The sequence below is a fragment of the Marmota flaviventris genome, chromosome 3 (assembly GCF_047511675.1).
Source record: "Marmota flaviventris isolate mMarFla1 chromosome 3, mMarFla1.hap1, whole genome shotgun sequence".
Lineage (NCBI taxonomy): Eukaryota > Metazoa > Chordata > Mammalia > Rodentia > Sciuridae > Marmota > Marmota flaviventris.
The window spans coordinates 140,955,290-141,027,378 of record NC_092500.1 but is presented as its reverse complement, the minus strand read 5'-3'; positions in this window follow the sequence as shown (position 1 = coordinate 141,027,378).

The following is a 72,089-nucleotide window of genomic DNA, read 5'->3' as shown; positions in this document are numbered from 1 at the left end:
GAGGTGGATCAATAGATCGCCCTCCTTCTCCTACTACATCAATGTACCTTCCAAGGGAAAATAGACAATTTAGTTAAGCTCTACATTTCCTGAACTTCTTTGAGATCAATACTTAATTATCTGCTATATTTGCCAATATGTAAAACCTTCAGGACAGTTGCCATAATGAAATGAAAAACCTGTATTTGCAGACTGTTATACAATTTTAAATTCAAAAGTATTTCTTCCTCTTTTATTTTTATAATGTTAGTCTTGACCCTTATTCTGCTTGTCAGTTTTTCTTTAAGGAACATGCAATTCTAAAGCCTTCTCATTTAGACAGCAGCTTTGAAATATAATACAAGTGGACCACTCACCTTTTACAAAACAGTTAAGCTACTTATAAGATCTCCTGGCTTCTTAAACCACTGTTTTCTGTCAGGTGGGAAGGGCTATCCTCTTAGGAGATCAAGGGCCATTAGATATAATTAACTTTCCCCATTCCTTTCCTCTTAGGAGATGGATTTTAAACTACTGCATATCCCACCATGGTTTGTGATTACATTCTATTAAACATGATGAAGCATCTTCAGAGAAGAGAGCCATCATTATGAATTGAGTTTAACAACAAATTCCCATGAGATCTGATAATTATCTCCTGTAGTAGAGATTATCTGCCCGCAATAAGAGGATTTATTTTGTTCATTACTGTACTCATAATAACAGCTTGCAATGTGAAGGAAAAATGAGAAAGTGAAGCATACGATCTTGGGAGAACAGAGACACCACTTCAGTCATGTAATGAAAAACAGCCACAAGAAGACAAAAACAGATTCTAAATACAACCATACTTTGGAAAATAATCAGCTGTCATTCATCTTTAATGTTTCATACTGACACTATTGAACAAAACAGCTCATTGTTAATGATGTTCAGCATTTCTGGCTTTAATTCCCACGTGTAGTCTGAAAATCAGCTGAAGGTATTTAAATCAAAGTACTTCATAACTTTCCTCAATTGAAGAAAGTAGTGATCAGAAAAAGCAGTTATTAAGGGAAAGCAAGTGAACAAAAGAGACAGAGTAGAAAAGAAAAAGCCAGCTTAATCTGGTGTTTGTCAAAATATGTTATTAACCCTTCCACAGGGAGAAAAATATCAGGGACAGCTTTGAGCAAAAGGCTGAGGGACAGTGTGCTAGGCAGAGGTTTTTTTGTTTGTTTGTTTGTTTGTTTAATCACTACGACAACTTACCTGAGATAATCAACTTAAGAGAGAGGAAGGGTTTTTTTGTGGGGGGGGGGGGGGGGCTCATGGTTTCAAATATTACAGTCTATGGTCACTTGGGTCTATTTGCTTTGGGGCCAGTGGTGAGGCAGATCATCATGGTAGGAGCCACAGTGTTAGCGTCTGCTGATCCCATGGCAGCCAGGAAATGAATGAGACTAGGCAGTTGTTGGGATCCAAATATCCCCTTCAAGGGCATACTCCAGTGAATAACTTCCTCCCAAGAAGCCCTCCTTCTTAAAAACTGCGCCACTCCCAATAGAGTGAACAGGCTAGCTACCAAGCCTTTAACACATGTGCTTTTGGAGGCACTTATGCAAACCATAGCAGAGAAACTGAGAAAAATAATTCATCAGTTTGCTTAAAGTAAATTCCAAAAATCTCATTTTATACATATGTTAAAGTATAAAAATCACATTTCCAAGTCAAACATAAATGCTTCTTTTTTTTTTCTGTGTACCCGTCAGGTAAGTAAATAGGAAGAATGCATAATGGAGACCCATGAACAATATAAAAATATTCCCATCAAGGTAACAGGATCTGAATATCATAGTAATTTACATTGGACATGGCCCTGGAAGAGCATTTGGTATCACTCTGTCTCTTTGCAGATGAAGAAAGCAAGCCAGAGAGGTGAATCATAACACTATTAAACCCAGACTGGATGTTCCTCCTCCAATAATTTTTGCCAAGATTATGTTCACATCTCATACATGTAAACAGTTTGTGTGTGGGGGTGTGGGTGTTTGTCTTTTCTTGGATTTTTAGAGGTAACAGCACTTCTGTAAGACCGTTGTAAGTGCCATATGTCTCAAAACGTGAAAAGACTTTAGAATCCAAATGGATAGAAATAGAATATAAATAATAGAATAATGTTTATTGCCCACCAGCTAGGTGTCCAACTGTGTATATGTTATCTATGTTATTAAGTTTAATCCTCTGGCCACTCCAGTAGAAACATCTCATTTTCCAGGTAAGAATTCTGGAAACTCTAAGCAGTTGCCATATGGACCAGGAAATGATGGGGTGAGTTTAAACCCAGGTCACTGGGATCCTAGTGCCTGTGGACTATGCACCTCATTACACTGCCTTGAAAACAACCACTATAACTGCATCTGGTGAAGTTCAATTTGTGAAGTTCCTGCCTGTGTTTTAGCACGTGACCAAGTAGTTGGAAATAAATAACAACCCTGAGACTCCCACTCGTGAATTTTTCTGATGACCTGCTGGCAGCATTAAACAAGATGGAAAATCCTGTGGGCTGTCTGAAGAGTGGAGAACAATCTCAGATGTAACTTCAAACATTCGTCTTCTTTAGTGTCTCTTCTGTACATCATTCACACTTAGAGTGTGGCCCAACTTTTCCCCAGAGATGTCATCATGTCCCTTGAGGCTGTCTAGGCTGTAGCCCTGAAAGGGCAATAAAATTGGAAGATGCCTTTGAAACTCACTCACACTGCCTGATGCTGAGTTTGTTTGGAGAGTGTGAGGTCTCTCGGCATAAGGGTCTGATAAAACAGTTGATGAGATTTCACTTGTGAATAATGAAAGAAACAAGTTGGTCTTTGTTGTTTTTTTGTGGGAGAAAAATAGATAGGTTGGCCTGCCTGTCTGATGTTGCAAAGAATAATTTATCAGATGATCTCATGTTTGGAACACAAAGATAAGAGTTAAGAACTTTGAAACTTCATCATTGCTAACTTTCTCCTACAAACAACTGTATGTTCTGTCAACAATGCCAGCCAAGGCATTTCATGGGATTTCTCCGTGGAAAACAGGGACCAGACATGAGCTCATTCATTGTCTTTGTCCCCTACCTGTGGATACTGGAAAAAAAAATCTTTCCAAATGAGTAATGTTAATCTTGTGAATAATCAACATGAAAAGAATTATTCAAACTAAAAATCACCTAATTTGTCTAGAACAGAGAGAGGTTCACAAATATTTTCCATAAAAATCCAAATACTTGGTTAAGGCCAAGCTGACAAATGCGTGTCCATTATTTCATAGTTATAGCAGCAAAATCTTTAACACAAGAAGGCTTTTTTTTGTTGTTGTTGTTGTTTGTATATATTCAAGGGCAAATAATAAGGGGACTTGGGGGAAATAATTTGAATAGGCATGGCTTTGGAAGAGGCAGTAGGATGTTCCAGTACCACTGTTTCCTTGTCATGGGGGATTTATCTTTTGTGTTCTCTGCTTGGGAGAGATATTAATGAGGCTTAATATGAGAATCACAGTGCAGGTGATTTGCTAATGAAGAGACCTCAAGGTGAATTGAGGAGAAACCAGAAAGAATAGGGTCCAAAATGAATCTATCACAGTAACCTCATAGCCACATCTTGTGTGGCGCTTCTTTTAGACACCACGTTTCATTTAATCTCAAAGTGTATTATTTTCTTTTTACTTGAATTACTATAGGATGTGATTATGTTCTGTTCAGTTGGCTTGTTTTGCTTCAGATGCTGCTACATGTTACCTTCATCTTTCATCAAATAATATGCAACAATAAACTCAGGCATCAAGGACAGAGTTAACTGTGATCTTGAAGGTGCTGGTAATACCACATGCGACATTATCTAACCATGGTTTCTGAAACTTACAGGTGCAATGGGTAAATGATGTCTAACTTCTAAGGTTATTGTGAGAACTGGAGATAACAGAGGTAAAGTCGTCAGCATAATGTCCAGCTTCTCAGGGAATCCAACACTATACTTACAGAGGAAGGGGCTGCTTTCAAAATTATGTCAGGTTTATTTCTATTGCCTTAGAAACCAGTTGTTTATAATGTCTACTATATGTGTGGTCTTCTTTTTCTCTGAAGTAATTAAGCTCTAAAAATATTCATATGATGAATCTATAGGATGAAGTATTTCATTGTTCATAACTTGTTTCTCTTTAATCTTGTATTTGTTACATTACACTTAATAAAATAAGTCTCCGTAATGGTTCAGGATTCAGGAGCCTTTTCTTTGCCTTGACAAGGGTTCTGTGCTACTAAGGCATGGAAAGGCTTAATCTTGCACTTTATTTTTCCTGGAATTTGCTCGTGCTATGCTTTTGGTAATAAGCACAAAGATTTCTATAGGTTTATATTCAGCAACATAGTTGTTTGAAAGCTAGATCTTAGAGTAAGCCCCTCCACACACATTTTTAAAATATGAAGTAGGAGGCTGGGTTTGTGGTCCAGTGGTAGAGGTCTTATCCAATGTGTAGGAGGACCTGGGATAGATCCCTACCACTGTCCCCCTCCCCTCCACAAAAAAAAAGAAAAAGAAAGAAAGTTGTCTAAAATGCATAAAACAGGTTTCCTCTTCTCTAAAGGAAAATTATCTTCTATAATTAAAATAGCTGTCATATCAGACAAAACTCTTTTATTTTATAATGCTTGAATTGTATGTCCACTCACCTCATTGTCATTTATGAACCTATTATGAATTTAATTTTGAAAAAAAAGAAAAAGCTGCTTTATGAGATTTTTACATTTTAAATTCTAGAGTGAGTTCTGTTTGGGAGGGAAGGGAGCAAATAAGACAAGCTGTGTGCCAGCCTCTATTGTGGTATATACCGTTTACTTATGAAAGAAATGTTTTATCTTTTGAAAGTGAGCATTCCTTCCCCTTGCATTGTGATCTCAGAGCTGGAACGTCCTCTGCAGTACAGGCCCTAAGGCAAACCTAAAGGTGGGCATCCCTCCTTCTCCTAGGAATGCTTTCCACAGACAGAAACAGGATAAATTCCGTGACCATTAAAGACTGTCCTGAAGGGGAAAAGAAGTTACTACAGTGGTTTGAGATGCATGTGAAAGTAGAAAGATAAAGTTCCAGCAGTACACAGAGGAAAAGGAGAAGGAGCTATGAGTGGATTACATGCAAGGGGGCCTCGGGCATCTCTGCATTTTAGCAGCACGTGATTAACCTACCAGAGTGAGACACTGCTTGGCTTGCAGCTCTGTACTCCCCTAAAACAGAAGGAAACAGCCCTGTCTTATAATACCCTAGTAAAGACACCACCTATTACTGATGACATGCATTTTTAACTAGAAAAGATTGGCTCAGTGACATTGGACACTCACCTGTAACACTGGCCTCCTATAGGAAAGGTAGGTGTATGTGCTTCTCCATGATCCACCATGATTAGGGGCTCAAAGTTACACTCCCTCTCCACAACTGAAGTGAATGGCTCATTCACCCATCCAACATTTTCTTTTCAGTATCTTAATTTTTCTTTCTCCTTTCTTTCTGCACAACAACACCCCAAAGCTTTCTAGAAATTTGAAAATACTACCTAAAGATCGTACCTCTTTTTTCTGTCTTCTTATCTTTTTTTTTTTAGTGGAGGTAGGGTACAAAATCTGGGATTGAACTCAGGGACACTCAACAGCTGAGCCACATCCCCATCCCTCTTTTGCATTTTATTTAGAGACAGGCTCTCACTGAGCTGATTAGTACCTCACTCTTGCTGAGGCTGGCTTTGAACCCACAATCCTCCTTTTCGGCCTCCAGAGCCTCTGGGATTACAGGAGTGTGCCACAGCACTGGCTTGTCTTCTTATCTATCTTCCCTTTAATTGCTAACATCTTAAAAAAGTGACCTGTAAGCACTGACTTTATTTTGGTCCATCTATTCTCACCTCAACCTCCTGCAATCACAATTATTTTCTCATTCTGCTCTGAAGATGCTTTCCAAAATCATAAAAGCATTATCTTCTTCACAATTCTACAACACCTTATTAGTTTTGATTTTTCCTCTTCAGTTTTAATAGTATAGATCAACTCTGTTGACTCTTTGGAGCTCTTCTCTCTCATGTCAAGAGGAACAGCAGGAAGTTCAGCTTTTCACCTCAGGCCTACATCTGTGGTGTACATCTCTGTGTTACCAGTTAGGTTTGGAAATCAATCAGGTAAAGAATGTAGTAAATGCTTTCTTATCAGAAATAGATATTAATTTAAAAAACCTGCCCAAATAAATGGCCTTTCAAACCTTTATGCATGTAGGGAAACCATATTTCACAGCTCAGTGTGAATGGTGCATGGTGGAACTGGGCAGTTGCAGACTTACATTAGTCCATTTATTCTTCTATAACAAGTATCTGAAGGTGGGCATCTTTATTTTTTTTAAAGGTGTATTTGGATCACTTTCAGGAAGTTCAAAGCTGGTACCGGCTCAGTTCTGCTGGGGAACTCATCGTAGATGGTATTACTACGGTGGGAGCTCATGTAAGAAGAAAAGATCACAGATAGAAAGCCAGAGCAAGAGGAAGGCCAAGTGATGACCCTCAACACATCCTACTTCTTAGAGATCACACCACTTCATAGCCTCATCACACTAGGGACACGGCTTCTAACACAGAATCTTTGAGAGATACCTTCCAACCATATCCAAACCATAACAAGCCTCCATGTCTATAAGCCAAAAGGTGACCTCAGATGAATGCTAAAATCTGCCTCCAATCTATACAATGTCTGTTATAATATGGGCTACACTGTTGGCCAAGGCCTCCATGAACTATATGATGCTCCACACTGTCATCGATGAGCCAACACCAGGAGGTAAAGGGGCAGGGACTGAGAACTGAACCAGCTACGGAATGGGCAAGTATGGCTAGAATACCACTCTTCACGGAGTAAGAACAGATTAATATATTTTAACCATAGGTATGTTTTACTTGATTTCTTCTTTGAAAGGATATTTGAGTGATGGCTCATTCCTTTAGGATTTCTGTGGGTTAATTCTACCTCCAGAGTTTTCATATTTATAAAGATTAAGTCTATTACACATCTAGATTATATTAGATTATATTGCACAAAAGAGTTTTATCAACTATTATTTGTGCTCTAATGAGATTTACGAACTGTTATTTTTCTCTTTATAGAATTTCACGACTTAGTCTTCAGGACCACCTATTCTAATCCCTTTACTTTACAGATCAAGAAATTCAGATGTTTTCTTCATTTTAAAAATACCATAAACTTGGGGCTGAGGCTATGGCTCAGTGGTAGCGCACTTGCCTAGCATGTGTGAGGCACTGGGTTCGATTCCTAGCACCACATATACATAAATAAATAAATAATAAAGTTCTATCAACAACTGAAAAATATTTTAAAAAATGCCATAAACTCCTTGAAGTCTTTATATGATATTGAATTCAAGTGAAAAGACTTTGGATTTTCCAAATAAAATTATGCTACATGGAAGTTCTTCTGAGAACACCACCAGGAGTCACTTCCTGCTAAATAGTGACAATATGCCTGCTATTTTCACCTTCGCTTACATCAAAACAGTTAATATTTGCCACAGAATCCTTCACTGGAGGTCTAGCAAATTTTTTGGTAATTGTCAGAAGCATGTCTACTTCAAAACTTCTTTCAGTGATCAGATAGCTTCAGAAAAACAAAAGAATCTTGAAATTCTTAATATCAATGCTTACCTGAACTTATTTCACCTTCTTTGCCTTTACCCTCACAAACACACACAATGAATAACAAATAACAAGCATATTATCTTCCTTTTCTGTCTTATCTTTTCTCAGCTATATTTCTTATTAATTTCATTCATGCTGTAAATTCATTCAGAATCCAGCTTCTTTCTCAATGGCCCTTGAAGTGTGTGTCAGAAGGTATAATCAGTATGTATTATACCCACTTCTATGCAGGTCACCTTTATGTCCATGGATTCCATTTATAATTTTTAACTCATTATTATACTTTTTTCATGTAACTTTCAATGTTTTAGAGCTTCTTACATGCTGTGCATATTTCTACACATATCTCAACTTAATTCCCAAATGAGAAAATATACACAACAATTTCAGGCAGTATTTTCTTTCTTTGATGATGCTTCTCTGTTCTTTTTTAGAAAAAATCTTAAGATTGAAAGATAATAAAAATATTTGACAGGAGGTGGAGAGAGGAGATGAGCATGTTATATATTTCTAGTAATAATATAAATTAGTAAAAAATTTCTAGAATACCATCAGGCAATCTTCGTTGAAAGCTTTAGCATAAATGTAAAACTACTAATCAAATTCAAAGAAAATCACTAGGAGAGTAGGCAAAGATTTAACTATGAAGATGTTCATTCAGTATTAACGATAATAGCAAAATGTTGGGAATATCTCCATGCTCAGCAACAGAGGATTCATTGAAATTAAGGTGCATCTATAAAATAGAATATGAACAAATTATTAAAGTTGATGTTGTAATCATATACTATTGGGCTATTTGGAAACTCTGCATACAATTATTCCATTTTGTAAACACATCAAACATATATATGCTTAAAAAGATAACATTTTTCAAAATGTTAATAATATTTACTACAAAGTTAATGGTTAACAAACACTTCAGTTTTTTTTCTTATTTTATTCTTTTTTATATTGCTCTAATAGAAGAAGTGACACTAGATAATCTATAAAGAAAAGAGGTTTATTTGACTCATGAGTCTGGTGTCTAGAGGAGACAAATAGTATGGCATTTAGGTCCCAGGGAGAGCCTCCTCACTGCATCACACTACACAACAGAGAAGTGAAAAGAAAACAGGTCATATGCAGAAGCATCAAGCTCATGGGATGGCCTTGCTTTATAATAACCTGCTCTTGAGAGAACTAACTTGATCCTACAAGAACCATATTCCTCCACAGATGGTGCCCCATGATCTAATCATCTCTTAAAGGCCTTATCACCTCAACACCATTGTGTTGGGGACCTAACTTTCAGCATATGAACCTTGAGGGGAGCAAACCACAGCCAAAGCATTTACATATCTAAACTCTTGTGTGTGTGTGTGTGTGTGTGTGTGTGTGATCATTTTTAAATGCTCTTCTTAAAACAAATTTCCTTCAAAATAAGAATGCAGTGATGAACAGGTAAAAGGCAGCTAATAAATAGTTCAGCAAGAGAAAGGTTTTTCGTGGATAAATGATATTAATGCCATAAAATATAAAGTATGATGGGGCTGGGGTTGTGGCTCGGCAGTAGAGTGCTTACCTAGCAGGCATGAGGCACTGGGTTCGATTCTTGGCACCACATACAAATAAATAAAATAAAGGTCCATCAAAACTAAAATATATGTGTGTGTGTGTGTGTGTGTGTGTGTATAGTATACCAGGAGAGGCTGACTCCTTATGAGTAAGGAGAGTAGAAACATTAGTAGGTGGTGCTTGGCTTAAAGATTTGACCTTAAATTGGGGGTATAGAAAATTTAGTAGCCTATAAATAGAAGACTAAAGGTTGGGCTATAGACCACGTCTCTTAAGTAACCAGAAAAAATTAAGGCAAAGTCGCCATTAGGCAAAGAGTTGAGATATAAGTAGTCCTTAATTTTCACCTTTCTCTTTACTTTGTTATATAATTATTGCAAATATATCTTACTGCCTAATTTCTTTCATTCGTGTTTTAAAAAACTCCTAGGACTCCTTCCATGTTGTATCCTTAATTCAGTCCAACTCATGTTCAGTGACTGTCTGCAGGATGAGGAAATGATTCCTTAACATCAGAATTTCAGCAAGTAGAACAGAGACAGGGGCACTGAGAATGTGCACAGTTCAGCTCTGGTTGCTAGAGTGGGTGGTGCAAGTGAGCCGATTCTGTTTGTCGAGGTCTATTTGGAATTATACATACAGAATAGGTAAAATAGGACAAAACCAAGATTCATCTGAGCACTAGGGACAAGATCAATCCTAAGCCATTAGCTGGCTTCCTTAGTGTCCTTTGGATATTCTATTTTCGCAAAATTTTCTATCATTCGCTCATCAAATATGCACTTTGCTAAGTTTTGGGATATAGAAAAATAATTTATGACAGCTCTTGCACAACACAGATACATATAAGTAAAAAAAATATTATAAATCAACACAAAAGTTTAAGAGCAAAGGAACAGGATGGGCAGGTAGTGCACATCTGTAATCCCAGCAGCTTGGGAGGCTGAGGCAGGAGGATGGCAAGTTCAAAGTCAGCCTGCACAATTTAGTGAGATCATGTCTCTAAATAAAATATAAAACAGGAATGGGGATGTGGCTCAGTGGTTGAGTATCCCTGGGTTCAATGCCTGGTACAAAAAAAAGGGGGGGAGTAGCAGAGTAGCAAGGTAATCAATATAGATTTGGAGGGTTAGAGTTTTAGAATTCCCATTTGGTATGTAAGTGACTTGGGTAAGTTATTTAACTTCCATGAGCTTTGGTTTCTTTATTCCTAAAACATGAATTAAATGTCATTGTTACAAAGTTCAATGGACATTAAGCAAAAAAAAAAAAAAAGGGAAGAAAAACAATATTGGTAATACAGCTAGCATAATATGGGGTACACTGTATCAATGGAATTATTACCTAGCTATTATCAATATGTAAATCATAAACTTTGGCTCTTGCTCATCTTCTTTAATAAAAATTTTTAAATGGTTCAGGCCCTGCCTGGTCATAGGGGTTGAACAAGGACAGACTTTCATTCATACTTATCTCACTGTGAAGTTCTGAAGTTTCTCTGTGGTCTCCACCCACATCCATGGGTCAATTATATTATCTCCAATCTGCCTCTTCTTCACCCTTTGCCATAGACACATACTTACCAGGTTTGGGGAAGAGAAATTTCATTTCACAAATTTTTACATGCATCCTTCTCAGCACTTAAACTGGCCTCTGAGTCATTTCCAGCTTTTTAGTATCTGCTATGTGAAAGAACACGGTCCATGGGGTATCAGGGATGAGCATATTTGGCAAATACATGGAGAACACATAGATTAAAATTGTAGAATACAGCTCTGACACAGAGGTGGGGGCTGAGCATAGTGAGAGAATAGGAGAGTCTGTAAACCTACCCAGTGCAGGTAAGAAAGATATCTCAGAGTGACTTTTTAAACTGGGCATTGTAGGAAATTAGGAATCTTATGGATGGGGCGGATATGGGAAAGTGTCTCATGCAGAAGAAAATAAATCATAGAAATGTCCTAAATTATGCATTATATATTTATGTGTAACCCATTTGTCTCCAGCTGGTGAGTTCAAATTTTTAATTAATTAATTGATTTTTTATGAGAGCTTCATGGTTATACATGATATTTGGGTTCATCCCAACAAATTTGTACATGCATGGAAATCAATTTCAATTCATGATTTCCCTTTTCCTTTCTATCCTACCTCTACCTCTACTCTACTAGACATCCTAATACCTAAATCAAGTTGACCTTTACTAGCCAAACTGAGGTGTGTCAACCGAGTCTCTGCTCAAGAATTCTCCATCCATAGCTCTGTATTTGGGAACATCAAAAATGATGAGAGAGTAGTCCATTCATGCTCTGCTGTGCCAGCTTCCCAATGGAAATGCACTGCCTGCTCACAATTAAGAGATGCTACTCACTGAGCCCCTTGTCCAGGCCACTCTGGCCCAACACTCTATGGGATGGAGAGCTTGCATTACTCCACCAACAGCAGCTCCATAATCCTTGGAAGAAGCACCAATGTTGGTTAGGTGCAGAGAGATGGATCTGTACTTTGTATTGCAGAAATGTTCTTCTGGCTTGTAGGCAGGGACTGGAGTAGGAACTGGATTTAAGGAAAAACAATTAGGAGTCTTTCCCCATAATCCAGGTGAAGAATTAAAGTGGCCTGAGTTGAGTAGCGGCAGTTGTGATAGAGAGACATGATTTGAGAGATATTCAGGAGCAGAATCAATAGTACTTTGTGATTGATTAGAGACCTGGAGCTACAAGAGGGTGAAGTCATGGATAATTTATCAGAATATTGATTGAAATCTGGATTCACAGTGGTGCCACTGTGTGAACTGGCACCGTAAGAATGGCACGGTGTAAGGCAACAGAGGCTATGTTTGTGTTGCAGGGTGGTATTTGAGACAGGAGAAGCTGAGACAATAACTTTAGGTTTAAACTAAAAAACTGGAGGTGCCTGAAGGATATTCAAGTAGAAGTTTTCTGCCAAACATGACGTTCTTGTCTCATTTTATCTGCATATCTCCATGGGATTAGAATGTGCAGATGCCCTTTATGTGAGATGGCCAGCTCTCTGCCCACTTCCTCCATGTTACCTTTCCCAGTTGCCCCAGACCACATTGACCTCCTAGGACCCAGACTCCTATGATTAGTACAGTTCTTCTGCCACTCAGCATATGCTACCTTGAATAGCTAATCACAAAGTTAGGAGATGTCCCTTCTCCTAACCTGTAAGACAGACAGTGCAGGCATAGAGCTAGATTTTTTTTTTAAAAAAAAATTATTTTAGTTAGATTGTAGGAAAAATCCAGGAAAAGTAAAGGATTCCAGTGATCAAATAAACAATAGACAGATTCTGAATTACTCAAGGTTAGGGAGAAGGGAACTAATTACACTCGAGGGACACATTTAGGGAGACACAAAAAGTAAGACTCACATATTATAGGGAACTTTATTAATAGCTGAGAGAAATTAATTGTACTATAAATAAAACAGATCTGTGTTATAAATATGCAAGTATGGGAAGGGTGATGGGAAGGAAGGTTGAAGAAGAAAGAAGTGAAGATTATAAAGAAAACACAGGAGTAATTATGAAAATACTGTAAATTAATGGTATTAATCAGGAACCATTAAGTAATGCTTGCTCATGATAGTCATTACTCTGTACCTTTTACAAATAGTAATGTCATAGTTTAGATGTTAGGTGTCCCCCAAAAGCTCATGTATGAGACAATGCAAGAATGTTCAGAGGTGAAATGATTAAATTATGAGAGCCTTAACCCAATCAGTAAATTAATCCCCCTAATGGGATTAACTGAGTGGTCACTGAAGGCAGGTAGGGTGTGGCTGGAGGAGGTGGGCATTTTGGGTGTGCTTTGCAGGTATCTATTTTACATCAGAGAGTGGAGTCTCTCTATGCTCCTGATCATCATGTGAACCCATTTCCTCTGCCACCCTCTTCTTCCATGTTGTTCTACCTCACCTTGAGCCCCGAGGAATGGAGCCAGCTGTCTACAGACTGAGACTTCTGAACCCATGAGCTCCAAAATAAACTTTTCCTTCTTTTAAAATTGTTCTTGTCTGATCCTTTGGTCACAGCAGCAAAAAAAAAAAAAAAAAAAAAAAAAAAACTGACTGAAACACTATTGTAATTTTCTCAATAACCATATGAAACAGGAAATATTGTTATTCACCTTTTACAAATGATAAAACTGAAGAGCAGAGAGTTTAAGTTATTACCCCAAAGTCACACAGGCAGGAAGTCCTATTTAAATCAGGACTCTAAGCAGTTATGGGTTCTAAATGCCTTCAAACAATCTTAGATTTTAAAGGGGTAAACACAAATAAAGGAAGATTCATTCTTAATTTAGAGAAGGGAGTCTTTTAATGTGTACAGTTTCTGTGTATTCAGCTCCCAAAAGAAGTAAATGTTCTATGACATGAAATTTGACACATATTTTTTAAAGGATAATAATAATAATAATCCCGATTTATTAAGTAGATACTACATTACAGGCACAATTCTAAGTAGTTTCCATGTATTATTTTGACTTTTCCTGGGAGAGCTATTAAATCATTATCAGTTCCATGTTCTATTTAGGAGTACTAAGTTTTGCAACAGTTAAGTCATTTACACACAGCAAGTGGGAGGGCTAGGACTCAAATCTATACCTGACCAACCTCAGAATTTGAACTACTTCCTCTATTCTTTCTTAAAACAATCTTCTATAACTCAAGGTCTTCAAAATTGGCAAGCCCTGGGCTCTACGACTCTTGGCTATCGGAAGCTCGTGCAGCTAGCTACTCTGCCTAAGCTGTGAATTGCATAGTTGAATTCCACCTGAGTTTCCTATTCGTGAGGAAGCGTTATCTATCCCTGTGTTGTCAGAAATCACCCAATGTTCCGGACAAAAGCAGCTGAAGCACTGAATATAGGCAGTAAACTACATTCCTTCTGGAAAGAACAAGGTCCAACATATACATGTGGAAGATGATAGATAATATATGGGAAAATGCAGTGAGCATATAAGTTTGAATATTCTGAATGTGTAAAAAGGGCAATTTCTTATTATAAGGACATTCTGTACCTTCTGTCAGTACAGAGGAGACAAAGGGGACTAAAACTCTTTAAATGGAATGTCATCTGCATTTTTAGCTTGGATGGATGATAGCAAATTGCTGCATGAATCATGTGAAATAGATGGAAAGGTAAAGTAGAAAAAATGGCACACATCCCAAGTATGAAATGAAAAGTTTATGTCTTTCCTAAGTTCAACAAAAGAGCCATGTGATATTTGGAGGGGTCTCCTAACAACTTAGCAGTCTGATTTATTTGACCACTAATTATACACGATAATACTTATTTCATAGGGAAAACAGATTGATAATACATGTGCAGGGATAAAGTATAAAATACAAAGCATTCACTGTACAATTCTTCTCCTTAACTCATGTTGTTATAGTATTACACCTTTAAAATGTTTCAATATGCACTATTTCTTTTGACCACACAATACTAAAAGATGTTTAAAGGATGAATTCCCAGGACATAAATTTCCCAATTCTAACATTTGAAAATAAAAGCTATAACTTCAAACCATAGTATTATAAGAACAATAACACTTCTTTAAGACTGTTCATGCCAAATTTATATTTAAACACATTTTTACTGTTAACTTCAAATTCTCTGCGCTGAAAGAACAATCCTAATGATCTTTCTGTCAGAAGTTTTCTTATTCATTCATTTGTAGAAGATAGGCGCTCTTATGTTTTTAATTGCTCTTTTTTCTACATGTAATTGTCTTATGGTGAAAGATTGTTGAAAATTGTTTTGCAAGAAATGGTAAAGTAATCTTATCTCACTGCTTACCACAAATTCTATTAATTAGACAGTGAAAAGAGACTCACCCAAGATGATTAAAGAGTTAGAAAATATGATCTAAGTAGAAAGGTTAACACAATTATACTGAATAATTTTAATATTTTCTTTAAAAAGAATGAGTAGATCTAGCAAATTAGTATATGAGGTGACTGTCATCACCCTGTCTTGATATTTTTACAAATAAAAAAAAATGAGTTTTCCAACTCCAACCATTTACTGGCAAATTGTAAGATGTATCAAAGTATATAAATGCATTTTACTGTCTTTTATAACTAATTAAAACAAATTTTAAAAAATTTAAAAATTGAGTTTTATTACTGTATGAGAGATCTGATGAAGGAAAAAAAAATACCTTTTGATTGGATTTATCTAGAATCAGCATGATTTTGTTGAAAGAAGCAGGGAGTGAAGACCTGTATTCACGGCCTAATTCTGCCCACTGATCAGCAACTTGATCTTGGCCCCATTTTTGAAGGAGCCTTCCACTGGTTTTTTTGTAGCAAGAATGAACTGCTGTGCTTCGTGCCTCACCAGTTATGAAAATCCAAACAAGAAAATGTATAAAAAGCACTTTGTGAATGGCAAGGGCCAAACAAAGAAAGCTGTTATTGAGTGTGGGAATTGGAGGCAGAAATCCTTTTTTCCTAAAAAACCTTTGCATGAAAGCCGGACTCTCGTCTCTCTTGGGTAGTTACAGTCTTCAACAAAAGTAGCAAGAAAGATGAGCCCAACTCTCTGCAACTTCTTTGTCATGAGGAGATATTATTCTACTTCCATATGCAGCTGGGAACTTAGGGACTCTATGTATTTACTCAACAAGATATTATATTGCTGGCCCTTGATTATCTGAATCAAATGGCTTTCAGGGATGCTGTTTTTTTTTTTTTTCTCCTGAATGCTTTCTTTTCTTTCTCAGTTTCTCCCTTCCAAGAGTGCACTTCCTTTACTGTACCCTGGTAGAGCACCTTACTAGGCTGAAGTCATCACTTCTCATCCCACATGTCAACAACCATTCATGCAATAAAACCTTTACTGATGAATGACTGCGAGCCAGCTGTGGCTCCCAGCTGCTTTCCGTTCCTGTCCCCTTGTCCTTACCTACCCATCCCCTCTCTAATACCTACCTCATCAAGAAAAGCTGGATATCCTGGGATGACTCACACTTTAAAAAATTGATTTTCAAAATGTTTAACACTTTAGCAATTAGAAAAATGCAAATTAAAACTACACTGAGATTTCACCTCACTCCAACCAGAATAGCAATTATCAAGAATACAATAAAAAATAAATGTTGACAAGGATGTGGGGGAAAATTTACACTTATACATGGCTGGTGGGTCCGCAAGTTAGTTTAACTACTATGGAAAGCAATCTGGAGATTCCTTAAAAAACTGTGAATACAACCACCATTTGCCCCAGTTATCTCACTCTCAGTATATCCAAAAAGGAGTTAAAATCAACATACTACAGAGACACAGCCACATCAATGTTTATTACAACACAATTCACAATAGTTAAGCTATGGGACCAACCTAGATGTCTGTCAACAGGGGAATGGATAAAGAAATTGTGGTAAAAATACACAATGGAATATTACTTGGCCATAAAGAAGAATGACTTTATGATATTTGCAAGTAAATGGATGGATCTGGAGACTATCAAACTAAGTAAAAAAACAAAAAGCCAATTCCCTAAACCCAAAGGTTTAATATTATGTCTGATATATGGAAGATATCAGATATAACCCACAACAAGGGGGAGAGAAGGGAAAGAATAAAAGTTTTGTGTATGAGACAAAGATAAATGAAGGGAAGGGTTTCAGGATAGAAAAAGGAAAGACAATGCAATGAGTCTGACATAACTTTCCTATGTACATAGATGAATACACCACAGTGAATCTCACCATTATGTGCATCCACAAGACTGGGATCCTAAGTAGAATAAGACATAGTCCTTGCTTATATAAGTATATCGAAATAGTTTCTACTGTCATGTATAACTCAAAAGAATATTTATATATATATATATATATATATATATATATATATATAATTTATTTTGAGTCTACCATGATGACAATGTCCTATAATATCTGGGTACTTGAACAATAAATTTTAGTCATGTATTTTGCATTTTGACTCTTTCAGAAATTTCTTGTGTTTTATTGGAAATGCTCTTGTTTTCTGCTTCTGTACTGCCCAGGTCATGCTGCAGGATATCAAACAAACCCCACATTTAAGGCATTTTCTGGTTTTCTTCCTTTAAGTTGGTATTACTATCTTTCTACCAACTAGACCTGAAAATATTCTGTGATTTCTCCCAGCATCAAAGACTCTATATTTTGAAATATTTTATGTATTAATTAGTAATATTTAATAAGTAAGCATTTAATAAGTGATCTTTTGTTGGCATTAATCAAATACATCAATCAAAATTAGGATCAATGTGAGAAAATTACTTGTTACCACATGGTTGCTACTATTGGAGCCAGAAGAAAGGGATTTTGTATTTATGAGCAGGAGTTATTTCATAGAGGGTAAATATATGGATGCATTTTACTGTTTGGAAATATTTAAAAGTTTTGTCATGGACTGAATGTTTGTGATGTCCACGTCCCAGATTTTGATGTTAAATTCCTGACCTCCTTATGTGATGGTATTTGGAGATTGAGGCTCTTCGGTTTAGATGATGAGGTCTCGACAGTGGGTCTTTCATGATGGGATTACTGGGAGGAAGAGGGCAAGAGAGAGGGAGAGCTCCACTCACACACATCTAGGAAAGGTCACACGGGAATGTAATGAGAAGGCAGCTGACATCAGCAAGGCAGGAAGGTCTTCCCAGAACTTGATCATACTAAGATCCCTCTTTCCAGAACTAAGAGAAAAGGAAAGTCTGTTGTTTAAGCTACACAGCCCACAGCCTTGTGTTACGGCAGCTCCACCTCTTTAGACAAACTCCCTCGATCTCATTGCTGCCTCCTTGTCCTCTTAGAGTAAAAGAATCTCAGAATTAAAACCACTTAATGGGACTAAGACCTCTGAAACAGACCTGTGACTTTAATTCCTTAATGATCACCATCAAGTATTAATTACATAGTCATCTACAATTAGTTTGATCCAGGATATTCAACTTAAGTCACCATCACCATGTATTAGTTATTCAATGGGCTCAGGGGAAAAAAAATATGCTGAATATTTTTTATGGAAAAGGAATATTTTTTAGATAAAGTGCCTATAAATTCCTCTTTTATGTGAATATTTTTTCTTTGTATATATTTATTTATAGCTAACATTGAGAACTTATGTGCTTGGGTATTTGTATCACCTATTTCTAAGGCTTCCCCAAATTTTGGAAAGTAAACATTTTTATTTGACAGATGAAAAGTTGAACATTATCATCCAGGGCCCTCCACTAGTTGGTGGTGGAACTCTGATTAGCTCTCTAAATTCTCTGGATCCAAAGACTTGAGGCTTTTGAGTAGATTTTACGGTCCTTGTAGCTAACAGTGTGAACTACATTCTGCCCCAAATTAGATTTATTGTCTCATATATTTACCTGGAGTCTTAAAGAAGCCATTTATATCTCCATGCCTTAAGTTTGGATAAGTAAATTTCTGATGAGGCTGAGAACCTGAACCACAAAAGCAACATCCTTTGAGTCAGCCTGCCCATTGTTGTCAACACCTATGGGGAAGAAGCCATCATCCAAGGAGAGTGAGCACAGTAGGAAAAGTCCTTACACTTATCCATGAAGGACTGAGGTCGTTTGCCTAGTGAGGAGAAAAATGAACTCATACATTTAGTCATGGATCTTGATGACTAATCACCTGGCTGTTAAATAATATTTCCATTAAGATTTGGCAATGGATTTTACTAACTGTACCCTTTGATCACATGCATACACACATACACACACACACACACACACACTCTCTCTCTCTCTCTCTCTCTCACACACACACAAGATGGGAACTTCTGACTCTGCCACTTTCTAGCTGTCTGACCTCTGTCTCAATATTTACATCTTTAAATTGGGGGGTAATAGTAGTACCTGTTTTTTAGGATATAGAGATTATACACCTTAATACAAAAAAAAGTCTCTTAAAAGGATTTCTGGCTTAATAAACATAAAATATTATGGTGCTAGTAATTATTTTTAGACTCCAGGCTGTGACATTCTGCAATCAACACATTAATAGAAATATACTCTCCTTCTATTTGAATTGCTCTAGAGTGCAATACATAATGTTCACATTCTCTCTGTAGTCACCACTTCCCAAAAGAAAAAATGAAATGTCCTTATTTGAGGCCTCTAACAAAAAGAATTGGAATGAGGTTTGAAATCATAAACAATAAATCCTCACAGACATAGGTTAAAAACTTATTGACCCCATCCTGTTGCTCAAGTTGAGATGGTGGAAAGACAAATGTAAAGGTCAAATTAACATAAAGAAGTGTAGCCAAGGTAAGGAAGTAAATATCAACCAAAAAAATTTTTTTTAAAAAAATTCAGAAAGGATGGAACTACACAGAGCAACTGCAATAAAGCCAAAAAGAATCATGCTGTCTGAAATGCAGAGAGCATGACAGCCTTATGGGCATTGAATTTGCTTGGTCATATATGTATCAATGTAATACAATGTTGTATGCATTTTATTACTTTCAGGCAAAAGGTCTGATAGTGAGAATAGATTTTATAGTCATGATTCTATTTTCAATTCTGTTTTCAAATTCTGTGCTTGAGCATGCAGGTTGGTGAATGGTTAGGTACTGATACACTAACAATGCTATTTTTTTCTAAAAATTTTGATCCAGTTAAGCAATAGTTGGAGAATCCAACTATAATTTGAAGCATCGGCTTTGTGACTTGTACACTGAATCAGCTAGCTCAATTTTGATCTTCAAGGCCGCCTTTTAAATTAGATTCAGTCTCCCAGTCAAAGGCAGAATTGCCTGTGTACCGCCTCTATAGCTTCTATCTCAGGGTCTAAGACTCTTGCTCTGATACTGGAAGGAAAAACACAGGAAGCTCATCATGGATCCTGGAAGTCAGATGCACTGGGATCCACATTCTCACTGGGCATTTACCAGTTTCATGGTCCCGAGGAAGTTGTTTAAATTCTCTAAAATTCAGCTTGCTCTTCCCAAATATGAAGATAATGTGTTAACCCTGCATAGGACCCTCAGACATCAAACTCTACTAAGAATATAAATTTGTTCATTATTTATCTGTATATTTTTTAAACTGGACAAACTTCTGGTGTTACACTTTAGTTTTTCAGGGCTGGCAAAAAGCCAACGTCCCTCCGGCTGAGGGTTCCTACCCATCAAGTTGTGGCCCCACAGGGAGTTTTAAGGTCTTAACAGTTGTCAGAGGGCTGGGATGGTGAGGAGGGACACTGTCCCTGAATCCTCATTGTCCACAGAACATCTGAGATTGCTTTCTCTTGATTCATCCCAGAAGGCCTCCTTCTGGTCCATAGTTCTGGCTCATTCTCTGCCACTTTGGGATGAGGAGATTGTTATGGTTTGGGTGTGAGGTGTCTCCCCAAAGTTCATGTGTGAAACAATGTGAGAACATTCAAAGGTGAGATAATTGGGTTATGACAGCCTTGACTCAATCAGCCAATTAATACCCTGATGGGATTAATGAGTGGTGACTGAAGGCAGGTAGAGTATGGCTGGAGGAGGTAGGGCATTGGGGGCAGGCCTTTGGGGTATACATTTTGTATCTGGCAAGTGCAATAGATCTCTGTTTCTGCTTTCTGATCATCATGTGAGCTGCCTCCCTCCATGCCACACTTCCACCATGATGTTCTGTTTCACTTTGAGCCTCAAGAAATGGAGCTGGCTGTCTATGGACTGAGACCTCTGAAACTGTAGGCCCTCAAGTAAATTTTTCCTCCTCTACAGTTTTCTGGAGAAGTCTTTTAGTCACAGCAGTGAAAAAGCTGACTAAATCAGAGGCATTTTGGAAAATGCTGCTGCTCTTCTCTGCCAGCTGCTTTATATATCAACCTTTCCTTGCAGGCTCAGAGCCTCTGGGAAAGCTGGGGCTTGGTCTCCCCTGATATGGGACCTCCAAATGCACACACCTCTTTTTTTTTCCTTCTCCTCTCAACAATTGAAGTATTTCCACCCTAATCTTCAGTAGGGAACAGTCCTTGCCCCCTTCAGGGTACTCCTTTTTCATCCACTAATTTTCTCTTACATTTTTCTATGTCATCTAAAAGTTCTTTCATTTCTCCTAAATTTAGATTTCTTGCTCTGCCCCTCCTAAAACTTTGTAGTATCTTCTTGGAATGGTGGTGACAGGTAAAAATGAAAGAACTGGGAGATAAAACAAAATTCACACACACCAAGTCAACATCTGAATACAGTATCTAACACATGTTGCTATTGTTTAGAGGTAAAGTAAATAAGTGTGATTTGCATGTAAGACATTTATAGCAAAATGTGTATTTTATTAGGTGTAATGCATATACATGGTGGAACATTTATGTTGAATGACATGGAAATCTTTAGAAGGAAAAACAAGATTTCAGGTCTACGGGTGTATTTGTATGTGTACATTACTTGTGTAATGTGTGGCATATTTCAAAGAAATTTAATTCAATAATGATTTATTAGTTCCCATTTACTATTGGCTGTGTACCTAATATCACACTCATTATAATGATAGACATGAAATGAGTTTGAAAACAAATTAAATTTTTTGGATAACATGAGGAATAAATATGGGATTCTTTGGCAGATCGGCTTTGATTTCAGTCATCAGAAAAATATGAAGATATGACACTTTTGTCAAATAGATTCATACATCCTATACACATGTAAGAGTAAACATGCATGAAGGCAAAGTCCAAAATAAGAAAGTCATTCTATATGATTCCTAGTCCCTGGTGAAATCTCCTTTCACATGACAGACTGCAGCAGGACGTCAGAGCACCTGCCTTGTCCAAGTCCAGAAAAGACAGTCAGGCACAGAAAGAAGAAGGTTTCAAGAAAGGGACTTTTTCTAATTGGATTTGATATTCTATTTAGAAAACAATAAAAAAGCGAAGATTTATCAATTTATTTATTTTCATTACTCTTCTTAGTGTTTTTCCCTTTGCAAAGATTTAAAAAATAAGTTATTACAGAAAAAAAATAGCAGGTAACTTTTATATACCAATTTGGAGGCAAAAGAAATCAAACTCTAGCATCCATAGAAAGAATAATCAAGAAACACTTGGGCCTAGAATGGAGGCCCACACCTGTAATCCCAGCAGCTCAGGAGGCTGAGATAGAAGGATTGCAAGTTCAAATCCAGCCTCAGCAATGGCAAGGCACTAAGCAATTCAGTAAGACCCTGTTTCTAAATAAAATACAAAATAGGGCTGGGGATGTAGCTCAGTGGTTGAGTGCCCCTGAGTTCAATCCCTCCCCCCCTTAAAAAAGAAACACTTGGCCAATTACAAATTCAAAAAAGATAACAAATAGAAATTAATCTAGAAACAAAACATTGTTCCCTGAAGTTCTACAGTTAAAAGGTAAAAGGAAGATGACTATCTAGCCTATAGATTTTATAAATATTGCAACAGAACAAGGACACATAAAAAGTACTGCATTACTCAAAATTAGCTGAACACAGAAATCAAAATCAAGTTACCTTTTTATCAACTCCAGTTCTCCTGTCCAAGTTCTCGTGTTACTGTATTCTGTCATATTTTTAAAAATATTTTTAATAGATTAAGTCTATAACTTGAGTTTTAGTCAGATTCTTATCTAGAACTTCCATCATATATACTTTATGAATATTTTTTCAAATTTGATCTGTTCCATATTTCACAGGTATCAAATGCGTATCTGTGAACATATCGACAACAAATTCTGCTCAATCAACTCTGTCTGAAACGTTTATTCAGAATCAACACCTAGTTTGAGTTACCACGATTTTTTGGACTTTATATTCATCCAAGAAACTCCTAGAATAGTTGGAGCTTTCCGTCGGGAATCTCTTTGGAAGTATTCATCTCTTATACAATCAGGTCTTGCTTGCAACCAGCTGTGGAGAGAGCAGACTAAAAAAAAAAAAAAAAAAAAAACTCGAAAAACATTATGATCACAATGCTCAGGGCCATTTTTTTCTCTATCAAGGGACTGAGATGCTCTCCCTCTTCACTATAAAAACACCTGCTGATCCCTTTCCTTGTGTGCATTTCCCAGAGTCCAGGTTCTAACCTGCAGGGTGGAGAATAAGGCACTTTATTATGAACCTTGAGTGCAGTGTCAACATGCTGAGACCATGTCCCTGAGCTCTTGCACCCCACAGCATGAGAGAAAATGACCCTTTAATGAGTACTCAGTCGAAAAAATATTTGTATTAAAAACATTTCTCTGAGACTTCTGTGCTGGGAATTAAAGCTATGTCTATACACATGAAATAAACAAACTGCCCTGTGGCTGATTTGCTCATTTCAGCTGTCTTAATGATCAATGTGGATTGTTGTGCAATCGATTCAACTGCAGCGATCAGTATTATTCATGAAATCTAGGAAATTTGGTGCAAATGAAATGGCTGAGATGTGGGAAAGTGTTCCCACTTATCAGATATTTGATTTAAGGAACTGTGAAAAGTCATCACATAACTAATAAATAAATAAATCACTTATTTCCTTGCCACTGGCAATTTATTATATCTTAAGTCAAAACTTTGGAGCGTCTAGTATAAAATTTGAAATCCAGCATAATTTCTTTAAAATTTCATGAATGATCCTTTCTCTAAAATATTATCAATAATTTATCATGAGCCTTCTGATCCTAAAAATACATTTAAAACGCAGAAGAATTCCTTCCTAACTTCTGGGAGAGTCAAACCTAAATGTCTAGGAACACATTGTTTGGTTTATAGAAACTAAGATCAAAGTCCAGTATCTCTCACAAAATAAAAAAGAAGAAATCTCTTTGTACAATTTTCCTTCTCATAAATCACATGCAAACATGTCAAATTTGACAACTTTTCTAGGTATTCTTCTGGTAATCAGAGTCGGGCAGCAACCTATAAGACTCAATAATTCTTATATCTAGGATTTTCAGAGACTAAATTGTAGGAAATTTTTTATTTCTTTCTATATTATAAAAATCAAAGAGAACATCTTCCATAGAAGCTCCTTTGTTCAGAAAAAGTAAACTACAATCAAGAGGCCTCAAAGAAAAGTACATTGTACACACATCATTAATGGCCACACAGTGAAGTTTTAACAATATCAAATTCTCCAAAGTAAATTGGATTCCAGGTGGATTTCTGTGATAAAATTAAATACTTCTGCACCTGAAAAGAGAGATCTGTAGGTGTTCAGAAAATAAGCATTTGCTAATTTAGGTAGATAAAATTTGAGCACTACCTAAAGGCTATCCTCCAGAAAGTTGAATTTTTGTTAAAATAGAGAAGATTCTGGGTATTCTAAAATCTACCAGATGAGATAGATAGATAGATAGATAGATAGATAGATAGATAGATAGTATGTGTTAAGGAGATTACAGCATATCCAAATTGTAAATTCATATCTCTTAGAAAGGAGTTATATTTTTCACAAAAGACAGGAATATATTCCTTCAAGGAAGCACTCTTCAAACTTCTTGGTCTCAGAATTCCTTTATGCTTTTTAAAAAATTATTGAGAAACAAAAAGAACTTTCACCTATGTTTAGATAGTTACCATATTAAAAGTTCAAGTTAGGACATTGCATATATATCATTTATCTATATTATATATGTTAGGGTAGCTGGCGTAAATATCCACAAGAGACACAGCTCTGAGTTCAAGCAAAGGTTTATTAAAGAGAATATCTGCCAGGCTGCCCTTCTGCAGGGTACAACAGTCAGTATCATTTGAGTGGGAGCTTATATATCTTTTGGACAAGGAACAAGAGCAAACTAGAACTGACCTTGGGTGCAGGTGGTTGGATAACAAGAGGTTTTTGTGTTTAGGGACTTTAGGGGGTAGGTTATGGGAACAGAGTATTTTAAATTTCTTTTTCTTGGCAGTGTATAAGTTTTATTTCAGCTCAAGATGGAGTCCCAGAACCAAAATGGAGTTACTAATGTCTAGGGACCTAATGATATATATAATTATTTTCTTTCTTTTTTTTTTTTTTTTGTGTGTGTGTGTGTTTCATGCTAGGGTTGGAACCCAAGGCCTAGAATAGGCTAGGTAAATGCTCCAGCACAGCTCTATGTCCCCAACTTCAAACTGGGAAATTTTTTTTAAATATTTATTTTTTTAGGTATAGATGGACAGCATGGCTTTATTTCACTTATTTATTTTTATGTGGTGCTGAGGATCGAACCCAGTGCCTCATGTACGCAAGGCGAGTGCACTACCACTTGAGCCACATCCCCAGCCCCAAACTGGGAAACTTTTAAAACACAAGAATACATAAGCACATGTTCATTGGCTGTCAGAATGATGACATCATCTGTCACCATGGACCCTCCAGAATGAGAGAGAATGAGGGTGAAAATGGCAAAAGGCAAATTGACATGAAAATAATATTATCCTCCAGAGGCCTTGAAAATGTTTGAGGACCCTGAAAAGTTTGGGGGGGCTCCTAGATTTTCACAAAGAAAGATACTAATAATCACAAATGTGTATTTAGGAGATCAAAACAAAATCCCACATTACATATTATTACAAAATACCACATATTATATATGTATTGTATAACTACAGTGTAACATCATATGTGAATTATTTGATCTTGCCAAACTTTAGTTTTGTTAGAGTCTGTAAACAAGTCAGGATGGCCCCTGGCATTTTGCCAGAGGGAGTGGTTTGTGACATAACACCAGCGAGCCATTAAGTGTGGAGATTCCTTATTGGTTGATTGCTGTATCTATTTTATGTTAATTAAGATAAGCTGTGTGGAATGTATATATACCTCTGTTGTCCTACAATAAACGGCTCCCACTCCTGCTGTATCTATCTACACAAGTTGCTCGTCACCCCCCCACCCCCCGGTTATTTTGCTGCAGCCGGCAAGTTTCATCATTTAAAAGTAGATATACCAACAATTGCCTTGCAAGGTCATTGTAAAAATGAGAATTGATGCACATCTAATACAAAGTGGGCATTTATAAATGGTAACTCATTTAATTTGTTCAGCTCATTCATAATTATAAATTAATTATGAAGCAAAGCTATGAAAATGTATAATTATTGGGACATATTTTTCTTCATAGGCAGAAAAGATATACATAATCACTTCACTATTTTTGTTGCCACCCAAAATGAGCTGAATGTTCTATACTAGATACTGAAAGAAATATGAAGAACTTTTTTTCAAATCCAATCCTGAAAGGGAATACAGGTTACTGGGCATCATGAACCATGAATGTAACATTCCACACAAAATACTACAGGAGATAATACTTGACTGAGAAGACAATACCGACTTCCTGGAAAGTGTAGCAATTATGGTGGGTTTGAAGACAGAGAAGATATTTGGGCACATAACCCTGGTAGCAGTTGTGTGAAGAACGTTTTAAGAGGAAGGAATTGCTAGACCTGGAATGCTATGAGCAAATGGTGGTAGAAAGCACCCCTGCTCCTCCAAACACTAGGAAAGTATAAGGTGACAGCACCAGCATTGGATGGAAGTCTGTGTGAGGAGCAATTAAGGTTCTCAGACACTCCCCCAGCCCCACACAGACTGAAGACTGATCCTTCTGTGCCATAAGATGCAAGCTTTACTTTCTCAGACATTCATTCAGAAGCTGTGTGTGGGTACAAGGCACAGACCCAGGCAAGTATCAGAAGCTGTAATGAAACAAAGGGATGGAATTTATGACCCTTTTCAAAATCATGATAGTCCTGCCCCCTATTGACACTCTAGAGAATGTCATTCGGGCAAAAGAATGACTCAAAGAAATGAACTGTGGATACTGGATTGGGATGTCTACCAATAGAACAGCCAAGTACCTAATTAGTAGATGGTGAGGCCCACCAGTCCACAAGCTCACCCAGGGACAGAGAATTTCCAAAGAGCTTGTAGCATCTCAGTCTCAAATAGTCATGCAGGAAGTGAGCATTACTAGACATTTGGGAATAGCCTATCATATGTAAGATAGAAAGAAAGTCTCTTCATACCCTGATACCTAGACAACTAGATAGACAGCTGACAGGAAGACAGACAGATATAGGCAAATAGACAAAAGAGCTCAGGAGTCAGTCTAGGTAGGTTGCAACGCTGGGTCTACCCACTGCTAAAAGAGTGAAAACACTTAATCTTTAAGCCTTAATTTTCTACATCTGTGAAATGAGGATAATCTTTTACCTAAAAAGATGAAGATTATATAAACACAATAGTTCAGATTAAACACTCAATACATGTTTTTGTTACAACTGGCAAAAAAAAGTGCAAGTTATACTGGGAAACAGAGTTTTTCAGTTTAGTTGAATTGCTAAGAATATAAAATAGAAAAAAAAGCATGGATGCAGACGATTACATGTCATCACTAGTACACAACAACATAATGTTAGGATATGTGAAAGTTATTTACAAAAAAAAAAGTTTAATTAACCCTTTTCCCACTCAAGAAAGTTCCTGGGATTTATTGCCTCACGTCCTCTGACCCCAAATAAGACACAGCCCTTCTTTCTTGCATGTGCAGTGTAAAAAAAAGACTATAACCGCCTAATATGTCTCTCTAAGTGCTTTTAGTTGTTCACATTAAATTGTGAACACTCAATAAATGCAAAATTAATATGTGATTAATTAACAACAACAAAAAATCCTCTTCTGCCTTTTGCCCAGTTAGGGATTCAGAGCTCTTTCAATCTATCCAGGGTCCCTCTCCAAGCCTCAGAAGGTTGGATATTGTGGCAATTAATTGTTTAAACACATTATGAAGGATTATGATGAGAGGCAAACATAAAATGTAATAAACACTTGGTAACCAATTTATTTTAATAGCAGCTCCTCTGCCAAGCCAGCAGATTTTTTTTTTTCTAGGACATAGTTCCCTTCCATATTCAACTAAGAGAGATGAAGAGAATGGCCTTTAAATGGACCCAACTCATTATTCCCTACACAGTCCTGAAAGGCCTCTACTTGACCATTTTGATAGCCTGGCTGAAAGAAAAGGCATTAGGTTTCTTGTAACTCTTTGGATCATAAAAGAGCTGCCTTTTTAGTTAGAACAATATTATAGTCAGGTGTTCCATTAAAACTATCAGCAAGGGAATTTATTAGGAAAAAAAAATAGGAATTGGTACCAAGGAAGATTAAATAACACCACCAAATAGGGGAACTTTTATTCATGAATGATTAAGGGATTTTACTTTTCTGCAGGAGTTTTTCTTCTGCAGAATGTCATCCTTAAAACAAAAATAGCAGGAACAAGGGTATGGTTAGATTCCATTGATCCCAAGTCCCTCCCCAAGACAGTGTCATAATAAATTGATTTTCTACCAGTAACTTAAGTCTTTTTAGGTTCCTAGACTCCTGTGTCTCCATTTTTTTTAACTCCAGAGTACTCTTGCTTCTGAGAGATATTTATTTGTTGGTGGTGGGAGTAGGATTGTTGAAGCAGCATTGGACAAGATAATACTTTATATGTAATTAGATACCACTACTATGAGCCAAAAAATTCATTTTGGGTAGAAATTATATGAAAAAGCAACTAGTAAAGATCTCTGCGTTAGGTAGGTTAATCCAGTATGTCTGAATATACATACAGGTGCGTATGTGCATGTCTGTGCATAGCCTCCCAATGTCCTTCAAATACTAACCTCTGTGTTACACATTTCTGTCATGAAAATATTTTAATAATGTGTATGCGCAGATAGTTGGAGAACTTGGTGAGTGTAGAGTCTGTACAAAATTCCCTATACATGTTCAGACAGCCTGGGCAAATAATATCTTGCTCAAAATCAGGTAAGCACTGAACACCAAAAGGTCATTATAAGAGATCTAGATTTCTTATGTGAATCATACTGAAAATGTTGGTGTTATGGTTTGCAACGTGAGCTGTCCCCCAAATGTTCATGTGTGAGACACGCAAGAAGGTTCAGAGGTGAATTGATTGGGTTGTGAGAATCTTAACCCAATAAGTGAATTAATCCTCTGATAGGGATTAACGGAGTGGTAACTGAAGTGGTAGGTTGTGGCTGGAGGAAGCAGAAATTGGGGGCATGGCTTTGGGGTATATATTTGTATCTGGAAAGTGAAGACCTCTCTCTCTGCTTCCTGATCATCAATCATGTGAGCTGGCTCCCTCTGCCACACTCTTCTGCCATGATGTCTTGCCTCACCTTGAGCCCTGAGGAAGGAGTTGAGACTGCTATTACAGACTGAGATCTCTGAAACCATGAGCCTCTAAATAAACCTTTCCTCCTCTACAGTTGTTCTGGTCAGGTCCTTTCATTATAGTGGCAAAAAAGCTGACTAAAACAGTTGATCTGCAAAAATTATAGCGGAATGCGTACTAAGAAGTGTATTACAGAAGTATATTACTCTTTTCTCCAACTTCCATAATCTTTGTCTTCTCAAACTGCAGAAGCAATAACATCTTGATTTATAAAAATGAAGTCACAAGAAAAAAAATAGAAACAAGTAGGTTAAGGATGACTGGATGAGACAAAACGTTTGTAGCAACTATCGCTGTAGATTTTCATCCACAACTAGGTCTCAAAGCCTTGTACTATCTTAGATGGTGTAAACTATTGCTAATTTTTAGCATTTAGGATAATAATGGTTTTAAATATTACATATTTATATTTTTATAGCAATTTTTTGAAAGGAAAAATGAGAAGGAAAGTACTTCCCTGTAGCCTGTAATTGTTGAATCCTGTCTGAAACAACAGACCAGAGTCTCCCGCAAGGACTCTCAAGAGCGAGCACTGTATACTAAGCAGAGCCTCTGTCTTTGTTAATTAGCTTTCCAACATTGTGACAGGACCTCTGTTTAGAATGAATAGCTTGCTTTAAAAGAGTTACACATGCACATATAGAATCTTTTCACTTAGAAATCTAGAATATTTCCAAGACTTCTAATTTCAAATATCTTTTCCGTTTTTAGACTATTAACTGACAGGTGGTCCAACTATAACTACTTTGTGCTTCCTTCATTCTTATTACTTGAGATGGAGCCCATTGTTGTATGCTTGAACCCTATAGTCTCAGGTTGATAAATTGTGTGAACATTCTTTGGCAGCATTTCCAAACAAACATTATGAATAATAATGACTTCAAGGGCACACCTCTTAGCTAGTCTTATTGTTAGGGTCGGGCAAATGTCGGAGGAAAGTACCACCAAGAGACTATCTCATGCAAAAGCAAAGGGGTTTATTGGACCAGCATGCTGGGGCTCAGAGCTCTCCTGAGAGAAGCTGGAGCCCTGAGCACAGCTTAAGCAGAGTTTTTATGCAGTGTTTAAACAGGGAAGTTCATATGGCAGTTAGGGTGTGAGGGTGGGATTATTACAAAATAACCATTACAGAATAATCATGCGTTTTGTCAGGGGGTGTTGGGTCAGGGTACATTTTGACATAAGTAACTGTTTTTAACATAAGTTTCGGGTTCCAGGAAAACAGAACTTACAGAAAAGCAAAACTTAAATTTAACCTTTACATTATCTTTCCTAACATTCTTCTGCAAGTCTTCATGAAATAAAAGATAAATATAAATAATATGTTTAAGAAGATGATGTTAAAATAAGAAGCATTTGAGGTTTGCAGAAAATCTCATGTGTCACAGTATTTCAAAGAAATGCTTGAATGCAAATATGTTGACCTATAGTTGATGATCTGTTTTGATTTCATTATCCAATGCCTTAATGTGGAAGATCTTGACAGTCCAACAATTCTCTTTCTGTTCTCTTTTCAGATTTCTTTTATTTTTAATTTGGAGAAAGGAAATGGCATTTTATTTCCTGCTTTCTGTAGACTCAAAAGTCATAAAATTGTAAAGAAGAGAAAAATTGTCAAATTTTTTAAAGGTTAAATGCAGGAAAATTAGAGTACCTGAAAGGGCAGTCTCTGAATGGATTCAGTGCTGAGAGGTAGATAATACTGGAAGGCAACCTCAGAAATGGGAATTGAACAAAAAGATTGGGCAGGGGTAAGTTTGGGCAAACAACCTTGGTGACACCATTTCAGTTATTTCTTTGAGTTCTATGGTTGTTTGGAGTTGTATTGAGTATGTGCACATAAAGAGAAATGCAATTACGTTTTTAAGTGGACTATCAGCTTTTGGTAGAAACATGCTGAAGGGTAAAATTTTCTTTCTCTCTGTTAGGCATCTTTTCATTTGAGGTACAGTATGGAAGCTCTGCAGGAGGCCAGGCAGAAAACCAACTTCTAATTGCTTATTGGAGCAGGGCTAGCACATTTTTTGAATTTCACCAAAAGCAACCTCTGTGGATACACATCCAGTGTGGGGGAAGGCGTGATTTCTGCCCAACCAAATGGATATTTTGTTGTTACTGTTGTTATTGTTTCTGCCATTGCTTAAAAACACTGAGAACATGGACATTCTCCTTTTTTAATAAAAATACAAGCTGAGGAAGATTTCTCAAGGACAGATTTTCATCTCCAACTCTCTATGTAGAAGGTGATCGTCAGGGTATTTCATAATTTAGTCCATCCTGGTGATATTGGTACAGTCCTTCCAATCCACCTGTACCCTGAAGTTGAACCTGTTCCTCTTATCATATCAGCACTAAAAGCATTCTTTGTGAGTATTTTAAAACTATCAAAAGCAAACACCCAGCATTTGACTTTCCCCACACTAAAGAGACATGAGAAGCCATTAAAGTACCTTTGGTTCAAAGCTGTATTTCTGAATCTTTAAGCAAATTTAGACAGCAAATTATGAAATATTCATTTAATGAGCCAGATGTTTCTGGTTCCTAAATCACTCCTTGGAAATGAAAGGAATCTTTAGGACGTTGTGCGAAGTCCTTCTTCCCATACCAGAGTACATAGCTTACTCTCTGAGATGAACAGAAACAGCCACACAATCTTAATTAGTTAATTGTGGTGACCTGCCTGGCAACAACAAAAGATCATGAGGAGGGGTGACAGGAGATTAATAAAAACACAGAGACATTTTTAAGTAAAGCTGGGGTCAGGTGGGACACTGTCCTCTAAGGGAGGAACAATGACCCAGAACTAGGTCAACATGTTTATTATATAGGGTCTCATTATCAGGAAGTTTAACTGCATACAGGAGCTCTGCAAATTACTCAATGCCTGTGATTTATCAAGAAGCTTGCTTGTGCACTAAAAAGTTACAGTGCTCAGAACATGTTGTGACTTTCCTGCTATACCCCAAAATCCATTGTACTGGAATATTTGATAACTGTTGGCACCAGAATCAAGTGTCAAGGCTGTTCACATCCTTGCTTCTTTACAAAGAATGTTCCTTGCTAACACCCTAGAATCAGCTGATGACCGTGGCTCACTTGCTCTCCAAAGTTCATACTGAAAAGATGAAGGAGATGTCTGTCTGAGCCATTAATCAGCATCATCAACAGAAATATAACATTTAGAAAATCTTTTCTGCATAAGAGATAATGCTCCATAGTGTTCTGAGAAAAATAACAATGACATAATGCAGAACCTGCTTAAAGGAACTCACTATCTAGGTGAAGATAAGACGAACACCAGAAAAGATAATAACAACAACAAAATCTGTACAAGTTCTATGCAAAGTGAGAAGTATGGTAAAGTCATTTAAGAAATCAGAATAGTATATAACCTCGGGGTTGGAAAAGATCTTAAAAAACTTCTAACCCAATAACTGTCTGATGCTTAAGGCCACTTTTGAAATAAGAGTTCACATTTATTAAGTGAACATTATTGTGCCAGGAACTTTTCAAAGTATTCAGAAAATATATATTCAATGATTCACATAATGTTTTTTTTTATAAGGTGGGATTTTTTTTCAAATGAGGAAATTAAAAATGAGAAAAAGTTAATATCTTTCACTAAGCCTCATGGTAAGTGGCTGAGCAGTGATTCAAACACAGGTCTTTCTGCTTAAGAATTACACCCTCCATAGGCTCAAGACTGTCTTGCCAGCACATGTGACTTGCAGCTTTGGTTTCTACCTTCACTCACTGGAGACTCGGCACATTCTCAGTAGCTCAGGGTGTTGTGCAAATTGGGGAAGACTAATAAGGTTTTTCATAGAGATGAACATTTCATAAAGAAAGAAGTCAAAAGGTTAATTAAGTAGACATTAGTCAAAGTTGAAAAAGGCAAATTCCAACCCACACATGTTGCATTAGTCAACTTTCTGTCGCTGTGACTGAGATACCTGACAAAAACACCTGAGAGGAGGAAAAGTTGACTTTGGACTCATGATTTCAGAGATGTCCGGCTATGATCTTATGACTCCATTGCTCTGAGCCTTAGGCCCAGGAGAACCTCATGGCAGAAAGGTGTGGCAGAGGAAAGCTACTCAATTTTCAGTGACCAGAAAGGAGAGAGAAAGAGGGAGGAACTAGGGGGACATGATATGATGATCTTCAAGGACATGCCCCCAGTGACCCACCTCCTCCAGCCCATCCCACCTGCCTACAATTATCACTCAGTACAGAAGTCCTTTCCAGTTAATATTCCATCAGTCACTTAAGTCAGTACACACCTGCCATCCCAACAACTTGGGAGGCTGAGGCAGGAGAATCGCAAGTTTGAGATCAGCCTTGGAAATTTAGTGAGGCCCCCTGTAACTTAGTGAGATCCTGTCTCAAAATAAAAAAATGAAATGGCTGGGGATGTGGCTCAGTGTTAAAGTCCCCCTGGGTTCAATCAGTTCAATCCTAGAATCAAATTAATTAGTCTTCTGATTAAGTTCTGACTCTCTAATTATTTCACCTCCTACATTAGCGCGAGAGTTTCTGGGGAACACCTCAGATCTAAATCATAACACATGTAATATGTAAAATGCATGTTTCTACTATAGTTGGAATAGACTTTGAAGAAATTCAACTTTGAACTATCAGAATCAATCCTGCATAGCTAGAATTGTAATTGAGAATAGTATTATTTTTGAAGAACTTTGCTTCTGTGACATTTTAAAAGATAATTGAAATACTGAGAAACATATCAAGAACTGAATACAATATAATCCATAGAGCTATAAATGTGTATTTAGAAGATTTAAATTCATGAATGATTGACAAGGCATGCTACGGTTATTACTGACCATTTGGCAAGATCCTTTAGTTAGTTTTGGAATTTATTTTCTACTCAGCAAGAACTTTTTCTATATCCATCATTCTCCCTTGAGTTTTATCTTTTCTCTTGTTCATTGGTTTATTGAATTTCAAAGACAATTAGATAAGCTGTAGTAATGATTCTACAGATGTATAAATGTATCCTGAGATGAATAAATTATGGACATTTCAATAAGTACCAAATGGAAGGGGAGCAGCTGGATATTTAACACAGATGGGTTTATTGGTTGGAATAAACTTCATTTTGTCTTTTTTTAAAAATAAGCAATTTTGGACCCTCTTGTTGCTTTGTGGACAATCAACCAACGAACATAATCCTATATGTATTGCTGTTTGATCACCATTGCTAAATCTAGTGATTTAAAATGCTTTTCTCTTCTTTCTCAATGGCCTGTGTATGTGATCTAAGTCCCCATCTGTGAGGCTTAAAATATGAGAAATATGCTTCATGGCATCAGGAACGAAGTATTCAGAAATGATATGGACTCTAGCTTTGTGTCAGGTTTCTTGTACAAATAAAAGCAAATGAGAAATCTTTGTAATGCAATATTGCTCTCACTGTATCAGGCTCATTCATTTATAAAAAAACAAGTGAGTCTGGTTATGTAAAATAGAAAAAGCCATGGTAGAGTGTTTAATACATTTGAAATATAGGATTATTGATTAAAATGCCTTTTAAAGAATTGTCTCTTCACTTGTCCAAATAACAATGGATTACCCATTCTATAAAAGAGGAAACTAGAATCCCTAGACATTGTATTAAAAGACTTGCAAAAATCACTCTGACTTGGGTTAGTTATTGGGGACCTTATGGGATGTACACAAAGATTGTTTAAGGAGAAGTGCACATAGAGGTTAACAGATTGGGATCTAGAGTCTATTAAATCTGGGTTAAATTGTAGCCCAGCACATGCTAGGTTAGTAGCCCAAAGCAAGTGAATTAAACTGCCTCAACCTTTGTTTTTCTCACTAAATGGGGATAATGATTTTCCCTGTTTTGTAAGGCCCTAAAGAAGATTAAATGGGATAATGAACTTAAGTGCTTAGAACAGTGATTGGTTTTATGCTCGGTATGTGTTCTACTCACCTTTTTTTCCTGTATTGTTGTTGTAAGTTTTGCCTGACTTCTCATTTGCCTGAAGTTCCATCTGTCTATAGAGGGCTCTTTCATTATCTGAGTGAGCAAATTCCACAGATCTTCTAAAACTTATCTCATCTACCCCATCTCTCTCCTTTTTGCCAGTCTATACTACCCAGAAGTTAATTCTCTTTTCTAAAAAGTATTATAATTCTAAATGTCAGTGAAAGTCATTGTTATTTGATTCTTATGAGCTAATTAAAATATCTCTTCATGTATTTCTCAGCAAAAGAGCAAGTTCCTTGGAGGTAGGTACTGTGGCTATTTCTACATATCAAATATAATTTCTTGCACAGAGCTGCAAGATATGACTATTTCTTATTTCAACTGACATACAATAAATACAAAATGCCTTAATTGTTAAATGAAATGGAAACATAATCTAATGCTCACATTTATTTCATATTAATGCTCATGACTATTATGTCCCAGGTACTTGTTCCAGTATTTTCACGTTTTATTTCCTTTTATACTCACACTGATTGTGTGAGGTTCGTACTATTTTAAAATTTTTAGATATGAAGATATTGAGGCACATAAGATTAAGAAAAAACAAAAAAAGAATTTTTCAAGGTTGTTTAGTCAGTATAAGATTCAGCCAGGATTTAAATCCAGGCAGACTAACTGCAACAGAGACCATGTCCCTAACCTCCATTCAGTACTATCTACCAAGTAATATATTCAGATCTTGCCCATAATCCATATTACCAAAGCAATAATATTTAGCTCCATGTTTAGAAATACTACAAGACCTCCTTTTTTTTTTTTAATTTTTAATATTTTTATTTTTTAGTTATCGGCGGACACAACATCTTTGTTTGTATGTGGTGCTGAGGATCGAACCCGGGCCGCACGCATGCCAGGCGAGCGCGCTACCGCTTGAGCCACATCCCCAGCCCCAAGACCTCCTAATATTATATTCTGAACTTCTTTTCAACTGGATAGAAACCAAAATCTGCAAAGTAACTATGGCAGGAGTCACTGTTCATTCTTTTGGTGTGCAAGAAATGTCTTCCCACTCCCATACTAAAAGATCATGGCAGAATATTTTGAAGCAGGGCTGTTTGGGTTTTTAAGAAATATAGATTATATAAGAAAGGTAGTAATAGATAACATTTTGAGGTATCAGACACCATGTTAAGGTCTTAGAATGAATTATTGTTTTAATTTTTTAAATTAGGGTTATTACTATTAAGAAAGAGAAAACAGCCCCTGCCACTTGGGTGATGGCCTGGCATATGAGCTGCGTCAATATGTTCTGGCAAACATATGCAGTTTCATAGAGCATCGGCTTCAGGGCCACTCCATGACCAGGATGGATCCAGAGGAAAATATCACTAGTCCATAGTCACGTCAGAATCCAGAGAAGCTTCTCCAAACCCCAAGAGTAATCAACATTCTCTTATCCTGTGCAAAGCCAATATCTGCTGCTGCTTTCTTTTTCTTTCTTTAAAAACAAATTGTAGGGGGGATCCAACATGGCGGCGAGTGGAGAGGCAGCGCTTTCAGTACCTCCTCAATAACGGGGTCAGAGAGACGCATTGATACGCTTACATTTGACCTGCTGAGAAACTCCTAGCAAAATTCCACTGAAGAGACTGGCCAGGAATTGGTAGGATTTTTGGAGGTGACAGTTTGCCCCAGACGAGTGAATCTCCACCACGCGGCGCAGAGATCCAGACCCGCCAGCCGCTGCCCGCGCGACTTGGCGACCGTTGGGTGCCCACCCACGGCCCCCGCGACTGGGTAGCTAGCCTCCGAGGCGCAGCGCAGCAGGAGCAGCGCAGGGACTCTAGGAAGAGGTCTCTAGCCAAGCCTTCATGAAATAGCGAACCGGGAGCTGAAACCAACCAGAGACAGACCAGTCCCAACCCTCCCTTCAGACACTCCGGCAAGGAGCCTGGGGCCCGCCATAGCAGAGAGGTGACGTCACCAGAGTTCGGCTGACGGAATTCCTTCCCAGCGGAATCCACTTTAGCAGGTGTATGACTCCCACCCCCTCCAGATACAAGCAGCCAGGAAACCTTGGGAATCTCTCCAGGGGCATGTCTGTAGGGAAGCAGAGGGGATTCCCGATCCCCAACTCCCCTTACCACCAGCGGCGACACCCAAGGTCTTAGCTGCCAGTTTCCAGGGGTGTGCCCACCAAAGGGGTCCGGAAAAATTAAACTGTTGGTTCCCAGATCACCGCACCACAGCACTGGGGCTTAGATGAATGACAGAGAGGGTGCTCAGTCGTTCGGGATATAGGACACGCGGTGGGTCTGCAAGTGTAATCAGATCCTTGGGGAACCGCCTCCGGTGAACAGGACCTGGCTGGCTGGCTGGCAGGAGGAAGGGGGGAGGGGCCGGAGAAGTGAAACGGCTCTGGACTAACAGAATTGAGAGAGGAGCCGCCTTACAGGGATTGCTGTCAGCACATAGAGGGCAGAAGCTCGGCTCGGAGGGCACAGCTCCGCCTACTGGAAGAGAAGAAAATGGATCTCTAAGACTTCAATTTTTTCTTTTTTTTTTTTTCTCTCTTTGTTCTTTTCTCCACTTTTCCTTCTTTCTTTCTTTCCCGTTTCAAGTTTTATTGTTCTTTCCATTCTCCTCTAATATATCTATCTCTCTCTCCTTCTTTCTTTTAAAGAGCACCTTCCTTCCCCTACCCCCCAACTTTCATCCCAAGCATTACATCTTCCATTACGTGTAATTGTCTAAATGAAAATAGGTGAATGTTTCAAGGCTGTCTATAGGGCTCCTAAATACCTAGCTACTACCAAACACCCTGATCCAATCGCCTGTTAATATCCCCCCTTCAGTAGAGCAATCTTCCAAAGTAGCCAAGACATACTAACCCTCATACGATCATAGCACCTAACCTAAACATAAAGTCCTAAGAACAGACAACAAATCACTATATGCATACAGAATCCGGAAACCTTTTATGAATTGAATGAATCAGCTTTAAAGTACAATAAAGCCCAACATTTCTAGGCATAATCTCCTAGCACAAAGGAGAGACAACAGAGATATACAAAACCAAAACAAATTTATAGGAGAAAGCAGAAACACAGCAGTCAAACAGAGCTGGAAAGTAATGTGAACAACAAGAAAAAACAAGGGAAAAAAGGATTACAAACAATGCAGGACAACTTAAATCTACAGGAGGACCTAGAGGCATCACAAAAATGGACAGAGAAAGAACTCAAGGCATACCTAACTCAGATGGAACGGAATATTAGAGAAGACATGAGAAAGCAAGTCCAAGCAATGAAAGTATATTTTGAAAACGAATTAAATAAACAAATTCAAATGGCAAAGAACAAGCTCTACCAGGAGATAGAGATTTAAAAAAAAAATCAAACAGTAATCCTAGAAATGCAGGAAACCATAAACCAAATTAAAAACTCAAACGAGAATATTACAAATAGACTAGATCAAGTAGAAGTCAGAGCATCAGATAATGAAGACAAAGTTTATCAACTTGAAAAGAATATAGTCAACACAGAGAGGATGCTTAAAACTCACGAGCAATCTATCCAAGAGATATGGGATCTCATAAAAAAAACAAACTTGAGAGTCATTGGGATAGAAGAAGGTATAGAGGTTCAAACCATAGGAATGGGCAATCTATTAAATGAAATAATCCTAGAAAATTTCCCAGATATGAAAGATGGAATGGATTGCCAAATCCTGGAAGCCTACAGGACCCCAAACATTCAAAACCGTAATAGACCAACTCCAAGACACATAATTATGAAGATATCCAACATACAGAACAAGGAGAGAATATTAAAAGCTACGAGAGAAAGGAGGCAGATTACATTCAGGGGTAAACCAATTAGGTTAACGGCTGATTTTTCATCACAGACATTGAAAGCGAGAAGATACTGGAACAACGTATTTCAAACGCTGAAAAATAATGGATTCCAACCAAGAATACTGTATCCAGCAAAATTAAGCTTCAGATTTGACAATGAAATTAAAATATTTCACGATAAACAAAAGTTAAAAGAATTCGCAGCCAGAAAACCAGCACTGCAAGGAATTTTGAGCAAAATACTACAAGAAGAGGAATTGAAAAATAGCACCCAAAACTAACAGTGGGAGGTATCTCAGTAAAGGGGGAGAAAAATAACCAAAGAGGAAAAACTAGCCAAACTAAAATAAATAAATAAATAAACATGACTGGAAGTACAAACCATATTTCAATAGTAACCTTAAATGTTAATGGCTTAATTCACCAATCAAGAGACATAGGCTAGTAACCTGGATTAAAAAAAACAGATCCAACAATATGCTGCCTTCAGGAGACTCATATGATAGGAAAAGACATACACAGGCTGAAGGTGAAAGGTTTGGAAAAACCATACCACTCACATGGCCCTCGGAAGCGAGCAGGAGTGGCCATACTCATATGGAATAAATCAACTTCAAACCTAAGTTAATCAAAAGGGATAAAGAAGGACACTATATACTGTTAAAAGGAACCATTCACCAACAAGACATAACAATTATCAATATGTATGTACCAAACAATGGTGCTGCAACGTACATAAAACAAACTCTCCTCAAGTTCAAGAGTCAAATAGACCACAACACAATAATTATGGGTGACTTCAACACACCGCTCTTTCCATTAGACAGATCCTCCAGACAAAAGCTGAATAAAGAAACTATAGAACACAATAACACAATCAATAACCTAGACTTAACCAATATATATAGAATATATCAACCATCATCAAGTGGATACACGTTCTTCTCAGCAGCACATGGATCTTACTCAAAGATAGACCATATATTATGCCATAGGGCAACTCTTACTAAACATAAAGGTGTGGAGATAATACCATGTACCTTATCTGATCATAATGGAATGAAACTGGAAATCAATGATAAAAGAAGGAAGGAAAAATCCTGCATCACCTGGATAATGAACAATATGTTACTGAATGATCAATGGGTTACAGAGGACATAAAGTAGGAAATCAAAATATTCTTAGAGATAAACGACAATACAGACACAACATACCAGAATCTATGGGACACAATGAAAGCAGTTTTAAGAGGGAAATTCATTTCCTGGAGTTCATTCCTCAAAAAAAGAAAAAAAACAACAAATAAATGAACTCACACTTCATCTCAAAACCCTAGAAAAGGAAGAGCAAAACAACAGCAAATGTAGTAGAAGACAAGAAATAATTAAAATTAGAGCGGAAATCAACGAAATTGAAACAAAAAAAACATTGAAAAAATTGATAAAACTAAAAGTTGGTTCTTCGAAAAAATAAATAAGATCGACAGACCCTTAGCCATGCTAACGAAGAGAAGAGAGAGAATTCAAATTACTAAGATACGGGATGAAAAAGGCAATATCACAACGGACACTACAGAAATACAGAAGATAATTAGAAAGTATTTTGAAACCCTATATTCCAATAAAATAGAAGAGAGTGAAGATGTTGATAAATTTTTTAAGTCATATGATCTGCCCAGATTGAGTCAGGAAGACACACACACAATTTAAACAGACCAATAACAAAGGAAGAAATAGAAGAAGCCATCAAAAGACTACCAACCAAGAAAAGCCCTGGACCGGATGGGTATACAGCGGAGTTTTACAAAACCTTCAAAGAAGAATTAATACCAATACTTTTCAAGCTATTTCAAGAAATAGAAAAAGAAGGAGCTCTTCCAAATTCATTCTATGAGGCCAACATCACCCTGATACCTAAACCAGACAAAGACATTTCAAAGAAAGAAAACTACAGACCAATATCTCTAATGAACTTAGATGCAAAAATTTTCAATAAAATCCTGGTGAATCAAATACAAAAGCATATCAAAAAAATTGTGCACCATGATCAAGTAGGATTCATCCCTGGGATGCAAGGCTAGTTCAATATACAGAAATCAATAAATATTATTCACCACATCAAAAGACTTAAAAATAAGAACCATATGATCATCTCGATAGATGCAGAAAAAGCATTCGACAAAGTACAGCATCCCTTTATGTTCAAAACACTAGAAAAACTAGGGATAACAGGAACGTACCTCAACATTGTAAAAGCTATATATGCTAAGCCTCAGGCTAGCATCATTCTAAATGGAGAAAAACTGAAGGCATTCCCTCTAAAATCTGGAAATAGACAGGGATACCCTCTCTCACCACTTCTATCCAATTTAGTTCTTGAAATACTAGCCAGAGCAATTAGACAGACCAAAGAAATTAAAGGCATAAAAATAGGAAAAGAAGAACTTAAATTATCACTATTTGCGGATGATATGATAATATATCTAACAGACCCAAAAGGGTCTACAAAGAAACTGCTAGAGTTAATAAATGAATTCAGCAAAGTGGCAGGATATAAAATCAACATGCATAAATCAAAGGCATTCCTGTATATCAGCAACAAAACTTCTGAAATGGAAATGAGGAAAACCACTCCATTCACAATATCCTCAAAAAAAATAAAATACTTGGGAATCAATCTAACAAAAGAGGTGAAAGATTTATACAATGAAAACTACAAAACCCTAAAGAGAGAAATAGAAGAAGATCTTAGAAGATGGGAAAATATACCCTGTTCATGGATAGGCAGAACTAACATCATCAAAATGGCGATATTACCCAAAGTTCTCTACAGGTTTAATGCAATGCCAATCAAAATCCCAAAGGCATTTCTTGTAGAAATAGATAAAGCAATCATGAAATTCATATGGAAAAACAAAAGACTCAGAATAGCAAAAGCAATTCTAAGCAGGAAGTGTGAATCAGGAGGTATAGCGATACCAGATTTCAAACTGTACTACAGAGCAATAGTAACAAAAACAGCATGGTACTGGTACCAAAACAGGTGGGTGGACCAATGGTACAGAATAGAGGACACAGAGACCAATCCACAAAATTACAACTTTCTTATATTTGATAAAGGGGCTAAAAGCATGCAATGGAGGAAGGATAGCATCTTCAACAAATGGTGCTGGGAAAACTGGAAATCCATATGCAACAAAATGAAGCTGAACCCCTTTCTCTCGCCATGCACAAAAGTTAACTCAAAATGGATCAAAGAGCTTGATATCAAATCAGAGACTCTGTGCCTGATAGAAGAAAAAGTTGGCTCCAATCTACATATTGTGGGGTCGGGCTCCAAATTCCTTAATAGGATGCCCATAGCCCAAGAGTTAATAACAAGAATAAACAAATGGGACTTACTTAAGCTAAAAAGTTTTTTCTCAGCAAGAGAAACAATAAGAGAGGTAAATAGGGAGCCTACATCCTGGGAACAAATTTTTACCCCTCACACTTCAGATAGAGCCCTAATATCCAGAATATACAAAGAACTCAAAAAATTAGACAATAAGATAACAAATAACCCAATCAACAAATGGGCCAAGGACCTGAACAGACACTTCTCAGAGGAGGACATACAATCAATCAACAAGTACATGAAAAAATGCTCACCATCTCTAGCAGTCAGAGAAATGCATATCAAAACCACCCTAAGATAACCATCTCACTCCAGTAAGATTGGCAGCCATTATGAAGTCAAACAACAACAAGTGCTGGCGAGGATGTGGGGAAAAGGGTACACTTGTACATTGCTGGTGGGACTGCAAATTGGTGCGGCCAATATGGAAAGCAGTATGGCGATTCCTGGGAAAGCTGGGAATGGAACCACCATTTGACCCAGCTATCTCACCCTTCTCAGACTATTCCCTGAGGACCTTAAAAGAGCATACTATAAGGATACTGCCACATCAATGATCATAGCAGCACAATTCACAATAGCTATACTGTGGAACCAACCTAGATGCCCTTCAATAGATGAATGGATAAAAAAAATGTGGCATTTATACACCATGGAGTATTACGTAGCACTAAAAAATGACAAAATCATGGAATTTGCAGGGAAATGGATGGCATTAGAGCAGATTATGCTAAGTGAAGCTAGCCAATCCTTAAAAAACAAATGCCAAATGTCTTCTTTGATATAAGGAGAGCAACTAAGAACAGAGCAGGGAGGAAGAGCATGAGGAAAAGATTAACATTAAACAGAGACGAGTGGTGGGAGGGAAAGGGAGAGAAAGGGAAAATTTATGGAAATGGAAGGAGACCCTCAATGTTACACAAAATTACATATAAGAAGTTGTGAGGGGAAAGGGGTGGTAAAAAAACAAGGGAGAGAATTGAACAACAGCAGATGAGGTAGAGAGGAAAGATGGGAGGGGAGGGGAGGGGGGATAGTAAGGGATAGGAAAGGTAGCAGAATACAACAGTCACTAATATGGCATTATGTAAAAATGTGAATGTGTAACCGATGTGATTCTGCAATTTGTATTTGGGGTAAAAATGTGAGTTCATAACCATTTGAATCAAATGTATGAAAGATGATATGTCATGAGCTTTGTAATGTTTTCAACAACCAATAAAAAAAATAAAAATAAAAAAAAACAAATTGTAAGTACATAATTATTATACAAAACAATGAGTTTCATGTCTGCACATCAATAACATAATTTTTGGCCACATCCACTTTCCTGTAACTCTTTCTTAACCTCTGTTTCCCCCGATCCTCTTCCTTTTCTCTACTATCATCCCTTTCATGTATTTTTTAAAAATTTCCATATAAGAGAGAAAAACTTGAAACACTTGTTTTTCTGAGTTTGGCTTATTTTGCTAATATGATGACTTCCAGTTCCCTCCATTTTCCTGCAAATGATATGATTTTGTTCTTTACGGCTGAATAATACCCTGTTTGTATATATGCCACATTTTACCTATCTATTCATCCACTGATGGACATCTAGACTGACTCCATAACTTGACTATTGTGAATTGTGCCTTGATAAACATGGGTATATAGATACCTTTATAGTATACTGACTTTAATTCCTTCAAGTATATACCAAGGAATAGTATAGTTGTATAATACGATAGTTCTATTTTAGTTTTTTGAAAGACCTTCATACTAATTCCATAGTAGCTATACTAATTTATATTCTCACTGACGCCGTATAAGTGTTCCTTTTCCCCACATCCTTGCCAGCATTTCTTGTTTTGTCTATTCTTGATGATAGCCATTTTGATAGGGAGTGAGATAGAATCTCAGTGTAGTTTTGATTTGCATTTGCCTGGTGGCTAGATGTTGAAAAATTTTTAATATAACCATCAGCCATTTGGACATGTTTTGAGAGCATCTGTTTAGTTCATATTACCCAACTATTGATTGGGTTATTTGGGAGTGGTGGTTGGTGTTACTTTTTTTTTTATTCTGGATATTAATCCTCTGTCACCAATAAATCCTCTGTCATATTAGCAAAAAAAAAGGAGCTGGGAAAGATTGTCTTCCATTCTGTAGGCTATGTTTTCACTATTGTTTCCTTCGCTATGCTGAAACTTTTCAATTTGATGCCAATCCATTTGTTGATTCTTATTATTATTTTCTGTATTCCTGTATTTCTCCTCCTGTGCTCCTTCTTCTATATGAGAATGAAGATAGGACATCATAGACGTACTTTTGCATCTAGAAAGCATATATTTCAGAACAAACGTTTCTTCTTTTAGCCCTCTTGAAGTGACTTCACATAAGCCCAAATTTTCTACTGAGTTTTTTTTTTTTTTAATATTCTCTTATTGATGTGTCCCACAGCTCTGCCTGGTATGCATTGCAACTTGTCCATAACCACCTTTGTTCAACTACAGATATCCTGGTGTTCTTGTGTTGGAGAGCATGCACATTATTAGGATCTCATTTTATAGATGGAGAAAAACAGGTGGCAAAGTTATTGCTAATTTAAACCCGATTCTGGATTTAAACCTGGTTTGTTTCTTTTGTTGTTGTTAGTTTTGTTTCTGTTTGTTTTTGTCATGTAGATGCTGGAACCTGCTTTCTTAACAGCTACCTTACATAAACTCACTATGGTTACTGCAAAGACTGATAAATAATAGGACAATTGGGGAAACTAACATCTGCTTTCTTATTATGTGCTACCTTCTTGATATGTATGCATTTCTTATTTAAAGCTCACAACCCTTTGAAATATAAACAACAATGCTTCTTTTGGAGAAGCTAATTCAACCATTTTAAAAGTCCATATTTATAAATGCTAGAGTAATTTCTCTAAAGTCTCATGACTCACAAGTTCCAATTTTTCACTTAGAATTATCTGGTAACTTGTAATCACATTCCTGCATCACATTGGAATTGTCATTATCTATAAAGGAGTTTAAGCAAGCATTCTCCTTGAATATCAGCTGATCTAGAGTTGCTCCTAATTTCTGGATAAGTTTTTGTAAGACATATGCTCTGAATGCACCCTATTTTTATTCCAGCCACTGGTAGGTCTTTCTCATAAGCCTTAGAATCAGGAACTCTCCATTCCCTGCTCTATTAAGTAAACTACTAAAATCAATATGATTTTGACAGCATGTTAATTATTATGGTAGAATTTTTGCTCTTTTAATAGCCCTAGCTGAAGTTCCTAGTCCTAGTGGGAATTAAGAAAATATTTTATTTCTCTTTAGAATGGGACCTGTCCAACTTATATATCAATAAATGCTATGTTAAATTGTCCTCATCCTGAAGAGAAACTGTAATTCCCCTGAACTATGACATGCCAATAATTGGCTCCCCTAAAAGATCATTCTGACTCCTGTTTAATTTAACTTGTGTTTTTCTTTAACAAAACCATTTTCTGAAAAACAAACATAAGAAAAGAAAGAAAAATAGCAACAGAGCACATATCATACTTCCCATATTTATATATATATCAATTTTAAAATAGATTGTATGTAGGTGATAGGTTCTTTGGTGAAGAGTTACTGAAACCTTATTTGAATATGAAATCATTAGGATGGAAAGAAGAGCTGCACATTATTAAGTCAAATTTTGATTCGGTAGGCTCTCTTGCTAATCTGCTCATTAGCACAGCTGAGGTAAACACTGAAGCGTCAACTAGAAAAAATCATTTGACTTTTTGTACTGTTGTTAAGTATTAGTAAACCATTTGGGAAATGTAATTAGAATTCAAATTCTACACATCTTCAAGAAGATGACACAGTTAGCTATGACAGATTTTTTTAGGTCATGGGTATCCATTTTTACTAAGGAAATTCTTTTTAAAAATATAATCATTGTATAAATCATGAATTATAAGAATTCTTCATGTCATAAATATAGAAACATTAACTTTCATGTTTATGAACATTCACGTATATATTTAACAATGTAATTCTGAATAAAATATTGGTTTTAAGTGTTACTTTGTCATAAACCTTGAATCCTGATTTTATTTGAAGTTGGACAGCACAATCCGGAGGAAGTCAAGGGATCTCACATTTTAGGGAACAGTTAGGCCACTTTGTGATGTTCCTTCAAGATGCAAGCCCTGCAACCAAGATTTTACAAGCTTAATAAACACATGGAATTTTGGAATATTAAAAGTTTTTATTTGTGCTTTTATTAACATATTTTTCACTTGTGTTCAATAATGAATAAAATTTTCCTGCATGAAGAAAGCTCAATATAAATGTTGAAATCTTTTGGAGAACTGGCAAAGCATCAGAGCTACCAGTACTAACATTAAGTAGATGGATCACACGACCAGTTGTAGAGCAATTGAATTTAATGTTCAAGACATAGACTTGTATTATTGCTCTATAGACTCAGAGTAAGGATCTTCTTATTTTTTAAAAGCAATAAAAGATAAAGAAAATGGGAAATAGGAAAATATTATACTTAAAGACCTTGTACCAAATTCAGCACAAGAGCCTGATTGGAATTAAACATTTTGATTAATGACTTTTTTGATTATTAAAAAAAACTTAAAAATGAGTCTGGATATGATCATAACATTAACTTATTTATCATGACTTATTGTTTGGGGATGCAGTTTTTTCCTAAGGTGAGTAGAAATTATACATATAAATTCACATTCAGAATTTTGTTCTTCTTCCCAAATTTTGCTCATTTCTTCAGGTGTTTAGAAACTCACAAGAATTTTTTTCAGTCTAGAATCTGTTAATTTTCTTAAATCATCTTTAGATTTCTTGACTAGAATATCTTTCTCAAAAATATGGAAAAAGCTTAAGAGATGCAAGTCATTTAGGGTTATATAAACATGTATAATTAACTAAGAATTGTTACTGACAGGTTGTAAGTCTCTTTTTATATTAAATTCATCAGAGAGAAAAAAGTTGGGGTTTATTCATTTATTTATTTACAATGATGATGGATGTTATCCACGACCAAAAAAAAAAGTTTTAAAGATGATCATTAATAAGTAAATGGAGGGGTGATAGAGTTCAATAAGGAAAATTGAGATTGTTCCCCACAGGCAAAGGATGGTATGAATTGAAATACAGTTGTGTGGATAGGATAGGTCTCATTGAGAAGGCAACACTGAAAAAAAGGAGAGGGAGAGATTTTCATGGGATTATGAAAGGAGAGGGAATTATAAGCAGAGGCAACAGCCAGTAAAAGAACTCCATATAGGGAATGTGACTGTTCAGGATCAGGGGGAATGGTGTGTTGAAAGGGAGAACAAAGAGGAGAGAGGAAAGAGATCTACGGGGAGAGATGGGGCTTGCAGGGCAGTTCATTGTGGATCTTGCCAACCATTTTAAGTCTTGGACTTTTATTTGAAGAGGAATAGGAACCCAATGAGAGTTTAAACTGAGGAGTGACATGATCTTCATTGCACCTTTTTTAAAAAAAATATGTGTGTATATATATATATATATATATATATATATATATATATATATATATATATATATATATATTTAGTTGTAGTCGGACATAATAACTTTATTTATTTTTCTATGCAGTGCTGAGAATTGAACCCAGTGCGTCACACATGCTAGGCAAGTGCTCTACTACTGAGCCACAACCCCAGCCCTCCATTGCACTTTTTAAAGGATGGTGGTTGATCTGTATTGAAACTTTAGTAGACGCAAGACTGGAAGTACTGGGGAACTACTAAGAAGCTACCGGAATAATGCAGCAAGATATGAGGGTGGCTAACTGTGGAAGTAGCGATGACAACTGGATTCTTGGATGTATTTGGAAGATAGAAGCATATGGGGTTTCCTTAGAAACTGGAAGTTGAGGGAGGAAGAGAAATTCTTCATATTGGCTTGAGGAACAGGAAGACTGGATTTCCCATCAACTGAGATGAGTAATCTATCTGTGGATTAGGTTTTGGCACAAATATCAAGATCTTAATCTTGGACATTTTGTTTGAAAATCCTCTCTGAAACCTTGGTAAAGAAGCTGCATAGGCTGTTAGAAATATGAGTTTGTATGTGGAAGAGTGAGGTTTGAACTCAAAATATAAATTTAAAAGAAGTCTATGAGTAGGTAGTATTTTAGTTTCCTATTGCCACTACAAAAAGTAGAAACAAAACAAAAGATCCCCACTTTGTGGACTAAAACAGCACAAATTTATTTCTTAAAATTCTAAATCAAAAACCTTAAGTGAATCTTATGAGGCTAAATCTAGGTGATGCAGAGGCCGCACTCTTTCCAGAGGGTACAGAAGAATCTGCTCCTTTGCCTTTTAGGCTCATGGTCCTTTCTTCTTCCTTCAAGGTATTTCACTCCAACATCTGCTCCTGTGGCCTCAGCTCCTTCTGCCTTTGATGCTCCTGCTTTCCTCATATGTAAATTCTTATAATTATACCTGACCACTCAAATAATCTAGGATAATCTTTTGATCTTCAGGTTCTTCATCTAATCATATCAGCCAAGTCCCGTTTGCCATGCAATGGAACATATTTTGGAGATTAGAATGTGGATGTTTCCATTAATCAGACTCCTACATGGGTTCTATATGAAGCCTGAGATTAGAAGTGTTTACCCAGGAAGTGAGTGTAGGGGAAAACGAAAAGGAAAAAGAAAAGAAAAAAAAAAGGAAAATCTATCTCTGAACACAAAGAGGAGAAGAAGAGGAACATCCATCAAATAAGACTAAAAACTGTTAAAAAATATATAATAAAATAGAACTATACCCTACGCCTCTGTGCAGATCATTCCCAAGAGATGATTCAAGGAAGAGGGAGTAATCTTTAATGTCACAAAGATTTCATCAAAAAAAATTTATTCTGTAGAGGCATTAGTCTAAACACTGTGGGTACAGGGAGTACAGTGGTATTTGAAATTTCTTCCATACAAGGAAACTTATACTAAGTAAATCAACTGGAAAACAAGAATTCAGATAATAATACTTAGCATTGGAGAATAAGATCTGTGATAGGGATGGAGAATAATTGAGAAGGCTAGTATTTTAGATTGGGTGGTACATGAAGTTCCTTGAAAGATCATATTGAGTTGAGGCAAAAATTGACAGAAAAGAGTGGAGTGGGCCATAAAAATTTTTAGAGGAAGAAAGTTCCTGGCAGAGAAAATAGCTAGTACAATACCCCTGATGAAGGAAGAAGTTCTTCAGTTTTTAGATTATGGATTCTCAAACAACATGGAAAATGTGGCGGGGTGGGGATTGACATCAGATGAAACAATGGTAGGCAAGGAGGTAACCAATTGTTCAGTGGCCTTGTAGGCTGAAGTCAGGAGATGACATTTATTGTTAAGTGTAATGGGAAATCAAGGGGGTGGTTTCCCTGGATTGTGATAAGATCTTGTTTGTATATTTGACAGAATTGGAACAGGGAATGGTTCCCATCAGGGAGACCAGAAAGTGGAGGATTATAGGAGTGGAGGAGACATGTGGAGATGATATAAGCTAAAGTGAAGGAGTGGAATTCTGGTGTCATAAAGAGATTTAGGATGTGTTATAATTTGGATCTAGAATGTCCTCCAAGGTCTCACTTGTTCAAGTGGTAGTCCCCAGCTGGTGGCATTATTGGGAGGTGGTGGGAATTTTAGGAGGTAGGACCTATTTGGAGGAGTGGGTTACTGGATGTGTGACCTTGAATGTTACATCTTATTCCTACCTTTTCCTCTCTTTCTCTCTGGTTCCTGGCCAGTATGAATTGAGCAACTCTGCTCTAACACATACTCCCTGCCATGAACTTCTGCCTCACAAGGGACCCAGAATCAGAGATCCAAACAAAAATTGACTGAAACAAGGAGCCAAAATAAACCTTTCCTCGTTTGAAGTTGTTTTTCTCAGGTACTTATTCACAGAGATGGAAAGCAGACTGACATAGGTTGTGCTCTTTAGGCAGAGTTGACATGACACATGTAGTTGCTCAACTCATACTGGCCAGTGATAACCTACACTGGTGGCATTTATTGCTTTTCATACCATTAGTACCTTACAGGAATTAATTTATATTATATGTGATTTAATAATAACAATGCTACTTTGGGATATTTTTAAAACTGAGAGAAGAGAGATCTTATTGTATACACACATGGCCAAGCTACAAATGACGAATACTTTCAACAACAAGTGACTAGTTTAACAAAAGTTACTATGATAACAGAATTCTCTGCATGGGTCTTCATTCAAAAAAATTAAATTGAGGTGATTAATTGGAGGATAGATATTATTCACTTAGTTAATAACAGAGTTATTAGTAAATTTCCCTCTGCCTACAGACATAGGTCCAATATTGTATGCATTTATGATGTAGTTGCTATTGCTTTGAAGTCAGAAGGCAACAGGCCAATGCACACAGGAAGTGGGGCACAGTGTTAAAGTTTTACATTTTGTAATGTTCCTACTGCACATGTAAGTGAAGTCATATGCAAGGAGAGATTAATTTCTCAAGTGAAACTTAGCTAGGAGGAAAATGGAATTTTAAATATCACTGTAAGTAATTGTACAGTGTCTTTTCCCTCTCACTCTTCAACTTACACCAATGTTTCTAATAACTCTAAAGTTAGAGTCCTATATTACTAAATGTGTATAGCAGTGTTTGAGGGTGTTAGGACTGCAGATAGTCATACCAAATAATAATCAAAGGTCTATAACTATGCCTATTAAGAATTATAGACAAGCCAGATGCAGTGGTGCATACCTATAATCCCAGTGACTCTGGACACTGAGACAGAAGAATTGCAAGTTTGAGGCCAGCTTCAGCAACTTATCGAGGCCTTAAGCAACTTAATGAAACCCTGTCTCAAAAAAAAAAAAAAAAAGGCTAGAGATATGGCTTAGTGGTACTATGTCCCCAGTACACTCCTTAAGAAAAGAATTATAGACAAATATGAACAGTGTATTTAGAAATCTCCATGAACGCACTTTGCCTTTGCTGATGGGCACCAAATACATGTGTCCTTGGATTTTTTTTAGAAAACATCAATATAATCATCTTCAACAATAATTATCAAAAGATCAACTTCTTTATTTATCTACTTTGTCAATTTCCTGTAACGTCAAATTTCCTTCCAGAATTTTTCTGTTCCAGTTATTTCTCAAGTTCAGAAAACATTGGCAGCCAGCATCACTGCGGTTTAAGACAGAGGGCTGTCATTTCCTTGACAGGAGTCACCCCAGATCAACTGCATTTGTTCATTTCCTGAAATGTTCATTCTGGTTAGAAGTAAGCACACATTGGTGACATGTGGTCCTTGCATTACCAGCTAATAATTTATTATGGGTGTGCTAATGCTTTGATATTTTGTCAGATAAACATTAAAAGACATTGCGGTATTTAAAATGCCAACCAAACCAAGTAAGTTACATGATTGCTGGGTTCAGCATATGTCAATACTTCTCAAGACCCAGGGGATCCCACTTCTGTGCAGTTTAGCATTAAGAGAAGTTACCAGGAACAATAGCCATAAGGAGCTAAGAGAAATAGCACCAAATAAAATGAAGTTATCTTGTTATATTGTGTGCATGTGAGAATATGTAACAACAAATCCCACTTTTATTTACAACTATATTGCACCAATAAAAAATGTGGAAAAAAGGAGTTATCACCACTAAGTGGTAACTAGCCCACCATGTGCAGATTTGATTGAAGAAAAAAATGGTCTTATTAGACTAGCAAACTCAAAGAGACAAGATGATGAATAAGAATTAGGAAAGAGGTTACAGGAAGGCCTCCTTCTGAGAAACTTCATGAAAAAAGAAGCCTGTGTGACTAAATGATTAGGAAGGAGACTGGGATTCTGAAAAGAACACTGAGGGCAACATTGCCAAATGCACACTACACACCATCTTTAGAGATTTGCTATTCCTATTAATGTATTAAATGGACTGAGAATTCCTGCAATTAAATTTGGATAACCTTATTTAACTCAAGCCTTTTTATACTTATTCACACAAAAGAAATGCTCTAGCATTTGCTGAAATACAGTTTGGAAAAGTTTGTTCACAAAGTAAATGAAAATTTTGCCCAAAGTCTCACTTGGTTCTCTCTGGAATTTAGTGTATGTCTGAACATGTCAGTTGCTTGGCAGACAGTGTAAAAATTTAAGTGGGTCTATGAATTTGTGCAAAATAACATATTAATTTTTATTCCACTTTCTGACATTAGATATTCTTTAACTGTGTGTTATCTTGAAAAAAGAAAATCACATGGACTAAAGTTCACTGAAGTTTATTGTCAGCTATTATCTTAGAGAAATATTTAAACTTTTAAATGTTGTGTCTCAAATGACATATAATAATCCATCAAGGGACATATCAATGCAGAACATCATGGGTTTTTAGTTTGATTTTAATGCTTTTAGCAAAGAAAAACATCTGCTATGGAAAAGGCTTAATTGATTTTCATCTGATGTCACAAATCTGCTACTAGGCATTATCACCACTAGATGTGTGCTTATTGTACACTGTGCTGAGCACTCCGTTTTATCAGAAGCATGTAAATTCTGCTGTCTAGGAAGAGGAAAAAGACAGGATAATATTATCTCTGCCTACTTCCCCATGTTAAGCAAAGTATTCAAGGAAAATTTAAAACTTATGTACTTCACATTATAATAGATTTTTGTGTCCTCCTGTAATTGGTTAGACCTAGGGAGAGTCCTGGCTTAATTAGGAACAGCCACAAGCATAACCTCAAAAACCAGCTACCTTGCCCAAAACTCTTCCTCCATAGAAAATTGTAGCTATTTGAGCACCACGAAAGTAAGTTTGGGAACTGAAAAATGTTGACAAGTATTTTAAGCGGCAGCAAAACTTCAGTTATCACTAAGTCTGATAAAAACAGATGGGAAGATGGATAATTTCCCTACTATGAATTTTTTTCTTTTCTCATTTTACTTATACATGACACTAGAATGTGTTTTGACATATCATACATACATGGAGTATAACTTCCCATTCTTATATTTATACATTATGTGGAGTTACAATGTTCATGTAGTCATATATAAAGATAGGAAAGTTATGTCCAATTCACACGACTGTTTTTCCCATTCCATCTCCCTTCCCTTCCCCTCATTCTCCCCTGTCCAATCCAGTGAACCTCGCTTCTCCCTCCCTCTGCCTATTGTGAATCAGCATTCCTATTCCCACCTCCCCTCCCTCCCCTTCTTTCCCCTTTGTCTAATCCACTGAATTTCTATTGTTTTCCCTCCACCACCTATTGTAAGTCAGTATCCACGTATCAGAGACAACATTCATCCTTTGGGTTTTGGGATTGCCTTATTTCACTTAACATAATAATCTCCAGTTCCACCTTTTTACTGGAAAATGCCATAATTTCATTCTACTTTATGACTGAGTGATATTCCATTGTGTACATGTGCCACATTTTCTTTATTAATTAATCTACAAAAGGACACCTAGCTTAGCTATCGTGAATTGAGCTTCTATAAACATTGATATGGCCATGTCATTGTGGTACGCTCATTTGAAATCTTTTGGGTGTATGCAAAGTAATGAAATAACTGGGTCAAATGTTGTCTCCATTCTAAGTTTTCTGAGGAATCTCCATACTGCTTTCCATACTGGTTGCACCAGTTTGCAGTCCCACCAGCAATGTATGGGTGTACCTTTTTCCCCACATTTTCACCAACATTTATCATTACTTGTATTATCGATAATTGCCATTCTAACTGGAGTGAGATGGAATCTTGTATAGTTTTAATTTGCATTTCTCTAATTGCTAGTGATGTTGACCGTTTTTCAAATATTTGTTGACCATTCGTATTTCTTCTGTGAAGTGTCCGTTCAGTTCCTTTGCCTACTTATTGATTATTTATTCTTTTAGTATTAAGTTTTTTGATTTCTTTCTATATCCTGGAGATTAATGCTCTGAGGTGCAGGTGGCAAAGATTTTCTCCCATTCTGTAGGCTCTCTCTTCATATTCTTGATTTTTTTTCTTTCCTGTGAATAAGCTGTGTAGTTCAATACAATTCCATGTATTGGTTTTTGATTTTACTTCTTGTGCTTCTAGTCTTGTTGAGGAATTAGATTCCTAAGCCAAAATGATGGAGATTGATTTGGGCCTGCTTTTTCATCTAGTAGGCACAGTATCTCTGGTCAAATGCCTAGGTCAATGATTCACTTTGAGTTGAGCTTTGTGCCAGGTGAGAGATAGGGGTTTAAATTCACTTTATTACCATTTGTAGAAGAAGAAGTCATCTCTTCTCCAATGTATATTTATGGCACCTTTGACTAGTATGAGATAACTATATTTATGTGGGTTTGTCTCTGTGTCTTCTATTCTGCACCATTTATTTTCATGTCTGCTTTGGTGTCAATATCATGCCATTTTTGTTATTATAGTTCTGTAATATAATTTAAAGTCTGATAGTGTGATGCTTCCTGCTTCATTCTTCTTGCTGAGGATTGCTTTGGCTATTCTGGGCCTCTTAAGCATTAAACCAAATTGTTCCTACACAGTTCCTATTGAACTACACAGCTTATTCACAGGAAAGGCAGGGTTTAGGCTTAAGTGGATCCAGGTCCTTTTCTGAATGCAGCTGGTTTGGAGATTTTAAATCAGTGCACCTCCAGGGTCCAGTAATTACTGGTCCATGCTGGAAGACTGTACCCCAGGGATCTCCCCTGGGTTCACTCATCTGGTTGAGGAGCCAATTCTTAGTCCCCTACATCACCTTTGGATCACCCCATGTTTCCTGGTCTTGAGTTCAGTCTCCAAACTCAATCTCTCCTGTCCCTGCCCTTCAAGTTTTCTGCCAGATCATCTCCCTCAAGCTGGTCTTGCAAGTAGCTGGCTTGGACGGGGAGGGGTAGAGCCAGGTGGGTTTCCCTGGGGTAGATCAGTTGTCCCCTATGTAAAACTCTCTTCACATTTGATTTTCTCCTGGTCACTTGAGCACACTCTATGTTATACAGTACGTGTTTACTGGGCCTGTATTTCGGGCCAAATTCAGGTTTGCCAGAAATCAGCTCCTTCAGCTGCCAGCCTCTGTACTACAGCTGCAAAATGGTGTCTTCCTTCATCCTCTGCAGAACACCTGGAGAGGTGGCGGCTTCTTTCCCTCACAAGGATATTGTGCAGCATGCTTTCAGTTTTTTCAAGCAATGTCCTGGATCTCTAAAGGCTCCATACCCAGACACACCTCAAGCCTCCAAAAATATGCAGCTTCCTTTAATTCCCTTATTCTTCTACTTTGCCTGTGGAGGGACAGCTCTAGCTGTTGCTTCTGGCCTGGCTAAAGCAGAGGCTTTGTCTACTACTAACCTTTCCTCTCATAACAAATGTATATTTTAGGAAGTTAGTAGTAACCAACTGATAAAATACAGACTTCCAGAAATTGCATGTCTTATCTTTGTATCTAATAAGAGAAACTTGAACCAAATAATAATAACAACAACAACAACTTGCTCTTTTTCAATCTATAAAAACAATGATTCAATCAAGACCATATTTATCCTGAGAATAAAATGAAGCCCTATAAAAAAATAAAACAAAGCAAAAGTATCTCTGTTCAAATAATTAGGACATTTTTCTTTAAACTTATAATTCTGAAAATGATCTCAATGTTAATCATCACTTAATATTTTTTAACACTTAGCTTCTGCAAAATGTAATTAATTTTATATTCTTACATTGTGATGCTGGGGATTGAACCCAGAGTTTGTTTGCATGCTAGGCAAGCACTCTGTCATGGATCTACACACTCAGCCCTATAATTAAAATTTTAAAATAAAAATTTTCTTGCTACCTTAAGATAAACTAATTGCAGGGTATGGACATAGTGGTACACACCTTTAATCCCAGCAACTTGGGAGGCTGAGGCAGGAGGATCCTGAGTTCAAGGCCAGTCTCAGCAATTTAGCGAAACCCTCTGCAATGTAGTTAGACCCTGTCTCATAATTTTAAAAAGGAGAAAAGTATTATGGATGTAGCTCAGTGATAAAGCACCCCTGGGTTCAATTCCCTAGTACTAAAAAAAATTAACTAATTAAATATTTAAATATATTCTCTGATAGCCACATATCACATACGTAATTTCAGTTTATTTGCTAAATGCCTCACCACTGAAAGTCTTGGTCAACACACATAGTATTCAGCTTTATCTCTTAAAAGCAACATTTGCAAAAGAAATAGTTTATCAAAAAAATATACTAAAAATGAAGACAGTAATATTTCTGGATGGGGGTGGCGTGCAGAATATCTACTGATCTACTGGAAGATATAGGAGTTGATATACGTACCAGAAATATGTATAAATCATTATAGTGCTCATTTCTCTATTCAAGGGACAAAAGAAATAAATACTATTCTCTAGCCATTGTAGAAATTCCTACCTGTTTTGGCTTGGAATTTAGCCAAATAGTTATCGCTGCTGATTATATGCCCCTTTTGTGCTAAGATATGTGAAGCATAACTAAGTATTCCAAGGGAGCATATTCAGTGTCATAAGGTTTTTCTAATAGCAATTTCTAAAGCATATCAAAACTGTGCATAGCTATGTACATGATGACTTAAAAAAATATTTCACATCATATAATAAGTCATGCAAAATTCAGGTTAGAAAACTTAATGAAGAAACTTGATATAGCAAAATTCTACTTGACTTCTATATAGTCAGCTTCAAAGATCTGAGGTTATTGAAACACTTGAACAATCAACGTGATGTTCTTTGTTTAATGACTCGTATATTCTGAGCACATTTTTGTAAAGCAAAAACTACTATATTAATACATTTTTAAAAAACAAACTTCTTTCTGGATTTATGACTTTCTGGGCCCATCCAGAGCAAATTGCAATGCTTGTTTCAATAAAGAGTACATGAAATATATGGTTTTTAAATTAAGCTTGTGCAGACCTGCATGTTAAGATAAACCTATCCTTCCAAGATTAAACTGTACTTCTGGTAGAATTTTTGCCCAATCTGAATAATGAGTTACACTTGGAATTATAGCAACTTTTCATAGTGCTTCTGATTTTAACGAACACCAGTAGATATCTTTAGAAAATATTTTGAAACAGTTTAGGGACTTTTCATTATTGGTTGGCAAAACAGGAAAGAAGACTATTTGTGTCATGTATGGTTTCCTCCCTAACATAATGATAAAATATAAACTTTACAAGGTTGTTTTTTGTTATGTGGGAAACCAGTGTTTCTGCAAGATAAAAACACGGAATTAATTGTTTACATTAAAGCCTCTAGGACGGGTGCTATTTTATATGCAAATTTACTAGACCAATTTGTTTTACATGTATATTAAGTCAAATGAATCAAATTGTCTGAGTGGGTGGAACTAAGATGATAGACCATTTCATTCTGTTTGAAAAGAATTTGCAATTCAGCATTTTACACAAATCTAATTGAAATGTAATCATGCCTCTGTAAAGCAGTGATAAACTTAATATATGGGAACAGTTATTATGTGCCAATAAAATAGCAAAACCCAGCAAATTATAGACCAGTTATCGGGATGACTGTTTAAAATAACATAACTAGCTCTAAAGCTGGGTCAAAAAATATTTGTTCCAGCCATCAGAAGGGCAATCTGGGAGAATAAGCTACATTTTTCTGACTACAGATTTAAGTTTCTTTATCAAATGGCAATAACAGATTCTATCAAGTGTTGGACTTTGTGTATTCCAGACGGGAGTTCAGCAGGTTCATTGTTACCTGAGCCAGTGTCGGCATCAATTCTCAGGTTCACCCTGGAGACTAAACAGAGTCTAGCCTGTGACAGAAAGGCCTGTGGTCATTCATGCAGTGAGTGTTATGGTTGTGGTAAGAGAGGGAAGTAGCCTTGTCGGATGATGAAGCCACAGTAATTAAGAACTGTGTGACTAGTTATTTTTCAGGTGTTTTCTTTCCTCCTTCTTCTCTTGGTCAGTGAGTGCCAGGCCCTTCTTAGAGGACATGTCTGAAGAACTGGCATGATTTCTGGCAGACGCATAGTGGGACACTTTCACTGCTGGAAGAATAAGACAGTGGAACAGCAAATGGCCAACAAATACATGAACAATATCCAACATCATCAGCAATAGGGAAATGCAAATCAATACTAGATTTCACCTCACCCCAGTCAGAATGGCAGGCATCAAGAATACAAATAATAATAAATGCTGGAGAGGATGTGGAGAAAAAGGCACACTTTTACACTGTTGGCGGGACTGTAAATTATGTGTACAACTCTATGGAAATCAGTATGGAAGCTCTTTTAAAGACTAGGAATGGAACCACCTTATGACTCAGTGATACCACTTCTCGGTATTTACCCTGGAGAATTAAGGACACCTTACTACAGTGGTACATGCATATCCATGTTTACAGCAGCACAATTCACAATAGCCAAACTATGGAACCAGCCTATATGTCCATCAATGGATGAACGGATAAAGAAGATGTGGTATACATATACAATGGAGTTTTATTCGGCCATAAAGAAAAATAAAATTAAGGCATTTACAGGAAAATAGATGGAACTAGAGACCATCATGTTAAGTGAAATAAGTCGAACTCAGAAGGTTAAGGGTCCTATGTTTTCTTGCATATGTAAAAGCTAGACAGGAAAAAGGAAAACAAAGATGGGGGTGGATCTTCTAAAAATCAAAGGGGAATCAGTAGAAGAAAGGGAACGAGGGACGGGAGGCAGAGAGGGAGAGGGGAAGTGCAGAGGAGTGATATTGGTCAAATTATACTATTGAATTGTGTGCATGCACAAATATGTAACAAATCTCATCAATGTGCACAACTATAATGCACCCATTAAAATAATGAGGATTTTTTTTAAATGAGTGTAACAAAACAGAAGCTTCTAACCCTCTAGCCAGCATTTTTTTGTCATTATATAGCAAGGTCTTTTTGTTTTGTTTTGTTTTGTTTTCTAAGTGCCTTGTCATACTCTTTGATTTTATTTTTGCAATAATCCTTTATTTTTATTGAATCTATCTTAGTAGCTCTACAAAACACTCTTGACTCACTAAGGAGAAATCCAAATGATGGTGCATACTCAGTAGCTTTCCTCAGAATGTAGTATCATTTAGAAACGTGTGCCTGTTCAGTGAGCTTTGAAGTGTTTTCAAGTTTAACAGCCCCTAGTAATCGTTTTACAAGGGATACAAATATAATGGCCAACTTATGGGAAACTTGTTTTCTTTCAATCTGCTCATCTGTCTGCTGATCATCCTACTGAGATAGGAATTTAGGATAAGAAGTCTTAAAGAAAACATCCATGCGCCATTGAGATGCAGAAAGCAGAGCTGTAAATCTTGAGCAACGTGCCTTTGGCCCATGCCCTAGTAAAATGATGGAAATACACAAGTGTGGGAAAAACTGAGGTGTGTTTGTGCAGCCACACCCTAGCTTCACCTCCAGCTGGGTCCCTACTATAGCCCTTCTATAAAGGCGGAGCTTATTACTCTGAGATAGCTGACATCCCCCCTTAAATGTGTATCTACTCCCTAAATAATTCTCTGTGCCTTTTTCTGGCTCATGCTGAAATACTTTTCCATCATCTGTCAAGAACCCCACTGCTCCTGGGTTGAATGTCCCCTCCCCTCTGGGAACTCCTCAGACTCTTCTCTAGAGACATCTGTGACATCACCTGTCCTCCAAACCAATTGCCTTCCTGGGTTAAGGGCAGAATGTTGAAGCTGAAATCTAGACATCCTCAAACACTGTAGAAGGGTGCACCATTTATTTTACTTATTTTTACATAAGCAGGAATTTAGAATCCTCATGATCATCAGCATTTAGGAATATGTCCAACTCAAAATGTTGGAAGAACATGTAAGAAGAATCTCCAGTCTATACTCTTCATTCTTTTAAAAATTTTATTAGGAGTCTTGATGCTCTTGAAATGAAAGGAACAAAGCATATCTATTAAGAAATGAGTTTCAGCAATATATGCTAAATGCAACTAGGAATCAGCCAGATTATCATTCACGGTTCTCTGAGCAACATTCTCTAATTTTAAACATATATTTGTTCTTTTGATTTTCTTCCCAGTTTTTCTTTTCAAACACATTAGTAAACTTTCGACTAGGAAAGGGGGACCCACAAAAGAATCCTTCAAACTTCTTATGTGCCAATGGAAAAAAAAAGGACATTTTGGTTTCACTTATGCATCTGTGAAAGATAAAAATGACCTCTCCAAGTTGTATTCTACTTGTGTTTTGATAAATCTATGAATTTTAGTCCATGAAACTCTTGTCGGAGGAGAGGGGTATGTGGGTGATGCCAGTGGAAATTAAAAGTCTAAATTGTCAGATCAGCTCAAGGAAAGAATGACAGGCCTTGTAATAACCCCACACCCTGATCCCACAACTTCAACATTCCAGGTGTGGAAACAATTGCTCATATTGGGAAGAGTAGAGGAGACAGTAGAACTCCAATTTTTCTGATTTCAGCAATACAAAATATTAAACCATGCTTAAATAATCATGTAAAAAACAGTCATATTTTCAGATGGCATAATCTACTGAAAACATAAAACAACTTTATCTCTATGATTTCTTTTCACAGCAATGCCTCAGGTAGTAACCCAGTCTCAGCTTTCTGATCTGTCCTCAGAAAAATATGCTTCTTTCTGCAGTTTCCCTGGTGGGTCCCTCCTTGTGCTCCATAGAGAGCAGCACTGTGGATGATCTGATAAACTTTGTTAATGGGAAAATACAAGCAAAGCGACAAATTGAGAAAATCATCATTGCTTTTAATACTTTGCAAATAATAGCACTTGCTGTTATAGTCATGTCAATAAAAGCAATTTTTTTCTTATGATTCATTCAGGCCAAGGATAAACTAAGGTACCAATCAAAGCAGATGATGTGGGAATGAAAAGTAGGGGTTGGTTGTAAATTAGAGATGTTTCAGAAATATTTTTAAAACTTGAAAAAACGGGAGAATCACTTGAAGAAGCCAGAGCTTTAGTAAAATCTCCCTTGTGTACATTTGAAATTGAGAATCCAGTAGAAAGAGAGAACGTGGGAATCATAGGGAGAGACCTGATTATTAAGATGAGAATAAGGTTCTGAATGAGGCAGAAAGGTATGGGGTGATGGCCACACCTCCTACGGGGGTTCTTTCTTCTTCCTGCTCAGGAGGGTGTAAGCCACCTAAGAAATTAAAGTCTAGAATAATTAGTAAAGAACAGAAGACAAAGTCAGAAAGATATTTTCAAATGTTACAGCCCCTGATAGATCCAGTTCTCACAGGAGCTGGAGCGAGACAATTAGAAAATGTCTCCTGTGGTTGATTTAAGGGGGTACATCAAAGGCAGGGATAAGGTTTCAGGGGTAGAGTCTTGCTTCCTGATGTCTTGCAGTCAGCAGGTTGATTGGCATCTTAGCAAGTCACACCAGTCTCAGAGGGGGGTGTGCAGCTACAGCAGGTCACCCCATCTCTGGTGCTCTGTGGGACCATTGGCAGAGCTGAATAGGACTCACAATGTGTCTGGGCAGTCTTACACAGAGGAAATATCCACTGGAAGTTCCCAGACACAGATTCTCCTATTCATTAGGCTGCGATGTGAGATTTAGTCCATACACAGTCCACAATGGCTCTCGACAGGAAGGGAAGAACCCAAAGTTTTAACTGCAGGATTCTTCTTCTCTAGGTTGTTGGTTTAATTCTTGCTCCCCATGATGGAAGGAGTTAAAATGGTTATTTACAAAGGTTCCAGTCTCTAAAGCAGCATCTAGAGGTTTCATCCTATAGCCTAATGGTAATACTGAAGTGCCCATGTCCTAGAAATAGACATAAAATCTTTAGAATTCTAGCATAAGAAATGTTTTCACATACATTTTATCCATGTTAGGAAACAAGTATAGTTTGTGCTCTTAGCATGGGTTTCACATCTCAGAAATTTTTCTTCATAGATAATTTGTTTTATTGATTGCATTAGTCAGCTTTCAACAGTGTGACAAAATACCTGAGAGAAACAACTTTAAAAAAGGAAAACAAATATTTGGCTCATGGTTTTGGAGATTTTAGTCCATTGTCACTGGCTCCATTGATTCTGGGCCAGTATATGGCAGCAGTACATCATGGGGGAAGAACGTGGTGGAGCAAAGCTGATCTCTTCAAGGCAGCTAGGAAACAGAGATAGGAAGGGACCAGAGACAAGATATAGTCACCATAGGCATGCCTCCAAGGACTCACTTCCTTCAACTAGGTGCCTCCCCCTACAGTTTTCATCACCTCCCAATAGTCCATTCAAATTATGGATCTATCAATGAATTAATCTACTACTGAGGCCAGAGCCTCATAATCAAATAATTTATTTTAAGGTCCATCTCTCAGTGTTGCTGCATTGGGCAATACATGAGCCCTTTGGGGCATATTTCAGATACAAATTTTAACAGTCATGAAATGTGTTTAAATGTATGTTCTTTAAAAATTGTCACATGACATAAAATTCAAAATTTGCTCCCTTTTTGCATAAAATGTGAAAATTATGCTATGTAACTGTGTGAAATATTAACTGCTCCTTTAGCTATTCATCTGCCTTCTTGGGGAAGACTTTTCTTTTAAATGTTAATTTCCAGACTCCTTTTGGAGGATGCTTTTTTTTATCACATGGTCCTTTGAGATTTATACAGTGTCCATAAAATTATGAAGTGTGCATAGGTTTTGTAAAGCATCACATATAATTAGGATTAAGTATTCACATTATTATGAGTTGTTATCTTATATATATAGCCAAGCAAATTCCCAGTGGATAATACTTCAGGAAATATTTGCATCCTTAACATTTGTAGCATTAAATCTGTATTGCTGAGTTAAAAATTAAAATTGTTTTAGTGAGCAACTTTGAATGTGAAAGGGTAAAGGGTAAGTACATTAAAACATTAACTAAAAGATAACTAATTAAGAGATATAAGTATGCAACACAAATTATTGATTTCTTTTTCGTATTTTAACTAGTTGTTCTGACATTAGTAAGCATTATATATACAAATAGTGTACACTTCTCCACTGTTTAAAAGTAACATTATTCAAAGAATTTTTAATGGAATTTAATATTTTCTGGACTTAAAATATAAAGAAGAGATGGAAATGAGCAAAACATTTGTTCTTTTCTAATGACATAGTTCTGTATTTTCTTGGTAACTATTTGACTTCATGTTTTCCTCATTTTTAAAAAATTGTTGTAGAACTTAATAAACAGAACCTCAGACTGTATTTATATAGTGCTAAAAGAAACTATTGGGAATGAATTTTCTACCACTTAGCTGTGGACAAAACAAAATTCATAGGTGCACTGATCTGAAACAAATGAAAATTTAAATCTATAATATATGTTTATTACATAGAGGTCAATTCAGCAAATATTTTGTGAACATCTTTTCTGACAAAGTGTAGTATTAAGTCCTTTTCAAGATGCAAATAAAATGAAATTCTTGCCCTCCAAGAGCTTATATTTTATATGCATTGGGAAAGGAGATGTCCATGATTCTATCAAAGTTATTCTGCCTCAGACAATTTTATATGAGACTGCTTAAGAACTTAAGTAAAGCCCATGAATGTAATGTCTTTTGTTTATAGGAACATTGAAAACTAAAGATATTTGAGGAAGGGGAGGAACTACATTTGCATTTAAAAACAATTGAAATTATTGAGAGTTAAGACAAAATCATATTTGCTCAATTAAAATTGTTTTTTAAATAATTTTAAAATTTATTTTAAAACAAAGTAAATTATATACATATGCACGTATCAATCTGCAAATTTTCTGTTGCACTTTTTATTTTAATGGTTTAATTTGAGAAAGCAATTAAACACATTCTACCTCCACTGTATTTCAAAGTTCTCAAAAGAAGAACTTACAGTAGGAAAACACTGAAATTTGCTAAACATTAGAAATATTTCTAATACAGTCTATTCTCTATTATCTGCAGAAACAGTTTTACATTCTCAGTGCCCTTCTGCTGTCCTTACCAGCAACTCTTTTCAGATATTTCTGTGAATACAAAGGATTATAAGGCAGCAGGATAAACCTTGAGAACATAGACAACAAAACAAAACATCAACAATAACAAAAAATTAAAAAAAAAAACCTGAGATAGGCATTCCTCAGGTCACAGTAGTGAAGGCAAGCTTTAAGCAGCCCTCGTTAAGTTAGATAGGTGAAACTCCTCATCACCATCTTTAACCACTTGGAAGATGCTGCTGCTTATTTAATTCCCAAACTCAAAACATCACATACAAATGAAAGATATAAGTACCTCATGTAGCACATCCAGTATACAGTACATAATAAATTTTTAATAAGTATTTTGGCAATCCATTGGTAGATATATAAAGGAGAGGAAAGGTTAAAAAAAATGATATTAAATAAAGCATAAAAAGTCAGGCATGAGAAAGGTCCAGAGATGAAAAACCTAGGATCACTAAAATTCTATGTGAATACACCTGGATTTCAGTCCCACTTCTGTGCCAGACTGGTCAGGGCACTGTCGACAGATGAGTAGGCATTAGCTCTGTGCTTTTACACACCTGCTCCCCTTCCTTCTGGAAATAGCTATCCCTTTCTTATTTACATAACCTTCAGTGTTTATCTCAAGCATTATCTTAACTTCCTGAATGACTCCAGTCCTTGTCTGACTTCCACTGTATCAGAGCATTTTCACATTGCCTTATAATGATCGGCTTCTCTGTTCTCCTAGTCATTTAGAATTTTTTTTTCTCATTTGTCCCTACTTATATTTCAGTGATATATTTGTTGAGTGTTTTCTGTATATTCTAAAATAGGCACTAGGAATAGACAGAGCAGACAATTATAGCCCAACACACTAATACCTTGGAATGTGAGTCCCACATCAGTTTTTAAAATCTCATTGTAATGTTCTTGATAATTATATATAGGTTTGCAAGTACTGTTGCATGTCTAACTATAAAGGAAGGTCATCTTTAAATTAGGAATATTTGGCAATTTCCTAGAAAGCATTAATTACAAATGGAATATTTGGAGAAGTTCCTGTTTTTGTTGTTGTGCTGAAGAAAATAAAGAGTTGCCTGTTTATTTTCACTAGGTATTAATTTGTGAGGACCTTAAATTCAGAAGTGAGACTGTAATCCAACTCTACATCTCCAAATGTTGACATAGGAGCTCAAGTCAAGTTTACTGAAAGAATTAATTGAACACTAAAGTGTTATTAATAAAATTAGTAATCCAAGGAAATTTCATGTATTATTTGTAATATATAACTACTTCATGTATTATTTGTAATATATAACTACTTTCATGCAATTCAAAGGTTTTTCTTTAAATGATAAGTTCTACTTTCAGAACAAATAAATGAATATAATCTTATAATTTAAAACATATTTTTTCTCAAGAAATATACTTAATTTAATGGTTTGCCTCTGTGGTTCAAAATGACAACCTTTGCACTTAAGAGATACCTAGAAAAACATTTTTACAATCTCAACCAAAGGCTAATAGCAAAAATACATCATACTTCTATGAATGGTTAAGTCTTCTCTTGTAAATTAGAATTCTTTTAGCCACTCCAAACAATTTCTATTGACATACATCTCTGCTTCACAAAATCTGTTTTCCCGTGTTTCCTACCTTCAAATTAAGCAATGTAGAATAGTGGTTAATTGAAGAGGTTTTAGAATCCTACAACCTGAGTTTAGACTCCATCTCCTCACTGTCCAGGTATACACATGTAGCTTTTTTCTGAGCCTTAACTTTCTTGCTTGCTCTATGGCAAAAAATTCAACAATGAATGAAGCATTTTTCTGAATGTCTAAATGCAAAATAAGGACTTAATAAATGTTATACATTGTCACAGTGTGTCTGCTCAACTGATAATATTCCCAGTGAGTAGTTTTGATTTTAGAAAAACATATACGGTGTTTCACTCTCTATCACTTTTAAAATCTCCCTGCTTTTTGAATTGTATTAAAAATTAATTTTCATTAATAATTTCAGTCCCAAAGTCTAAATCTTCCATGTCCCTCACTTAGGAAAATATTCAAGTGTAACATGTAATTCACTGCTTGAGGATGTGTATACACACCTTTATACTCATGTGTAGAAAACATAACTTTTCATTAAAACATTTGTACATTTTTGGCCTGATTTTAGTTATACTTAAATCTTATATAATGCAAGGATGTTAACTATGAAAAGAGTAGTGATACTGAGCAATGAGGTAGATTAGCAGGAATAGGTTTGGTGTGCATAAGACTATGAAAACTAATTCCTTAACTCATGTAAAATGAAAGCAAATGGTAGACATAAACTCAGTTAAGTTTTGGAGGATAAAATTAGTCTAATGTCTCCTTCTGTAAGACCAACTTCCTGCCAACCCAGAATTATGCACAATTAGAATCAGTTCTCATTTACTGTCTCTCACAACCTGTGATCCTCTGACTTTTGGAAATGTCTTCTCCCCCTTTCTTTCCTATAACCTGTTTCTAATTTGGTTAAATTCACATTCCTCTCTTCTTCCTCCTTCAACATTCATTCTCTGATTCAGTTTTAGATTCTTTCTTCCTTTATAAGTTTATTTCTAGTCCCTTTTCCTGTCCCTCCCCCCTGCTTTTTTTTTTTTTAATTATGATTTCCATTGCCGTGAAACCTTCTGTTTCTTTCAGAAATGTGAAAGCCACCACATCACGTCTGTTTGTTTCTCACCAATCAAAATGAGGCATTTGGGGACGCATGGATTCTAGGATGTAAAACATCTCTAGCTGAAGGGCGAGGATTTGTTTCTAAGGAAAAACGTGTGCAATCCATGAGATGACTAGCTGACTCTAACACAGAGGGGAGGTTGTGAGGAGCTGTGAGCCCTTCTCTAGCTGCAGGTTAGCCCAGGAGGGGCCTGCTGTGGCCTCAGATCAGAGGCCTTATTGTTTGAAGTCCTGTGTCCTACTAAGGACTCACTTGGTTCTTAGTACTCCACTTCTGCTATGGCCCACGTCTCCCTAAGTCTCCCTTTTCTTCCAGGGTATATTATAGTGCAGCCTCCTTTACTAGGTCCCTGCCACAGCCATTAGTCTTTTCCCTTATTCTCTAACCTACAGGAAGCTTGTCTCTTACCAGTTGTTATATACACCAGTTCTGTGCTCCATTTGCCTGTTAACATATCCATAACATCAAATGCCCACTTTCTGCAGTGTGTTCCTTCTTTTCTTCTTAAGTACTTTTCAATTATTTATTTATTTGTTTGTTTGTTTGTTTTCATACAATAAAATTAACTCTTTTCTATGGCTAGGTCTATGAGCTACAGCAGAGCTCCCCAGGAATCTTTAGTGTTACTGTTCATGCTTTTCTTAACTTCACCCCTGGCAAAACTGATCTCTTCTCTTTGCCTTTCCTGGAATTCCCTATAAATGGAATCATATAGTGTGTGATCTTTTGGGTAGAGCTCCAACTCTCTGGTTTGCAATATCATATCTATTCATTTCATTAAGATAATATTACTCAAAGGCCAACTGTATGTTCCTAGTGATATAATTCAGTGATGAATTTGAGATTTAAATTCCCCAATTTTATGGATCGAAAATCTAGTAGCAATTACAGGCATAATTAAGTAGATAGGTAGATACATGAATTTTTTTTTTTAGATACATGAATTTTAAAATAAAATCACTCTAGAATCTATACCCTCCAACCTAGTCCTCATAGCAACATGTGGCTGCTGGTACATGAAATGTGACTAGTACAAACTGAATGAACTCTACGTGTAAAATGTCCATTTCTGAAGGCTTAGTGGGAAAAAAAAAAGAATGTAAAATGATTTATGATTTTTGATTACATGTTGAAATGATAATAGTTTGGACACAGTGAGTTAAAAAATATAAAATAACCTATAGATATCACCCTGTCTCAGAGAGATAAAACTAGGCAATGAAAATATGAACTCTAGTCTTTGTAGATTTTTTTGGCTTCATGTTTAGCTAAATTGATGTATGGGATATATTCCATTTTGATTCTAACTTAATATATTGATGTTGGAATAGTAGGAAGATCTGTTTCATGTTTTAGATTGGAAATATTTTTCATAGTTGGATATCTTTTTAATTTTAATTTTTTTCTCAAAATGAGGACATCTTAGGTATACTTATCACAACTTATTTTGTTTATAGAACTCTTTTTTTATTCCACAAAATAATACATGATGAAAAATCCTTATCTAACTCTGAAAGAGCTAAGTTCAAAATTTTAAAAATGTAAGCAGTTGGGCTGGGGATGTGGCTCAAGCGGTAGCGCGCTCGCCTGGCATGCGTGCGGCCCGGGTTCGATCCTCAGCGCCATGTACAAACAAAGATGTGTGTCCGCCAATAACTAAAAAATAAATATTAAAAATTCTCTCCTTCTCTCTCTTTCTCTTTAAAAAAATGTAAGCAATAAGCAAACTTATTTAATAGGTTAGTGGGTAGAGAAAATAAAGGTCTATCTTTTAATAAAATAGTATTCTTGATACTGAGGTGTCAAATGAGTATGGAAACTTTTCAGTGATCAAAAGTGGATGCTTAAGTCCCCTCCCTCTACCCTTTTTGTCAGCAGGACAATCAGGCAGGAGAAGATAAGAAACAAATGGAAGATTTCCCATTGGCACCCATTAACCCCACATCTTCAGGGCAAGTATAAACATATAATTAAATGATTTTTAACAGGGGTGATTGTCAGGTCCCAAACCCTGACAGGATGGCAGGACGGGATGGCAGGAGAGGGAATATGAAGTCACAATATGGGGCTACAAAAAGCATGGGTGGATAAAGGGTAACAAATACTTCACAGTCCCCAGGAAAGTAATGTATAATGAACAATCATCCCAAACAAAATGCAAATAAATTCTGGTTGAGAAATATGGATCAAGTAGGATACAGTGGTACACACCTATATGGTGGTACCACAGTCTTGCAAAGAGACTTTCTTTGAATGTAAAGTTGAGCAGGGCCCACACCCATAAAGGTGGTCGACTGAGTAATTTTAAAAAGTGATTCCAAAACCAGTGGTGTCAACAAACACGTCTATGATCTCAGCATTTTAGTGAATCAGGTTATCCATGTACAGCTTAGCTGGGTCTTTTACTTGGTCTCCCAAGACTGTAATCAAGATGTTGTTCAGACTGTGGTCTTATCTGGAAGCTCGGATGGAAATGAGATCTAATTCCAAGTTCGTTCACATTCTTGGCATGATTCATCTCTGGCAGCTACATGTCTGAGAGTCCTAGCTTCCAAGTGTCTGTTGGCTGGGAATTCTCACAGTTCTCTGCCAATTGGAAAAAGTAACCATACTGCTAGATTCATGAGGAATTCACAGTACATTTGTACTTTACCAGTGATGCTCCTCTGAAGGATCCACTGCTGTTAAACATATTATCATGTTCCTTAATCAACTTTCTTAGTACAAACCAGGATGTTTGTTCCCACTTTAAATCTTACTGATTTATGAAAATTTGCCCAAATTTGGATAACAATTTTCTGTTTGGGGAGTATAAACTAATGTTCTGAAGATAAATATGATCAACTTACCTATTTCTTTTTTTTTTCTTTTTCTTTTTATTTTTTTTAATTTTTTTATTGTTGGTTGTTCAAAACATTACATATTTCTTGATATATCATATTTCACACTTTGATTCAAGTGGGTTATGAACTCCCATTTTTACCCCAAATACAGATTGCAGAATCACATCAGTTACACAACCATTGATTTACATATTGCCATACTAGTGTCTGTTGTGTTCTGCTGCCTTTCCTATCCTCTACTATCCCCCCTCCCCTCCCCTCACCTCCCCTCTTCTCTCTCTACCCCCTCTACTGTCATTCATTTCTCCCCCTTGTATTATTTTTCCCTTTCCCCTCACTTCCTCTTGTATGTACTTTTGTATAACCCTGAGGGTCTCCTTCAATTTCCATGCAATTTCCCTTCTCTCTCCCTTTCCCTCCCACCTCTCATCCCTGTTTAATGTTAATCTTCTTCTCCTGCTCTTCCTCCCTACTCTGTTCTTAGTTACTCTCCTTATATCAAAGAAGACATTTGGCATTTGTTTTTTAGGGATTGGCTAGCTTCACTTAGCATAACCTGCTCTAATGTCATCCATTTCCCTGCAAATTCTATGATTTTGTCATTTTTTAATGCAGAGTAATACTCCATTGTGTATAAATGCCACATTTTTTTAATCCATTCGTCTATTGAAGGGCATCTGGGTTGGTTCCACAGTCTTGCTATTGTGAATTGTGCTGCTATGAACATCGATGTAGCAGTGTCCCTGTAGCATGCTCTTTTTAGGTCTTTAGGGAATAGACTGAGAAGGGGAATAGCTGGGTCAAATGGTGGCTCCATTCCCAGCTTTCCAAGAAATCGCCATACTGCTTTCCAAATTGGCTGCACCAATTTGCAGTCCCACCAGCAATGTACAAGTGTACCCTTTTCCCCGCATCCTCGCCAGCACTTGTTGTTGTTTGACTTCATAATGGCTGCCAATCTAACTTGAGTGAGATGGTATCTTAGGGTGGTTTTGATTTGCATTTCTCTGACAGCTAGAGATGGTGAGCATTTTTTCATGTACTTGTTGATTGACTGTATGTCCTCCTCTGAGAAGTGTCTGTTCAGGTCCTTGGCCCATTTGTTGATTGGGTTGTTTGTTCTCTTATTGTCTAATTTTTTGAGTTCTTTGTATACTCTGGATATTAGGGCTCTATCTGAAGTGTGAGGAGTAAAGATTTGTTCCCAGGATGTAGGCTCCCTATTTACCTCTCTTATTGTTTCTTTTGCTGAGAAAAAACTTTTTAGTTTGAGTAAGTCCCATTTGTTGATTCTAGTTATTAACTTTTGTGCTATGGGTGTCCTATTGAGGAATTTGGAGCCCGACCCCACCTTATGTAGATCGTAACCAACTTTTTCTTCTATCAGACGCCGTGTCTCTGATTTGATATCAAGCTCCTTGATCCATTTTGAATTAACTTTTGTGCATGGTGAGAGAAAGGGATTCAGTTTCATTTTGTTGCATATGGATTTCCAGTTTTCCCAGCACCATTTGTTGAAGATGCTATCCTTCCTCCATTGCATGCTTTTAGCCCCTTTATCAAATATAAGATAGTTGTAGTTTTGTGGATTGGTTTCTGTGTCCTCTATTCTGTACCATTGGTCCACCCGCCTGTTTTGGTACCAGTACCATGCTGTTTTTGTTACTATTGCTCTGTAGTATAGTTTGAAGTCTGGTATCGCTATACCGCCTGATTCACACTTCCTGCTTAGCATTGTTTTTGCTATTCTGGGTCTTTTATTTTTCCATATGAATTTCATGTTTGCTTTCTCTATTTCTACAAGAAATGCCATTGGGATTTTGATTGGCATTGCATTAAACCTATAGAGAACTTTTGGT